Source organism: Calonectris borealis, chromosome 17 (genome assembly GCF_964195595.1).
Source record: "Calonectris borealis chromosome 17, bCalBor7.hap1.2, whole genome shotgun sequence".
In the NCBI taxonomy this organism is placed as follows: Eukaryota; Metazoa; Chordata; class Aves; order Procellariiformes; family Procellariidae; genus Calonectris; species Calonectris borealis.
This window is the reverse complement of record NC_134328.1, coordinates 10,608,654-10,680,742: the sequence shown is the minus strand read 5'-3', so window position 1 is coordinate 10,680,742 and position 72,089 is coordinate 10,608,654. Positions and strand designations below refer to the sequence as shown.

The 72,089-nt window shown below is 39.7% G+C and overlaps 2 protein-coding genes across 2 annotated transcripts; one reads left to right on the top strand and one right to left on the bottom strand.

Moving 5' to 3' along the window:
* Window positions 1-27,205: 27,205 nt before the first annotated feature.
* PFDN4 (prefoldin subunit 4) lies at window positions 27,206-30,469 on the bottom strand. The gene is made up of 4 exons (XM_075166551.1): window positions 30,218-30,469; window positions 29,096-29,203; window positions 27,925-28,068; window positions 27,206-27,610 (listed from the first exon to the last, which is right to left on the bottom strand). The coding sequence occupies exons 1-4, from the start codon at window positions 30,239-30,241 to the stop codon at window positions 27,479-27,481; spliced, it is 408 nt and encodes a 135-aa protein (XP_075022652.1). The 5' UTR covers window positions 30,242-30,469; the 3' UTR covers window positions 27,206-27,478.
* Window positions 30,470-42,248: 11,779 nt separating this feature from the next.
* On the top strand, window positions 42,249-49,582 carry CYP24A1 (cytochrome P450 family 24 subfamily A member 1). The gene is made up of 11 exons (XM_075166092.1): window positions 42,249-42,506; window positions 42,596-42,786; window positions 43,210-43,303; window positions 44,026-44,122; window positions 45,303-45,394; window positions 46,199-46,310; window positions 47,702-47,847; window positions 48,303-48,469; window positions 48,658-48,736; window positions 49,167-49,361; window positions 49,472-49,582. Exons 1-11 carry the CDS (start codon window positions 42,249-42,251, stop codon window positions 49,580-49,582), a joined length of 1,542 nt encoding a protein of 513 aa, XP_075022193.1.
* Window positions 49,583-72,089: the final 22,507 nt, after the last annotated feature.

Here is a 72,089-nt window from a genome sequence, read left to right as displayed (position 1 = left end):
TATAACAATTAATGCTGATCAAAACATAAATGTTTTATTTGACTTTTAGTAGAGATTTTAAAGCAATACTGATCTGCTCTATTAAATAATGCAACTGAATCTACTGGAGACTTACTGTCTGGATTAATTCCAGCTCACAGCATAGGATAACCTATGTGATATTTTGCTTTTTATTTTTTTAAGAAGTGGACCAAGATGATCATCCTAAATAAACTATGCATTTAAGTGTTTAAGTGTGACCACATTTGTGGTTACATGACTATTTTTTTTCCTGAGTCAAATACTGTTGCCATTCAAGTTTCTTATCACCAAACCAGGAATGTATTTTACAGATGCTGAAGCAGCTGCTTGTCCATATAAATTTTATGCTTGCTTCTTGATAAATCTAGATATTGCCTTTTGATTGTAATAAAATTAAATCAGCTTACACAAACTGATGATCCTACTCCACAGTCCAATTTTTTTTACTTTAATTTTACATCCCCTCAAGGCTGTTTTATTATACAATGAATCCTTAGTATTTTTTTATGCTTCATGTTCTGAATCATTGAACCGAGACCCTGTGATAAATTACTATTCTATGACACTGACTTCAATTGTTTGTAAGTAAACACTTCTGATTTGTTTAATATAACTAATACATTACACAGATCTTGCTGTACTAAGAGGCTTAAGTAATTCAAAAAAGCTTTGGCTGCTTCAGACAAATGAAGTATTGTGATGGAAAACAAACAACAGCTTTAGGGTAGGTAGGGTGCATGCAGGGGCAGTGGCACTGTTACTTTGGGGGCGGTGGTGCTTGGTTTCTATGGACAGTAATTGCCAGAAGGGTGGGTGACTTTGAAGCTGTGGTTATGATTCTGGCCCAGCCTGATTCATTGAGCTGGCAGGTATAAAGCAAAGGAAACGCTTTGTTCTTGCGTAGTGGCAGTGCTCCACTCTGTACAGCACACTGCAGCGGAAAGCCTGTGTAGTCTTGTTGCCATCAAATCCTGTCTTTCCAAAGACTTCTGACTATGTCCTATTACCTACTTCCTACTAGTATCACTACACTTTCATTCCAGGAACAATATTTCATCCTTCCTTGGGCCTGAATTAAAAAAAAAAAAAAACCTCCAATATGTCCAGTTGGGTTTGTAGATTAAATGACAGGAGGATTAAATGCACAGGCAACTAGGAAAATGTCTTCTACAATCACCCAATACACATAATTTGACTGGGCAAAAGAACCTGTATTTGAACTGCTCTTTGAAATCCTGGATGGCATGTTCCCTGAATGATGCTTTTTCACAATTTTTTGTCTTCGTTTACAGTGTAGGAATGTTCTCTAGCATTAATGAAAACCATTTATTTGGGCCATCATTAGCATTTCAAAATGCCCTGAAAAAATTACTGGTCTATTGGTCTGCAGAAATGGATCTGAAAATTGAACTCATGAACATTACTTAGAATACTTTGAGTCACATCATAATGTTTCTTTGCATGGACCTGGTCATTAGTATTTCAGATGCTTAACTAGGTGGGAAATAGCTCAACTCAAAACATCTGTCACTTAAACTCTCAGATGAACTATATTGCCTATATAACCCATTTAAACAAATCACTGGAACCATGTTAGTGATAGAAGAGAGACCTAGCTATGGTATATATTCAGTATAAAATCACAAAGAATAAGCCAAAAGTGCAACTTAATTTTTTCACTAATAGCCTTTTACTACTTAAGTAATAATCCTGAGTGAATCTACTTCATGGGCATGCCTCATTTCTTTTTCATCAAAACAAATGTCCCCAAGTTATCCTCATTGTGCAGTATGGGAAAGACCATGTTTTGAAGAGGATCACCCTGGCCAAGGGGTATGAGAGGGATCCAAAGGCCAGGAGGAACAGTTTTTCTATTTAGCTGCCATGTGAAGACAGTTGAGTTGTTTTTTTGGAAATAGTAGCTGTGCCATTCTGTATCTTTTCTGATTGAGATTTGAGCAGTTCTCCTCATAGCAAGACGTGTGGTGTGTGACTGAGCAGACCCCCAACAGAGGAGTCCTAGAATTAACTACTCCTTTTAATTAAAACTGGAGCTGGATATACTGTTTCCTGTTTTCATTTGTTAATAAACCCAGTTGTAATAAAAGCTTGCATTTAAGCTTGCACAGTATGTGGTAACAACTATAGGAGCTGGCTGTAAAAACCACCTGTCTAGCACTCGTGATCTGTACACACATACTGAATTAATTATAGCAATAAAAAAAACTATAAAATGTATAGATTATGTTCCTTGATATTTTAGTGGCCAGAGCAACATGTCTCTCTTCTTAAAAGCTCACTAATTAAGTAACTATTTGTTTTTACAAGTGTGTAGCTATTCTCATCTCAGTGGGTAATGTTCTTTACTTTTTTAAGCTTCTCTTGATCGTAGTCACAACACTTTGAATTAGAAAGGGTTAAACTTGCCTAGGTTATGCTAGGCAGATTCAGAAGATAGCTACATATCTATATGCTGCAGTTATATCTCTATTTTGTAATCAGCTACATCCAGTGTGTCTGTACAATGTGACTGGCTTTACCCCAAGAGCAATCAAATACACAAACTACACAGACATACATTTCTTTTAATGTTTTTTGTATATTCATTTTTTAATAAATTCAAAAATTGTTCTCTGGAACTTGTTTCTGTTCTGGTTTACAAAACCTAGATTCAAAAAATTGTTATGGAATTTCAAAATAACACTGCTTATGGATTTTCCTGAGAAAGGGTATAATCTATTTAATGTTTTAGCTGTGTTCTTAAGCATTTGTTAAGTTAGAAGGTCAATACAGAATTGAACCATTATGAATTTTATAGCAGTTGGAACCTCTCAGATATTCTTTATTTTTTCAGGAAGATAAGCTAAATGATATACAGTAAAATATCTCCAGTCTTTAAACATACTGGTCACAAAAGACAGCTGTCTGGGCTGGCTTTTCATAACCACAAAAATACTACGCAGAACAAAGTCTCGAACAAAAGTGCTATTTGGTCACAGTGGGCTTTTCATGTCAAGATTATTTATGAATATATATTTGTTATGGAAGAAAGTGAATATTAAATTTTTGTATGAGCTTCCAGTAGCCACATAACAAATGTACTATCAGTTCAGTCACCTGCTAAACAATCGCTGCCTCCTCGCCTCCGTCCTCTGCCCAACGTCACAACTGCCAAACTGAAGTACAGTCAAAGATGGGAGTTCAGCCCTGCAACTTCAGGATAAATAATCTCTGTAGTTGGTCAAAAGCTAGCCACTAAATTTTACAATTCTTTTGAATAAAGCCTAATATGCTTAACTTCATGCTAATACTGCCATTTCCCTTTTTGAAGAGTACTTTTTTGTATGTGTAAATTGTAGCAGGCACAGTAGGACTCCCAAGGGGTCTTGTTTGAGTCACTGGAGTTACACAAATGCCTTATTAACTGTAGTCAAAATTTATGTACTCAGCATGATTAACTTGTAGCTCCATTACAAAATGCTTAAGTAAAAAGGCAGAATAACAGCTTAAACAGAAAGGGTTTTTAAAAAGGAAAAAAAAAAAAATGGAGACAGATGGGAAGGTATTTGCTTTAACCCTGTTGTGATTGCCCTGGTACAGAAACAAGTGTATTGTAAAATAGATTCAAAATGGCTTCAGAAATTATTTTAGTAAGCCTTCTAAATTCAGACTAAGAGCTGTTTGGCCAGGCCAATTTCTAGGTTAGAAATAACACTTAGTTGTTGTCTTTTCTTGTCCAGTGCAGGCATAACTTCTGAGAGCAATAACCTGCTTCAGTTATTAACTGGACCTAAGTCATGAGTCAACAAAAATGTCGTGAGGTTCTGTCCTGCATTTTTAAATTATCAATGTATCTAATAATTTAATCACACATTATGCTTTATGCCCTCCTACAAGTTATTCAACACTACCAGGTCATCTGCAAACATTGTAGTCATCCTGCTTTGATTAGTCGCATGCCTTTTTCCTGTCTTTTCTAATCTATAAATTAACAGATCCAATGTGAGATCAAAGACTAGCAAAATGATCTATCTAACTCTGATGCTTATTAGATGAGTGATGAAACACCACTTTTCAGTTCAAAATAGGCCTTCCATAGTATGGAAGCTATTTTAAAAAGTGTTAAGAATTTTTGTTCAGTGTCCACAGAATATAATAAACGTGAGAAGCAGAATTATGCTCTTCCGCATATCTATAAATGCAACAGGTGGAAGTTGATGGTTTGTTTTTGCCAGCTTATTTTGAATTTTCTCAGCATCCTGATGTGTTGCTAACACCTCTCTTTCAAGCTCAAAAAACCTTATTAATTTAGCTATTGAAATTCTTGATAGTCTTCAAAAATGACCCCAAGGTAATGGTTCTCCAGTTTCTGATGTCATTTAGTTTCTCTGGGTCTGAAGCCTCAAGAATTCAAACTGAAACTGTTTATGAGAAAAGTAATTTATGACTTGGAGTTGGTGCAAAAGGCTGATGTAAAACTAACAGTGTACTCGGGGATAATTTAACAGCAAGAAGTGAGCTCAACTCTTTGCAAGTGTAGGCCAAGCACCGCAACAGGAGAACGGGTCCATAGCAGGGCAGTCTGTTGTTGATCTAAGACTGTCAGCGCTCTGGGATAGGGACCCCTACAAGAGGGAAGCAGGAGCAGCCCTTAGCTGGTGGGGCTGGACCTCACTATCTACAAGAATTTTATAAGCCTACCATACGTTGCCTTTTGACTTTCTGTCTTAACAGTGACAAAATAATATCTATTATGCTTAATAGAACAATGTCTTAAAAACAATAACAGTATAGCCTGTTTATTTTCAAGATGATACTAATATGATATTATTTGGTTGCTGTTTGTTGGAAAACATAAGGCCATTACTTTGTGGAAGACTTAGCTTTTTATTTATGGCCTTTTTCTTACTCAGGCCAAGTTGTCATGTATCTGAGAATTCTTTAAGGCATTTAATCATTAAAAAAAAAAAAAACCAACCCAAAACCACTACGAAGTATTTGGAAATCTGCGTCATGTAACAAGTTATTTTTTTATGCAATGTTTAAATATGTTTGTCCTTGGCATGCAGCAATGCTAGCTGAGTGTTATTCACTGGTATTCACAAAGTTGAAGAGAACCTGTTTCTGTGTAGTCCTTGCATTATATGCTACCACAAAAAAAGGACATGAGGTATGCCCCTATTTTTTATGGGGGAAAACAATCTTAAACAGGTATCTCTAAGTTCAAGAATAATGTAACCAATTTCAGTATCTATGAATTCTATCACAACACTTAGCAACATTTTTATGAAAAATGAAATGCTTGTTTCTTATCTTTTTGCAAGGCACTACAAAGACCTGCTATCCAAATTGCAGTAAAATTAATGGGAAGTTGTCCTGGAAAAGTTTTAATTAAAAACACTATGTAGCAAAATGAGAGGTGAAGGAAGACATGCAGAACATGGTCAGGTATTTTGACTGCAGTTTTTTATACACCTCATGTCAGTGAGTTTAATTGTTCATAGAAAGGATATTAACATTTTTATCAATCCAAACAAAAAGCAAATTCATTAGTGCCATGAGAGAATAATTATCAGATTGTCCACAGGTAGTTATGCAGCTAATGACCTGAAGATGGGAGTGTAATTAAAGCCTTCACTCAGGGGCTTCACTCACTCTGATATCCTTTCCTGTCTCTTCATTTATGTTCTTTTCATTAAAACTGTACAGCTTATTAACTCATTAATAACTGCAGAACACAAATGCAGTGAAGTAGAATGAATTTAATGTCTCCTTGGTTGTGAAGCATGTTCCAATGCTAGGGTGATAATTTTTTACAGCTGCTATTAGAGTGGTTCTGTCAAGGAGAGAAGTTCCTCAATCAAAAAAAAAATATTAAAGCTAACAAAAATTAATATTTTACTGTTAAATAACACACCCAGCCACCAGACAAGTAAGGGAATGAACTGCTGTTCTAAAAGATACATTTCAGAGTGTTATTCTCTTACTTCCTTGAAATAAAGGGCTGTTTCTAAAGGTACTAATCTTACCCTTTTTTTCCCCATTGTATTATAGGAAAAACTACCTGTGTCTCTTCATTGACATTATCCCATTAACAGAACTCTAACAAACAGGAACAGAGGTTAGGCAGAAAAACTGGAATGATTTATGCATAATAATTAGTTGCATAATATATCACATCATATGTGTGTCAGAGGGTTTTTTCCTCAAATCTGAGATCTGCTTGGGCCAGTTGAGGAATCTGTTAAAGACAAGCATCTTGACACCTGATCCTGCCAACCCTACATTCACTCAGCTTCCGCTTAACTCACTGAAAACCTTTTGAGTCAAGAACTAATAGTAAAAGATCTCATAATGAAAACACTATTTCAGAGCTATTTGATTTCCTCTTGTTATTAAGTCCATTAATGCCAGGGCATAGACTTCAGGTAACCTCTAGTGAGAAGGATGGCCTTGCAGACTGCATTCAAGAGACTTGGAGTCAGTCCTTGGCTATGCCATGTTTCTTCTGAGCATCCTTGCCTGAGCTCTCAAGGGCCAGAATTTCAAAACAGCTCCACTTCCACTGTCCTGATTGCAGGAAAAACATCACTGCTTAATGGGAGGTCTTTTTAGACTTTCTTTTTGTGACCTTTAATTTTTCTATGCCTCAAATTTCCATCTTTAAAAAGAAGATACAGGTTTCTCTGTCACTGTTACAACAAAGTTTTGCTTGGCAGAAAAGTAGTAAGAGGAGGAGTGCTCATGGAGGTACTGCTGTAGTAATAAAATACTAACTTCAGCGTTTTGTTTTATATAGTGTGACATACCTGGGGTGCACTGTGTGTTGCTGTTATTCATAATTAAGTCACTGATGGGACAACAGTTCACCCAGATCAAACTACTGCTCTTTTTCTAGGCAGCTCAGTAAGCTTTAAAAAATGACTATGCTTTTACAAGTATCATAGCAAAAAAAGTTAATTAACAGGGCATTTAATCACATTTTTGGGCACCAATACATCAGGTATAGATGTCATCTTCATTAATATCCTCCAATATTTATACTTCTCAAGACTCTGGAAAAGTACTGTTAATGGACTTGAGAAGAAGAGATAATTTTCTCGCTGAACCAAGTCTGTCTGATTAAGTGCTCAGTCTCTGGTAACAAATGAATGCAACAACCTTTAAATCCTTTCCATACAGACAAATTAATGCATTTCTCATAATAATATTGCTGGAAATCTAGACAGGCCAGTGCATCTTTGTGACTTTCTCTGCATGAGTCAGATTTACAATGCTGCACTGAAAAAAAAAAAAAAGGGCTATGATGACAAGTTGATAAACAAGTTAAAATAATATAATTTGCACTGTGTCATTTGTATGCTGTCAGCATACATATAATTCCAAAAATTACCATGGGTAAATCCATTATAGGTCTGCTAAGTACTGCTGCTGGGTACGTTGAGTCCTGATGCCTCATCATGCTTTATACCCGTTAGCAATTTGCATGGCAGAGCTACATAGCTCTTAACTGAAAGATGAAAGTCACACTTCCTATTCCAGTAGTGCTGACATTTAAATTTGATGTCAGTGTCTCATCCTAATTTCAAAATCCCTTGTGCTAATAGTGCTTAAGCCTTAATTGCACATTTAATCATAAGAATTACAGAATCACTATGGTAAGTTAGACATTAAAAAAAATGCAATGACATAGATACCAAAGCAAATCAAATATAGGAAAGACAAAGAAAAGAAGTAATTTTCTATTTTACAGAAAATGTTAAACATGTTTTTCAACCAATCAACACAAATAGTGAAATATGAGATCCCTGTGGATATCACCTTTGTGCTGTTAAATGTTGTGTGCTTGCTGTAACTAAATATCTAAAATTTGTCTGTCTATCTATTTGTTTGTCTATCTACAATTCTAAATTGACTAAGGGACTTACTGCCTGCAACTAAACTCGAGTCATGGACATGAAGTTTTGTGTAGCTGGCTTTTTTTTTTTTTAAAGCTCTGCACACCAAAAAAAAAGAAACCCACATGAAAAGTACTCTGTATTTGAAGGGAGAGACAGATTTTTAACATGGTAATTAAAATACTTGGCCTCAAACAGAAAATCAATCCTATCTACAGGCTCTCTGAACCTAACACTTCAAGACTATCAATGAACTTGCTAAATGACTACAGTCACCAAGGAAATAAATGTTACAAAGTTTGTGAAATAATGAACTTAAACTGGAAGCTAAGATAGTCAAGAATGTTCAGTGTTAATGCTGAAATGTCAGAACTGCAATTTATGTGTCAGTGCATGGATCTCATGCAGCATAACTATTTTGAGAAAAGTCAAGATTTTGAACCAAAGTCCATAGACATTAGAGAAAGTCTTACTACATGTGTTACTATAACACATTTGTTACTGACATTTCTTTATACAGTGAAAGTCTTTTTGTTAGATCCGTAATGCCGAACAAATGATACTCTGATTTCATAATTATGCTGCCAGCTACTATCACATTGTTAGAACTGGGCAGAAATAGATCTTACTTTTTCAGAAAAAGTTGCCCTTTTCTCACTGATTTGTTCATAAAAACTTTAAAAGCTTTTTATAAAGAATCCAAAAATATGAAACTGATCTGGAGGCTGACCAAAGACAGGATGAAAGACATAATCTAATCCTGTTTCTGACAGTGGGAATAGGTTTGGTTTTGTATCCAGCTAAATTCTATAGTCTACACTCAGAAAATTGATTTGACTGCTTCTAGTTTACCTGCCATCAAAACCAAATTGATACTATGGGGAAAAAATAAAAATAATAAATTAAGATGTTTTTGACAACAGGAACTGTATGTTTGTTCATGAACTGGAAGCAGAAACTACTGATCTTTTGATACTCTGCCTGATCATTACAGTTGTTGCTATTAGCATTCAAGATAGCAGCACAAAAGCAAAGAGAAGCTCAAAGTGCACAGCAATGCTGGATTACAGTAAAACTAAAAAAATCAGTCTTTAAGATGCGAATTTTCTTTCAGGCTTCAGAGGTGCATGGTGACATCTGAAGGGACCGCTCTTCTATGACAAGCGTAATGTTGTCTTTTGCTGCATGTTGAGATGCTGCAGCAGTCAATGGCATTATAGCAATAAGTACTTTTGAATCATAGACGATACACTGTTGTACTGCACCTTGGGTCATCAAATCCCAAAAGTCCAGTGTATGGATGGCATTCATTCCTTTCCATGGTCGGGTGCAAATAAAGTCAGAAAATCTTGGAACCTCTGCCTGGTGAACCTGTCAGTTTTCAATGCCATATGCTTTGATATCAGCTATGTGTTGCTGGTCAGACCAAACCACCCCAATGTAAACTGCCAGCACCAGCATGCCCTCTTTGCTGTCAGTAATTCCTAGCTGTGTGGATATCAATGTCATGTTGCTTGAGCTTGTGCTTCAGTATTTCCTTGAATATTTTCATCTGACTGCCCTGCTGACATACTCTCTCTTTTAGTTCACCAAATAACATCTGACTTGGCAATCTTCTAAACTGTTGTCTTCCATTCCAGATATAAGACCAGCCCATAAAGTGTGCCTTAATGATCACGGTTTCAGCTCCCTGGAAGACTGCTATGCTCTAAAATGATTTGAAAGAAAACTTCTTCCTACCTTGAATGCACAGTGTGGTAAGCAGATGAAATCTCTCCTGAGCTGTATGCATTATCAGTAGCAAATCTGTGCCTTCTTGTATAGAAAATTAGATAAAGTACCCACTTTGCAGACCTTTAATTTAATCTAGAGACTGATACCATATTGCTTCCAACCTTTATTTCTTAAAAAAAAAAAAAAAAAAACACAAAAGATGGACAGGCTGTGCTAATGCTATTTGACAGTTCTTTGTCCAAGAGAACACCCTCCAATAATGTATTTCCAAAACAGCAAAAATTTTCATGGCTAATATATGTTGTGAATTATAATGACTAATGACAGGTTGTGATACAAAATGACATGCATAATGTTCTTTTTCCCCAACTTTATTACGAGTCCATACGTCTCAAACCAGGCTCATAATCAGCTTCATGATTTTTGTGTACGTGCTTGCTTCCATGGGGCAGTTATCAGCAAATCAATGTGATTCAGTGCTTGTAAAATTTCTGAATAGTCTGTTCAACTGTGTTCACAAACAGTGCTGGCCCATCAATGATACAAGGATCAGCTTGCACCATCTGCCAGGCTTTCTGTCACAGAACAATCTCATGATACCGTCACAGGTACTTATCTTAACTTGCTGTGGATGCTTTCCTGGCTTGCATCTGATTCTGTCTCTGGTTGCATTCTTGAGAAACAATCCTCTCCCTCTTGGGGCATGCTAAAACCCCAAGGCTCCTGAAAAAATTTTACAGGTGTTTCAGATTTTTTTTCTTGGAGAACCTAACTTGCAGGTCATTGTGAAAGTCCAGGTCTTGACAGTGTCAAATGCTTTGGTCAAATTCACTGATAAGAAACAGAAGATATGCTATTCTATACTTTTCTGACAGATACCTCACTGGCTGCATCTCTTCTGCATTTTAAGCTATATCATGAGTCAAATAGCATGTACTAGACTATATTATTCTCAGGAAAGCATTCTAGTACTGTGCTATCTAAGACAGGATAATTTTTCTGTCTGTTTTTACTTTTTTTTAATTGTCAATGATAAAGCAAACAGCACTTTCGAAATCCTGCCTTGCCTATGTTTTCCAGTTTGAGGGGACAAACAAAGCCCTGAGAGACTATTTTGAGGGAGCAGAAGGATACATACAACTAATAGTGATTGCTGATGGGATGTGTCTTAAGCAAGGCACCACTACACTGCATTTCCTAATAGATCTGCATATCTATTCATCAGTTCATCCACTTGATTCTGTTTCTTTCTTAGTATTTGTCAAGGTTTTCACTGACTCTGAACATACCTGTCTCTTTTTCTGAGGTCTTTTAATCCTCTGACAGCCCAGCAGAACCTCAAAATGAAAAGCTTTTGTATTATTTATAGAACTTACGCATAGATCCCCAATGTTATGTGAAGCTTCACGAAGCCTGTGGTGGGTTTTCTTCATTTATAATTACTTTGTAACTGTTTGCTTGGCTTGGAATTAGCTATGAAATAGGTTTTATTTGGGTACCTGTCTAGCCCAGTGTCACATACAGATCAGTCCTTTTCTTCCACTCTTTATTGATGACCCTTCATAAATCAATCTGGGCTCGGTTTTGCTCTGACACTCATGAGCTATGAAGTCATCAGGAACTTGCAGACATAAATCAGGTAGCCGGGGCTCATTGTGCATTCATTGTTCATGCAACAATGGTTTGAGATAAAAACCTGGATAAAACATGATACAAGCTCTACAAGCAGTAGGATACTATACTCCTGGCAACATAACACCTTGTATATCATCCTTGTCATTTTTAAAGGTCAGTGAATGGGACCACACACACAATATTCAGAGGTATTAACGTGCCTAACAGCGTTGCTCACAATTTTGGTACCTATCTGGCTGTAAATATAAAACAACATATTTACAGTAAATAGATACCATTTGCCTGATCTGTTCCCTGCTGCTGCTTAATACTTGCAACTCTCACCAATTTCTGACAGCTGAAGATGTTCAGCATTTGTAAATATCAAACAACTCTCTCCTCTGTTTATACAGAACAGAATTCCTGGTCTAGGAGCAGATCCTTAGCACCACTCAGAAAAGTACTTAGGCCACGAGCTCATGTGTAAAGCTCTCACATAATCTAGGTGATATAGATTAAGCAGCCTACGTTCCTTCCCCCAGATAGAAAGAAGTCTGGAACTGGACTACCAGGACACACAGAGCTCAGCCTTCATTCAGCTTTGATCTCCTGCTGAGACCAGCCAGGCCAAAACACAGTATGTTATAGCTCCAGCGTACAGTATTTCTGTCCAGGGTTTGAAAAACTTTTGGACCTATTGCATATATGTCATGCAATTTTTTTTTTGTATATGCACAATATATCTGATGCAGCCAAGAATGCTTCTGTTTAGTGCATATGTACAGAGCTTCCCACAAAAGCTGGACTTCCTATACAGATCTTCAGCACAAATACCTCTAAGCAACAACTAGCATCTCCACTTGCACTGGAAAATGACTGAGACTTTCGAACGTATGGCAGCCCAGTGAGAGCTCCTGCGTGCATACAGTACTGTCATCTGCTAGTTCTATCAGGTCAGGCACAAATTCTTCAGAAAAATTACTGGACAATTTTTTCCAGCAGAAAGAGGACACATCCAAAAACATTAGACATACAACAGACTTGCATTTTTTTTATATTTGAAAAAGGTAACACCTAAACTTGACATGGTTTCTTTAGATAAAGGCAAAGCTCTGTATTGGTATTCTGGTGTAGTCTTGCAAAAAAAGAGGAAGAGCAGCAGCATCAATTCTGTTGTCCTAGAAGTCAAAAGTAGGCTGGAGAATGGACAGGTCTAGCATTGTTCTGGTCCAATTAATTATTTAATCACTAAAAGAATTTTAATGAATGCCATAAGAAAAAGCATTAATTATCACCTTGAACATAAGTGTTTCATTTGAATTATGCAGTATAAGCAAATAGAATTACATCCTTGTTTTCAGAATTAACTAGTGAGCTCTGAAAACACCTTTTTGCTTCGCACATGCCACTCCGTGTATCAAACAATCAAATAACTCTTAAATCTCATCAAATGAACTCCCAAAGTCATTGAAGAAATAATAAACTAGGTTACAACACTCATCTGGTATACAGTTAAATGTCTTTCATATATCTTTAAGTGGTTATTAATCTCTGATTTAGTTTAGAATACATTAACCTTCAAGGTAAATTAGATCAATCAAAAAAATGACTCGCAAGACTAGGTCTATCTTTTTTGCTCAAATTCGGAGTGTGTGCCAAGCATATAACAGCAGCAGGGAGAAAGTACTCAAATGCAGCTTTTCCCTGAAAGTATGACATTTATCATGGAGAGCGGCTGGACATTCATATTCTTCCTGATGTTTATGGATAAAGTTGTTCCTTAGGATAAGAGGAATCAATGACCAGATGAGAACAAAATGTTTACAATCGCGCAAAGGAGAATTATGCTGTGAATGCAGAATGACATGAAGCCCATGAAAATTAGGTGTAATCATATCCTCAGCTCAATTTATTTTCCACTCTGGGTTTATTTTAGCCTTGTTTACTTTAATTATTGAAGTGGCTGAAAAGCTTATTCTGTTCCATTTTGCATATCACACACAGTCCAGACATTTGTCACATTCTGCTTCAAAATTACTTCAATCTTCAACTTTTTTACTTCAGATCTTAGAGAAAAGAGGTACTTAAATACTCATGTGGGAATGGACCACTATTACAGTTCCTATACATAATGTCATGCTGTGCATTGTTCTAAGAACCTCTGCATTCAATGTTTAGCCATTATTTTCTAAAGGAATATGAGAATATTAATGCTGAGCAGCAAGAAGACTAACCTGAAGTCAAGTGTTTTTTAAGGTGAATGACTGATGGTGAAAGCTTTGTGGTGGTTTAAGCTACTGATTTATTTTGCGGTTGCAAAATGCCATGCATAGTTATCCTGGCTTAGCTGACAAGTGGTAAGTCAGAGACAAACTCAGGCTCCTATGTTTGTGAGAAGATAGTTAACTATTTTTACAGATCACACCAGTGATCAGTGTCACTATTTATAATGCTATATTCCAGATATACACTTAAAATCCTTAGCTATGAGAAGTGTCACAAGAGGTGCACTTCCTCTAACTTCTTTCTAGTGAAGCACAGCTTTTGTGCGTAGTCATAAGACACTGAAAAACTGAAGGAAATTGGTATCTTGAAAACCTTTCCTTTGCCTGGTAAGGGGATTATTGTATTAAAACTTCAAAGACTGCAGTTCGCCTTGACATCAGAATATCTAGAAGCATGAGATTTACAATGCTGATAGATGACATATTAAGACTCAATGTGCTGCTTTACAAATGGACAAAAACATCTAAAACATAAATCAGACCACCTTTTAATACCAGCATAGTGTGTTCCAAGGTAAATGAAAATACAGATAGAACTTGCAAAGTGAGATCTGAGAGCATGATGGAAAGGAAGTAATACTGAATATGGGCTCTGGTTTGCAGATACTGCATATTCAACACCTGACATAGGAAAGCATTTTGCCCTTATCAAACTTCCGCAATATTTGTATAGTCCTATTGTTTCCAGTGAGACTGCTTACACGCTAGGATTACACGTACTCTTCAGGGCTTTGCTGGACCAGAACCTAAGGGCTGGAGCCTGCCCTTCTTGACCCCAGGGCACAATACGGTATAACCCAAGTAGTCCCATTCGAACTATTCCTCCAGTCCACCGTTACTTTCCAGGAGGGTCAAGAGCATCTCGCATAAGGCAGGTTATGCTAGCCTCAGATGAACAAGATGAATATTTCTCTCATGCCCTTACGGTTCCACAGAAGTAGCACTGAGAAGACTGAAGAGGAGCGAAGGATCTGCACCGTGGTTGTCTGCAACAGTGCCACTTTCTTGAGGCGTTAGTCATATTGGTTGTGAAGAATTTCAACACAGGATGGTGAACTCTGCAGTAGAAGAGGGAGATCTAGCTACCACAACTAATTCCAGCTTCTCCTGAGCCTGTGTTTGTGGACTTTAGCACAATAAATGCAGGCAACCAGATCCTGTTTTGGGGCAGATTTCTTTAGAATATTACAGCCATTCAGCCAGCAGGGCCACAAAATCTGCTCCTCAGCTCTTCCCCTCTGAGCTATTCTGCACCTGCTGAGATAATGTTCCTACTTCATCCTAATTGCAGAGAATTGAGTAAAAGCTTTGTCCTTGTGCATCTAGGAATAAAGACAGAATTTCAGCAATCTTGCTGCAATTAAATACAAAGCTGAATGTGCATGCTGTAATTAAAAATATGTCTTTTTAAAACAAATCAGTTTTAATTGGCATTCTAATTGAAAGCCTATTAAATATAGTGATAAATGCTATCTGAGGGGTTATTTAAAATCTTGACACCTACATGATGCTTTAAAAGCTCTAAAAACATCAACTAAACCCTTGCAATAGCTGAGACAGATAAGTAAATACATCTAGCTAATCTGAGGAGAGAAAAAGAACAGAACAGAAACTGTTTTAAAAAAATTAATTAAATATTTTCAAGAGCATACTGATTTTGGTTAAATGTTCAGAAACTGAGAAATTAAGCTTTTTTTTATATTTCACAGCACCCAATCAAAATGAACAGTTATTGCTGTAGTGAGTCAGAATGCTGTCCTGAAATGCCCTGTGCTCATGATAGTGTCAGAAAAGCCACACCGGCTTAGCTTAAAAATCCTTCTAGTTTAAGCTTAGCTTAAAAATCTTTTTGAGAGTGATCCATTGTGGTCAAAACAAAGGTAAGTATGAGAACAGAACTAACCTATGGCAATGTTTTCTTTGTGCAGCCCCTCAGCCTGGAGAACTGTTGCCCTGACTTCCTCAGAGATGTTATTTTTGTGATTTTTATGTAGAATATAAGAAAATCTTCAGTCAATGACACTGAAATTATCTATCTAGAGAGAAATTTTCTCTTTCTTGTGTTAATGGTTGGCTTATACCTTAAAACATGACATTAATGGTAAGAGTTGGATTGACTCCGTTGATACTAAGTACACTCTGAGGTCTCACTGGGAATTTGTCTTAATTCTTCTTGTAATACTCTTATCTCAGAGAATTTGGTGGTGTTCCTCTGGAGGTTGCCACTGTGAATGAGTTTATTTTCAGGAATACTGGTAGCTATAAGAAAAGAAGCAAATTCAAAGCAAATACAGAGCTGCCTAGACAAAAACCAAATGTCAGATGAAAAAGCAAAGTCATTTTAACTAAAACCCTGATTCTAATCAACTTAATGGTTGGTATCATTCAAACAAGATCCATAGCATGAGATTTGTGTCCAATTAAACAGGTTGCTTTACAAATCTCTCCTATTTTTAATAAAGCTGACCTTACAGCATTGGAGACCAAGAATTATTTAGTGAATTTCTTGAATAATTGATCAAACAAAAAAGTCACTCTATTTGTGGCCAATTTGCGAACAGAATGGGAAACAATGTGTTTGAATAAACTGTTCATCATGAATTATTTATTCAGTTCTATTAACTCTTTGCATGGGGCTAGTCTTCTTCATCTGTGTCAATTGTGAGGAGACACATTATTAAAACCGCACATAATTCTGTATTTACCATAACTGAAGAGGCAACTGAAGAGTCATCCTAATGTAGTCTCTGTTGAAATGGCTAATGTGAATATACCAAAACTACTTTATGTGCTAAGAAGAATATTTGCAATATTTTTAAATCTTTTGTGGGTAAACTATCCAGAAAGTTATGCCAGTACATGTCAGGCGAAACTCTTGCTGAAGATTTAGAACACACCTGTCCCTGCTCCTGGTTAAATGGCTGGAATTCATCCTCTGCTGAGGACATAAAATAGACTTCAAGGAACTTAAGATCTCATTTGTGTTTCAAGTCTTGGTTTCATTGCATTGGTAATGGAGGAATTATTAGTCCTTCCATGAGGATTTTCATGTCCATAATTTAATTTTCCAAAGTCTGTACAATGGTGAATTCTCAGCCCCACACTTATACAATCTGCAGGCAGACTTTAATAACAGAAAGGAAGTCCCTCTGATAAGATTTATCCCTTCCACTTAAATCCACAGATTTCAATTCTAAGTTACCAGATGAAATTACTGTAGAATAGATACCTCCAATGGATTTAGATTCTTTCTTCTTAATTGCAATTCTGGCCTAAAAATGGCATTTTCATGACTAATTCTTGGTTTGGAGAATGTTAGTATGTAGCTTCACAAAATACTTGGACAGTTGCTGTGATGTCCCTGGGACACAGAGTATAAATATTTTGTTTTAATGAAGCTTCTAGTACTGATTGGATCTTTATGCAAAAGATAGGCTTTTTATGATTATCTGAGAATAAATATGGATGCAACCAGCAGAATTATGGAGCTTAAACTTCTCGCAGCTTATAAATTGCACTGTACTCAAACAGATTATGTTCTGTGTGCCTGAATACTTGTCTGTCTTCAACTTTTATGAACTAGTTCAGATACAATATAACACAATTTAAACCTCCTCTGAAAAGTAAACCCCAAACGATTATTGTATAAATGTCAGCATGTCTTTACCTTGCTTCCTCTTTTAATGACTGCTGTACCTAGCAGGCTCTGGCTAAAAAACAGGCATCCAAATCTCCAGCTGTTCCGAATATACTTTCATGCTCAAAATCCAGCTTTTCTCAGTCCAGACAAATGGCTAGTTGAAACCAGGACAACTACATGCACTTTGTGTCTTTAGCTACAATAGACTGGACATCACAGCTGTCTGGTTCTGTTCCACTCATACTGTTACAACAGTTAAAGGAAAAGAATTTTCCTCTCCTTAGGGACTAAGAAGCAATCATTGTTTTCTGTTTTAACATTTTGCAGGAACTAGGGATAGGTGTGTTTTTAGCTGCAATTACTATACTGTATACTGCTTTGGAAAGCTGAGATAAGCATTCCAAATACCTGCTTCACAGAGAACGGAGATGAAATAAGATTAGCTCTTTTTAAAAGGCAGGAGAAAAGGGGGCGGGGAAGAATAAAGAAATCGATTCCAAAGAGCTACTAAAAATTCAGTTCTTCACCTGAATAATTACTTGTGATATCCTCTGAAATACCAGTGTCACTCTAAGGGGTTTATCATTTGAAGTGGCATTTCCATTGTAGCCAGTACTATGACTATAATTCCTTCCAAGCTTTTAAATGCTCAATAAAGCTCAATATCAATAATCAAGGAAAGAACAGTTGTAGGCTTTACTGTATTTTTCATCTCATTATTCTTTATAAAATGGCTGTCCCTTCCTCTCACAGTAATGCTGCCTTGCCTACCGATTGTACCGCTTTTTAAGCCACAGGGAAGAAAGAAAATGTGACGAGTAATGACATGTGCTTTCCCAGATTTTCCATTTGTGAAAAATAACAATAAAATCTTGAAAATTACATTGCAGAGACATTAAAAAATGTATACGTATACTAGTCACCTTTTTTCAATTTCTGCTTTTGCCTGTTCTCTTAAGAGATAAGACTAATTACTGCTTTTTGTTCTAAATCAGTACTTCTCACAGGCTTTGGTACTAATTTTGAATCAATTTTAATACAACATCTAGGAAAAATGTAAACTATTTGCTTAATGCAAATGACATCCAATTTTTGCAGACTTTGAGTTGAGGACATTTGCTGCTACTAAGGCAAAGATCTTTGCATGCGTGGTCTTACATTCACTACATTATAGATAGCGGTAAAGTTTATCTTTAATTCACTTCCTTCCTCTAGCCTAACGCGTCTGGGGCACTCAGTAATGGTTTAGCAGATAAGGGTCAACTCTAATTCTTCAACAAAACTGAAATGTAACCATGGGGAAAAGCAGGCAGATTGTTGAGGATTTTCCACACTGCTGTTTCTGTAATGGCCAAGATCATCAGCAAAGCTGTTTCAGACACACAAAAGGCTTGGATGTCTGAAAGTATCATCTCTTCTTGTTCTCAACTACAATCATAAGATTCCCTGTAAACTCTGTAAAATTCCACATCTAGGTAAACGAAAGAATTTAAAGGGAATGCCACAGCTTTCTGTGTGTGGGAGAAAGTCCTAATGCCATGAAATTCAATGACTTTTAATCAAAGTACTAACACCAATACAAAATCCCAAAAGACAACACAGGAAACAAAAATTCTTAATTCCACATACAGGGATTTTGTATAAATGCAACAGCAATGAATCCAGGAAATCTGCACAAGTATACATAAAAATGGAGCTTAGGTGTTTTTCTAAAGCATTGTTTGTTTTTCCATGTAAGCTCAGAACCCCTTTAGAAATAGATAGGATGGAACTCATTAATGCACTGTGAACAGAAAACCCTACTGCATTTCTGTTGTCTATAAAACATAGTATAGACATTTCACACGTTGCTGGCATCACCTTTTCACAGCAAGCTGTAAGTTGGTTCTTAGATCTTTCTTACTCCATTGCTTCCAAATGAATCATAATAGTTGCGAAATGGAAATCATTCTAATTTTTTTGAGTTGTTGCAAATTTCCATGTTTGCTTTGTGCCTTAAATAAATCGTTCCTGTATAATTATGCAGACTACTATAGCTCATTAATTCAGTTCTATTTCACAACCAAAAGACTGAGACAGCAGCATTTTCAAAGCTGAAGTAGAACTATCTCCTTTCATCATGATGATTAACAGAATAGAATGTGACACAATTTGGTTCATATAATTCAGCTAGGTGTAAGTGGTACATTGATGCATAACAACCAACTTTGTGGCCTTATTTGAAAAATAGTACAGAATAAACTTAGATGTACACGTTAATGAAGAGGTAGTCACTGGAGATTTTTCAGAAAAATTACATTTATAGAGAATCTCTCTTATTTGCTCCTTTCAGAATTCATTATGGCTAAGGGGAATTGATTTCTTTTGGCTCTGAATTAATCATTTTTTCATTTTACATTATTTTAATTGTATGATTAATTTGTTTTTCCAATTTGTAAATGGTGTTCATTATCTTAGCATCTATACACCTCCATTAATTGAAATATAAACATTTCAACATGCAACTACAGGTCACCATGTAAGCAGAGAAAAGTAAGAGCCCAAATGCATATTTTTCAGTGTGCTAGGAAGTGTGTGACCTATAGCCAAGCCTGATCCAGAGCTCATTATCAATGCATCAAATCTACTGTGGAATAAAAAGCAAACTTTGTATTCTCCGTTGCAGTACAAAGGACAAATGAAAATAGCAGGTTACAGACAAATTACTCTGAAAAATTTCCTAACTTTATCAACTTTGACATCAAGAAGAACTTCACCTTTGAAATAAAAGGGAATTGAAACCAGCATTTAAGGAGCAAAGGGAAAGAGCTTGTAAACTTTCTCCCCACATCCTGTTTAGTATAAGGAAAGCTTTGCAAGCTATTCATATTTGACATGAAACTCAGGAAATTCTTGAGATAATTCCTATGCTAACCACAAAGCTACTGCATGTTGTCATAGCAACAGGCATCAGTTGAAACTTCATGATGATATTAAATAAATCTTTGCTTTGATATAAAATGAAATGCAATTTTATTTTATTAGATGTTTGTCATATCAAATATAATGGCAATAAAATTATGTGTCAAGAAGTTCTAGCCAGTGACAATAAATAAAAGCCAACCTGATGTGAAATTCTTGTGCTGATGTCACCAAACAGCATTATAAATACATACAGCTACTTAGCAGTCTGTTGTCTGGAAAAGTGAAAGCATACAAAGCCCAAGCTAGATGTAAAAAAGGCAGAGCATCAGCTAAGTGTCACTTATAGTACATGTGGCTTAAATGCAAAATACTGGTTGGTGAGCATTAAAAGTATGAAAGTTTCATGTCTCATTTGAGATAAAGGTGGCTACCACAGTAGAAAGTAACAATATCATATAGGTAAAATACTGGTTTTTTGAACTTTGTTAAGCTACTGTATCCAATGCAAAGCTGACTATAAACTTGTACTTTGTGCCCTCTAGTTACTTTTTCTTCAAGAACCTAAAAAACCAGAAAGAAAACAAGAAACTCACAAGCAACCAACCCACACTTGTCTATAGAGTATCATATATCCAATTCTTCATCCCATGATACTTTGTACCTGCCATAATGAGATGCCACAGAAGTGACTGTACAGGTAAACATGAGTGCTATAATGCACTCCTTGGCTATTAATAAATATCACTATATCCTCGCTGGCTACATCACATAGGAATGAACTGCGAGGAGGACAATCTGGGAGGGAATAACTGCAAAACTTCTGCAACGGTGATCTCACAGTAAGAGCCGCAAGCAATCATACAGCTGCTCCATATCACTAATGTCCAAAGCTGGAGGGTGAAGAGAACAGAAAGAAAACCATCCTCAACTGTAGCTCCATCAAATGTTGTAGAAAAAATTAACTACCACTTCTGTAAAATCAAAGATCGTGACCATAATAAAATGTGTAATCATGGCCAAAACTCTTCTACAGTGAAGTCCATTTTGTTCCTTTTTTTAAAAATAGTAATTCTTAATATTTGTATTTGTCTGAATATGCACTGTAGCAGCATTTTCTCCAAAGTGCATAGTGTACCAACATGGTCCCATCTGCTTAGAGGGTCTACATGTATTTGTGTACTCATACCTTGCTTCAATAAGCCTGCCAGATTTACTCTCTATGGCAGTGGGAAAAGTAGGTGAGGAGGGGAGAAGGAAGTTGAAGAAATGCTGTAGAGTTCAAAGAGGCCTGCCTTCATGAAGGATCTTGGCCACAAACATGAACAGTTTGCTACTATTTCTATCTATCTGCAGAATAATTACAGATACAGCAAGGATTATCCATGACTTCAACTACTGACTTTGAGGAGATGTTTGTATTAACCTACCTAACCATGTATCTGTTTACAATTCTTATCTCCTAACTGCTGTTTCTTTCATGTAAACAACTGTATGAACCAAGGAGGGGAAAAATGTACTGTCACCCTTAATATGATTTTGACTTTGCACCTCAAAAGAAACACATTAAATGTAAAATGATTGGGGCACATTTTTACAGGAGGTTTAACACAGCTATCTACATAAGCGGCACAGGAGTTGCCAAGATTTCCATCTGTGGTTGACATTATCCTTGCTTCTCTCATCAAAAGTCAACCACTATAAACACTATCCTGAACATCTCGAACACATTCATTGCTTTTTTCAAGAGCATAAATTATCATAATATATTTGTCTTAGGTAGCACATATATGAAAAACATATGAACACTTCTCTAACCCCTACAAAGGGAAGACAAGTCTTAAGTTTAAAAACTTCCCCAGGGGCTGTTTGAGAGCATAGACACATTTAACATTGGTGCTGGGAGACATTTAGACATTTTCAAAAGCAAACTAAAGCTTTTATGGATGAACTTTTAATAGCAATATTAAGCAACTGGGGAAGAAAGAGCTTTCACAACAGAAATGAAACTGAAAGTTTTATTATTTTCCCCCAAAGTCTTAATAAAATAACAGCCTTGGGTGTAGAGTTACCATTAATCCTTAGCCATGTGCATTGAGATTAATAATTTTTATCTGAGTTGATTTACCGCTATTGTGTACCCAAAGGCAGTCAGGTTTTATACTTGTGTGCTATAGGTGGTTGCTGTTCAATGACTAGCCCTTAACAATGAGTCTGGTTTAATTCACACTTCTATCCAGATACCTAATAAACAGTAGAAATTTTAACTGTAAATATAATTTAAAAATAGTTGTAACTTTACCAGAGCACTATAAGTCTGGTGTGCACAATCCTATTAGCTACAGTTAACAAGGCAAGAAAATCATCCAGACGTGATGATACGATGGACTTCTGTACCATGCCGTGCTTGGAGGGGTAAAACTTGACAGAATCTAAAAATCCACTCAACAATGTTTTTCCTCACTTGTGCTGGGCTGTGTTGAGAAAGCAAACAGGAAATTTTCCTAATTGCTTAAGGAAACGGCCAGGTGTAGTACTGGCCAAGCCTGTACGTCAACGTCAAGTACATCTTGTCTCTCCTCTCCCCTGTACAAGTGGTAACAATGCCAGACCAGATCACAGCGGTTACCCTGAAGCAATCTTTTGATGAACTTACATTATAACCCTGCACCCCACCACTCAGCATGCCCAAGTGTGGGGTTTGCTGCCATGAGTATAGAGGATCACCTAATGATACCTGCAGTTTATAAATTGAGATCAAAGTCACAGTATACCAACCAGCTCTGGAGAGCAACAGCAAACAAAAGATTTTTGTAAATCTGTAGTAAATGAATGATGTTCTACTCAGGTTTATAATTTTTTTTATTACATCTCTTTAACAACTGGATGCAGTCCCCCTTAACTGTAAACCTATTTCATCTCTTGCTGCGGGAAATTATTCATAGCCATTTACGCCTGTGTTTGGTGCACTGTGTTCTGTGCAGTCTGATCAGCAGCTAACGTTTAATTACAAAATAATTTGTTTTTCTGTATGACTCATACAATCAATATAAGGACAAACTTGGTTGTAAATAATTTCTGTCAGGCTTTATCATGCCTATATACATCCACATTTTTTTCACTTTTATGAATCAGACTATTAGAATAACATTAGATAAATTATCTGAACCACTGACTCACGCAAACCAAACTACTTAATTCTGTTGCTCCTACAGAAAATATGGCTTTAGTATTCAGCATTCAATCTCTTTTTGCTCTTTGAAGTGATAGGTAATACCACAAAATTATCTGTACTTTGGCTACACACCACTTCCTATAATTATTGAATAATTATCAACATTTATATTATAGAGTGTAATGGTATCCGTGGATCTTCTATACAAAAGCAATGAGCAATAATGAAGGTTCCACTGGAGAAGGTTATGCTAGAGATCATCACGTGGAAAACATTTTTATATCAGCTGACAAGATACAGAATCAGAAACAAGCCCCTGAAAATATAATAAGTATAATAATTGTGTCCTACTATGTTTACAGAGTTTTTAGCAGGCTACTTTGAAAAACTGGTAAGTTAAGTCTCCTTGACATCATGCACTGAAATGAGCTGTATTCCACTGGCTACAGAGTTTTGCTAGTTTACCTGCTTTACTTGCTACAACCAAGTGGAAAGCCAGCCACTGGTGGCTCTATGACTTGCAAAACAAAAACAGTATGGAAACTGTATTTTAATACAAAGATGGAGCTGAATAGCTAGTTCAATCGCTAAAAGATCGTAAGAGATCACTGGCCCAACACTCTAAATGAAGGCCTTAGATTAAAATAACACTTAGCACTTTTACAGTGCATTTCATCTTTGAAGTGCTTTACAAATGTCACTCCCTTGACAATACAGAGAATGACAGTAAACTATTTGCATTCTGACAATTATATTAAAAAAATGCATATTGTCAAGTGCAGCTAAATGATTCATGACATGTACAGAGGTGCACAGAGGATCAGGTTTTTTTTCCATGGACTTATATTATCTGAACAAGGTAACTGTAAGGCAAACATTATTAGAGATAACAGAAATTTCCAACCTACTAAAAAGAAAGAGTACTCAGAAGATGGGTCACTAAACAGAGTAAATGCCAACTGAAAAACAATTGCATATATTCATAAGGGAGGAGAAAGGTTATTAAAAGGGAAAATTAGGACTCTGTCAAATACTTTCAAGAAACTGATGGACGATCTGCAAATCAACTTCTACAATGACAACCTAAGAACAAAAAAGTGTTTCCTGTACGTTCTATTATATAATACCAAATTATAGCCTGGGACAGCATGTTCTGTAAACGACAAAAATCCAGAGACTAATCTGAAAGTTTGTTGGATAGTTACTTGCCTGACTTGCAAACACGATTGTCCAAACCATATAAGGAAACTGGTCATTACATGTGCCAAAAAGCACCTAGATTTTCAAGGCTGCATGGACACACAATTTGTAGTAAGGACCAGGCGAACAGGAAAGACACATCATACACATAAAAGCCTAAACTCTAGTACTGCAGGAAGGCCTAGTGAAATGGCCTAAAATATACCAACCAGAAAAAAGAGAGAAAATAAGGGGGTGGGGTCACAAAACAAACCTCAAAGGATTGAAATCCAGCACGAGAGAAGAAAGACCTTCGGCATTCACAAGAACACTCTAACAGTCGCCTTCTTCCTAAACACCAGAGCTGTACATATAAACAATTCCACTTCTAGAATACCGAAGAACTGCAGGGATAATGCAAACTCTTCACACCTCACCAGCATTCTCCCTTTGGGTCCTTTACTGAACTAAGGTCCTCATTGGCTTATAGCTGCCACTGGAATCACAGTTAAGTCTTACTAGCTGCCTTTTTCTTTCCCATAATGAAGCCATATCCATACTATGGCCTATCTAGAAATCACAATCATTTTAAATACCTCCAGTCTACACAGCCGTGAATATGCTCAGAACAGCAGAGCTGGCACAGCAGTCACTTAGGAGTGAATTTTAAAATGTTACCAACCAATTAATGAGAATGTGGTCATTGCAGCCGAAGTTTCACTTCCCTAAAATCAGCACTGGCACTCACAGCCTAGGCATGGGCTTACTGTAAAATGGGTTTCCCAGTTCTTTGATGCCATCTGCTGGATGCTTCTCATTATAGGTCAAACTCCTTCACTAGCTCGGTTTTCACCTGGAAAAAGAAGTCTTTTACATTTTCTTTATACTTGTTTACAATTATAAAGACAAGTACATTGGATGGTTCACTTTAACATAGCAAATGAATGGTTTGGCTGTTTAGAAGAAACCTCAAGATACCAGCACCTCCTAAGACTGTAACCTTACATTACTTAGCTTTCAAACAGCACCATCCTGAAAGACAGTTCTGGACTATTGGACTAAAAGCTGTATCTAACAAAGCAGGATGACGCAGAGCTGAGTCACCCAAGTCCACAATACTCGTATCACCTGCTCTCAAATAAATGGCCACCTTCTTTTCCCTTTAGTGCCTAAAATAATAGTAACTGATCAACCCAGAACTGCTCTAAGTAGTTTGGTGCCAAACGCCTACCTAACAAAGAAAACTGTATGGAGGGTTCAGAAATTATGTAGAGGAACACCTGTAGCTCCTTGAAGGCCCAACACACTTGATTTGCTACAAGCACTGGCTGGCAGATAGAGCAGCAGAGCTGCCATGGCTACCATATCCACATTTTACCTAAGAGTACCTGAAGTATTTACTGAGGAAGTAAGGAAAAACTTGAATTCTTTCCCAAGGCATAGGCTTGAATTAAAGCCACAACCAGTTAGAAAACAAGGTTAAAAATCTGTACAGTTATAGCCAGGCTATTTGTAGACATGTCCAGCAGCAGAAGCATCCAAACCACTGGAATTCTACTGAAGAGAAACTTGGAAAATGTCAGGGCTAGACAGAACATTAGCACAGCTTTTGAGACTTACAACGTATATCAACTGATAGCTGTATGTAATATAAGTGCTTGTGCTGAGGTATTAGATTTTCACTGTCGATGACATTCTTTTATGGCTATGCTAACCTTATATACAATGCTAATAAACTTAGTAAACAACTATGTAAGTTACAATGCTGTAATTCATAAATAACAATGCACTGGTGAGATCCTGCTCAGGTGTACTGAAGTTCAATATCACTACCTTGCTAAAACTACTTCAATAATAGAGAAACCAAGTGGGGTTTTTTTGGTCCACATTCACACTGTTTGAAGAAGAGATGCTACACAATTGACATGATAGGTAGGTATTAATCACTTTATAAAAATATACTCATGTCATGCTCTGATTATTTATATTAAGAACAATTACTGTAGATTAATATTTGGCCAACTGAATTCTGTCCACACTGTTTTGGAAAATAGCTTAAAAAGATGATTTAAGTATGCTAAGATTTAATTTTTAAAAACATTTCCATGGAACAATACATTAATCAAAGCAGGCAAAAGTCCAAAAGCAGAATTAGAGTGAGACAGTACATAATTTTTTTAAGGATGTAAGGAGTCAGCAAATTAAGACATTTAAAAATTACATTCAACTCCACATACTGATGGAGGCATAGTTCCAGGGATTGATGCTGACATAGCAACATCATCTGTGAACAATTCTGAGATTAATTTGGTATATAAATATGGATTTAGAAAATGATTGTTCAGGAAAATTAGAAGTTAAAACTCACCATTCTGACTTACAGCATCTTTTATGATTCCCAAATACAAAGTCGTAAATGACTGAATATGACTGTGGCTCCAAAAGCTTTTCTTCAATAGTAATGCGAGCTTTAAAGAGCCCTCCTTTCTCCCCTGTCAACTTGCTGCCACGTTGTGCACTGAGCTAACAGTGTTTATGCTATCTGAGCTAAGATTGAAAGACAAAGGATAGATTTAGTATTTCCAGGAGGGCTGCCAAAAACAGCTAAATAGCATTACAGCTGAATGCAAGATCATGCCCTATATATTACAGGGAAACTTTTATCAAACAGCCGTTACAGTGCATATCAAAACCTCTCCATTTTTATTGTTTTTATACTTAAGTACATGAGTGGAAAACAAGACCAAGGAAACTACAATACGTGCCTGACTTTATTACTTTAATAAACAATACAAATATTCCAATTTTGATGTTTTACCAACAGTATGAAGCTAATGCTTTCCTGAACAAATAAATAACTGCAATAACCAAAATAAGAAAGCTCTCATTAAATAGATGGAACCCAGGACAGGAAAGTAAAAATAAAAAAAAAGAAAATAAAGTGGTGGATTTTTTTAAAATGTAATTGTAACAATGTTATCAAAACATTTAATAAAACAAGGAAAAGTTGTACGGTATATTTTGGACACCTTTAACTGTCCTCAGCTTCAAGATTTATGTTATTTCCAAACTTTGCATAGAGCTGAACTTTCAGGTCAGATAACACCCTCTGAATTGATTCCACTCGGGATTCTAATGCTTCAATTTCTTCTTGTAAACTTTTCTGAAAAAGAAAAAAAATCAACTAGTTCTGTAAAACAAACTGAGTCATGTTTGTCAGCAACATATAAACAATAAGGAGGTACCTCTTTGCCAACCTTTTGCCAAGTCAGTCTGTAAGACTTATTACAGGGCCAAACTTCGTATACTGACATCCCAATTATGACTTACCGTGCACGCACAGCCCCCTCAAATCATAAATCAAACATGAACTTTAGAAAGTAAAAGGTTCAAAGGATGAACAGATCATCCCATTCCAATGCTCATCACATTATAGCAGCCAGCACAGTAAAGGAGCTCCCTTTTGCCCACACAAACCTTTGCCTCCTCCAGCATCTCTTGTGTCTCTTCTTGGGAATGACTAATGAAGACATCTCCAATTTGGTAGGGTATCAGAAGTGAATCACCATCGTCAAGCATCATGATGTCATCACAAGCATCTTCCAAATTTTGAAGTTGTTTCTATTTATCAAGACATAAGAAAGGTGGTTACTTTGTACTAGGTAAATTATTTCGACACATATGTTGTCATGCTATCAGTCAAATAATCAACTCAGTGAGTCTGCATTTTGGGCAAAAATCCTACCTGCCAGCATGGTATCAACATGTTTAACAGAACAGTTCCAGAGCTGTAATTTACAATAAGTAAATTCAATAGAGGTGTACCAGTAGAAATTTCTAGTCAATACTCATTACCCGTCATTAATAGGATAATAAACTGCCTAGACAAGGGAAATACAGCAGATTTAAATTTCACTAATATCTGATACGCTCTTACACAGGAATTTTTTAATTTAGTTAGAGAACAGAAAAAATTAATAAATAAGATGGCAAATGTTAATTACTTCATTGCAAAAGTAGGATTGCTTAGAGTCCCAGCACCTTAAGTCATCAATGAAACATCAACATGACAAGGCAACATTTTTACAATATACACAGCAGGCACAATAATTACAGAAAACACTCTGTGACAGTACCACCATTTTTTAAAAACTTGGTAAAACTTCTTTGGAAATGCTATGACTGATGTTGAAAGAAAGTGAATTAATACTAAAAAAGAAAATTAGAATGATTTATCCTCTTCAGCTGAGCATAAGAAAACCTCTGTGCTCATCATGACAATCTCTGTCAACACATCGAAAGAAGAACGTAACAAACAACTGCCTTACTGTTTCAAGAAAAAAATAAATATGAACAAATCTCAGGCAGGAAAGTTTAAGAACACTACAAACAAACATTACATATAGACAAAGCTTCATATATGACAACTAAGGAGCTCTAAGACCTGCATGCAGAAATATACTAGTGGTCTTTATTTCTCATGACTTCTTTTTCCACTTTAATGTTCTCTGGCTATTTTCAAAGTACCATAAGTCCCATATTAGAACCAAAGCATTACTTACAGTAAACCATAGCCCCTATTTTCTGTGTTACAGCTGAAAATTAATTCAGGACAATGAAGAATAAGTGATATTTGAAGCAAATATACCTTTTTCACTTCTATTTCTTCTTTCAGCTCTGTGATCCTGCTGGTATTTCTTGCAAACTTGTTAATTTTCTGTTGATCTTCAAAAGTAACATTGACATCTTCTGCAGCCTGCAAGGAGGCGAGATCAAAATGAAGACTTCATTTCTTACATTAACTTGAATCTCACTACAAGATTACTCCTACAAAGCTTCTGAAAAATAGTCTTACAGCCACTACACTCTGCTTATACACTTGATTCTTTAAAACGCCTCTTCAAGGACATCAGCAATAGCTGGGCAAGGCCCTAGTAACACCAGTTATCCATGGCATCCTAATGCCAAAGGTTGTTTCCCTGACAGCACTGACAGTTGAAACGGACGCCTCTGCTTCAAGATCACTGTAGGGTACAGTCTAACAGGTTGATGTAATCTGTCAGCAACACCATTTTATACTATTTGGCTAGCTGCGAAGTGCTATGGTGCTAGAGGAGATGTTAAACCCACTGAACCGTGCCTCACGCAGACTCCCCGACTGACCTGCGGGGGTGGCGGCAGGGGCTGCGGCAGGCGACCCGCTGCTGGACACGGGCTGGGCGTCCTCCATTTACAGGCAGCTTGCGCAGCCAGAGCGAGCTTTCGCCAGACAAACTGCACCAGCACAGGCTCCGTACCGCCAGTGTAACCAAATCCGCACTTGCACGTTTGATGGCACGATAAGCGATTTCGATAGAGCCAAGGTAGCAACGCCAGGACCGTGATCCACCGACAAGCGACCGGGGTATTTTCGGCAGGGCCTACCCCGGCGCGGGCCTGACCTGGCAGCGGCTTAGGGAAAGGTGCCGCCCCCCCGCCTCCGGCCCCGCACAGGGCTGCCGCCCGGGGGGCTGCGTGCACGGGGAGCAGGCGCTCAGGGAGGCCCCTCTGGGGAGCCGGAGCGAGGGGTGGCAGGCGGCGGGAGACAGCGCTGAGGCGACATGGCCGCGCCGCCCCAGCACCAAGAGACGGCGGCCTCCACCGGCCGGAGGGCCCGGCCCGCCCGCCCCGGGAGGGAGCGGAGGAGCTGCGCCCTCCCCGTGGGGAGCCCACGGCGGAAGGAGAGGCCGGGAAGGGAAAAAGCCCCGCCGTGCCCTCCTCCCACACTCACCGCTTTCTTCATGGTGGCGGCCATGTTGGAGGACTGAACTATTCACCCTCCCCACAGAGCAGGAGCTGTGGGAATGGAAAAACGAGGGAAAGCGCCCGGCGGCGGCGACCCTGCGCGGCGCGGGGCTTCTCCCTCTCCCCACCGCCCCGAGTCCGGCGGGCTGCCCGGAGGCGCCACAGGGCACACAGTAAACCCCTGCCCATCCCCGCAGCGCTTGGTACGTCCTGGTTAAAGGGGAAGAGCCCCGACTCCGCCCTTCCGCCGACAAAAAGGAGGGCTGTGGCTGCGGCCTGCCACCGCTGCCGCCAGGTGGCGCCATGAGATGGGCCTTCGGGGCTTCGGGGCTTCGGGGCTTCGGGGCTTCGGGGCTTCGGGGCTTCGGCTTCCCGCCCTCTCGGTGAGGGCGCCACAACCCCCCGGGCGTTTGATGAGGGCCCGGCTCGGTGCAGCCGCGGCTGGGTGGAGTACAAGGCACCTCCTGAGGGAGAACGGCCCCTGAGCGGGGAGCAGGGGGTGGTCAGGCCGTGCCCAGCCTGAGGCCGGGGCCAGGGACTCCTCCGCGCTGTTGGCACCCCTCGCCAGCCAAACCAGCCGCCTTTCTGGAAATGGAGGTGGAAGAGGCCTTCAAGTTCAAATCATTGCGGAGGGACTTTTTATGCAAAAAGAAATATTTTTCTGAAAAGGCTGGTTGACAGCTTCTAAACAGAAACAGGGATAGCTGGCATTTACACTGCATAATTGCCTCCACATGCTTAAGTTTATTTAGCTTCTCACAGCTACAAACAAAAAAAAAAAACACACACCAAACCAGGTCATCGTAACATTTCACAACCGCGGGGGAGAGGCCTGGCATTGTGTGTGCCTGACACTCGGCTGCAGTGCATACAAGGCCCGCGAGCCAAAAGCCTGGGGCCTTGGTGGCTGGGTGCATGTCAATGTTAAGCGACGCGAGGGCTCAAAACTGAGAGGATTTCTGAAGGCATTTGCGCTGGCCGAGGCTGGCCTAGCCACTGCTGCTGGCAACAGTGGCTGAGACTCCTTGAGACTATGGTCGGCTCCTGCTTGGGTCTGCCAAGACCTTCTTGAATGATCAGCATCTCCGGTACCCGCGAGCTTTCAAAAATTTAAATACACCTCAGCTACAAAGATTTCCGAGCAATAAGCTGTTGTGCCAGGGTCAGATGGGGATGGCAACAAGCCTGCAGTGTAAGATTCAGAAAGGTGTTTGAAAATATCTTCAGGTGTTTTGCTGTGATTCATCTTTCTGCTATGCCCTCCTGTGAGCTGCAGTTCAAAGTCATTAGAGTTAGACCCAAAGAAAATACCTGCTTACGGAGAGTCCAGGGCCCTGGACAGTGTGCTTTTAAAGTGTCTGGCTTTGGAAAAGAATTTGGAAAGCTGGACTGGAGTCTGCAGCTCACTGAGCAGTGTCTGGGGAGGGTTTGGATCTCCAGAAAGAAAACCAGACAGCGCTGTGACCAAGGAGCTGTCTAGGGTCAGCACATTCAGGCCCAGGCAGCCAAAACTGCTGAACCTTTTCTCACAGCTGCTGAGAATCGCCTCCACCAGTTTGGAGTCCAAAGATCAAAACCATTTCCTGAAGGCAAAATTTATAACCTTTCTTTCTCAAGCTATGCTTTAAAAAGCCTAATACCCTGATTGCATGCAACGGTCTTGTTCTTCAAACACTTATTCATGATATGGATGACTGATGTACACTTCCCTGCTGTTTGATGGCATCCAAATTCATGTCTCCCACCCCCCTGCTAACGCCTGAACCATGAATAACTCTGTATGCTATCCAATGACTGTTTTAATGAAAAATATAGGAACAATCCGTGGAACAGAGTGCTAGTGTTTGCTTTTGTTAGAACCCCTTGTTGCTGAGAGAGAATCCAGTCCTGCAGCTGCAGGAGAATCTTTGCTCCACGATAGCTCATAAAACTCCATTCCAAAGGGGATCCATGGAGAACAATAAAAGACAACACCCAACAGAAGAATGGGTGTATGTTTTAAAGTTTCCTATTAATTTCCTGCAATTAGGCCTTATTAGGAAGAGATGAAATATGGCGTGCTCCATTCAAGTCTTAGCACATATACTAACACCGTTCTCTCTCAGCCTTGAATTTGTCCATCATAGACGGAAACTGTATAGCAGCCCTACTGCCTGTGAGAATGAAAAGTTTGTGTTCCTGCTTTATTACTACAGAGATGGAGCTTACACCAATGGTGTTCAGCTTCGTTTCATAGTAGAGCTGGTTTGGGACCTGGTTTGGGAGTAACTGCTTTTTGCTGAATAAATGTAAGAAAGTCACAACTACTTGTGGGAAAGATTGCAGTAGGTTTCTAACTTAAAAGTTAGTTGAGGGAAAAAAATTTCAGAATTATCAAAATATTCTATAATGGATATTTACTGAATGAAAAAGTTCTGTTTTTTTTCAGTTAGAATGACTGCTCATTTCAAAACTCCTGTTACAAACTAGCAGAAAAAAAAGAATAGAAAAGAAAATATTTTGAGTGGCCCTCAGGCTGACTGTTAAATTTTATTTTGGTGCATAATTTTGACTTGTTTCCCACTGAGGGAAAAAATTAATCACAAAAGTTCTCCCTGGAGAGGTGTGTTATTATTAATTTACGTAAAAGCATAATCCTAATTCTAAGTCTCTCTTTTTCTCAGAGAACAAACTCTCATCTCTCTGGCCATTCTCCTACTCTTCCCTAACTCGGCTATCTTCTCTGTTCTTAAAGATCATACTATGAAAGGATATAGCCTAAACCATGGCTATTTCCGCGGGTGGATTAACTGAATAATACATGTTAGGTCCGAGCCAATGTAATTTCCTTCAAGAGAAAAGGAGTGGATTTCATAAGAATTTGACAACTTGAAGGCTTTGAAAATAAATCTTTCTCTCCCACATGCTCAGGCAAGATTTGTGGTGTGAGCATGTTGCCAAGAGTAACTTACTGTAGACCTTTCTTATGTAAATAAAAGTGAAAACAGTGCACGAGTGCAAACATCTAGTGGTGGAGTAAGATAAACTCATTGAACTCAGTGACCTCATTTCTCTTTCAGTTGCATAAAAGGACTTGCTCTTTCTTGTACTGGTCCTTGTTGTTGTTGCGAGTGTGGTTAGCTTCACCTTGCACTTTGGTGGGATCCCTTCCATGGTGTGTATAACCCCCACGCCCTTCATCTTACCTCTCGTTTGCGGGTTTTTTTTCACATTTTCATTTTGTGTTACTTGCTGTAGCCTTTTGCAATACAGCTCAGTGGGAAAGAGTCTTCCCATGCTCCTTGCTTCCTAAGTGAATTATTTTGAATTACCAAACTCTTTAGCCTTTTCCCTGAAGTTACACAGAGCTCTTTCTCAGTCTTTGAGCATCTTGAAACACCCACACATCAACAATGTTTGTTAATACAAGATGCATTAGAAATGGAGAAAACTTAATGGAGATGAAATGGTTGGTTTATCTAGATTTAGCCTTTATGAAGTGGATCGCTATTAGCAAAAGCCGCACGAAGTTGTACTATTTTAATTGTGCCAGTATACTAAAGGGGTACAGCTTCCATACAATGTAGGCACAGAGCTAGCAGTAGCATGGCATTTCCAATATTAGACAACGTGACTTATTGTGGTATAAAGGTCCTTATGTCAGGATGCCTATGTCTGCCCTTCTTGTACAGGCATTGCAGGGGGAATGGAGGTTGAAGAAAAAAAATCCCTTTCTAAGGGTGGTGTTCTTTTCCAAAAAGACATGCCAGCTCTTAATGATACAAGTCTTAAGTATTTGTAGGACAAATCCCCCTTAGTTTTTCATTCTTTTGTGGTCTGAGGAAAGGAAGGCAGATTTTCTCAGATTTCTAACCTTGTTCTTTCAAAGAAAGAAAACCCTTCCTGTTAGTCGAAAGCAACATCACCATTTCATCATTCAAGCCCTCCTCTATGTCCAGCATTAGAGTTATTAAATTGCATTAGCTCCTTTCTGCAAGTCATCCCAATAAACTTCACCCACTGTGAAGGAAACTTCTCTTTTCCCTTGCTGTAGTGCTTTGCAGATAGTTCTGCAGTGTCAGCTGGACCCATGAAGTCAAGGGGAGTTTCTGCTGGCTGTTTGTGCCTGAGATGGAAGCTGGAGATTCCCTTTTGCTGGGAAAACCCTTTATGGTTAAGCACAGTAGAAGACCTTACTCCACCTTTGTGGACAGGATATGCTGTAAACATAGTGCTTTATAATCCCATAATTCTGGCCCAGCAGAACAGTTGTTGCCTCATGCTGTTTTTATTTAAAATAAAAGGTAAGAGCTATCTTTACAACCCTATCCTTCCTCACTACTACTTGGCATCTCAGTATCAACAGGGAATATACCAGAGTCCAAAATATTATCCATGTATTTCTGTTACTCCACAATCCATTCTGTTCCAGAAATGTTTCTAGTGGTGGAACATCTCTGTTTACCAGGAACATTTTGTCGCCCGTACTGGAAGTCTCTCTACAAGGCCTACAACTGCAGCGTCAGTCTTGCTCTTTTTTTACTTTTGTGGTCCATCTTCAATAAGAACTGCTCACAAACTACCTGAAATTAGGTCTTCAGTTATACCTGCAGAGGTAGAAATAATTTCCTTTCGAAGAGCAGCACTGTCAGTGCCAGTTTCAAAAGTCGGTATATATTTCTTGAAAAATACACATAAGTAGGAGTAGAGTCCTGTTCCCTCCTTAACCATCACCCTGCTGGATTCTTTCATCTCAAAGCATTACAAATTTATTTGCTGCGGAATCTGGAGACTGATTCTAAACTCACAGCAGGTCTGTCAGTAACGTGCCCTGTCTGTAGTGTTACTCAGCATTTTTTAAACTGCACAAGTTTGTCTTTTTTTTTTTTTTTTTTTTTTTTGTGGGGGGAGTGTTGGCAGAATCACAACGGCGTTTGGGAGAAGAGTTTTCCTCAGGGAGGTATCAGATGTGCTCATTCGATACTTTACCATATAGAGCAATAAATATATTAAATGTTTTCGCAAGGGCAATAGTTGCATTCAGTAGTCATACATCTGAGGAAACGAAACTCTTCCCTAGAGAGGTCTGGGGCCAGGCATTTAAACTGAAATAAACAGCAGGATTTCAGGCAAAGGCTTTATCTGATGAGCTACTGATGCAGTCTGCTGTAATCCCTCTAAAAGCAATGAAAAGGAGTAAGCAGGATGTGGCCCAGAGGGTATTGAGTTCAGCGAAGCATAGCCCAAGTGCCTTTTGGCTGACTAATGGTAAAGGGAGATAGAGTTTTCATATTTTCTTATGGCTCTAATGAAGACAATAGAAGCAAAATGCACTCAGTTCACAGCAATTCACTAGTTAAAGTTCAAACTCATCTCTTTGTGGTTTTACAAAAGTACTGCTGGATTAATAGTATCTTTTACATATCTGTTAGACCTTTCATCAGAAAATACTCTAAAGGCCACAGTCAAGGATTGTTTCACTCACACCCTCCCTGGGATGAAACACAGTAGTACTCTGTAATAGATAGTAAAAAACATTAAAAATCTCCTACTCTGGGAAATTTAGAGACCAGGTACTATTACCAAACTGTAATCATGGGCAAGATGATGATAATGCTAATTATTAGCACTCCTCCTCTCTGAACACTTGCAAATGGTCATAGCCGTGGTGTTGTATATCATTCAGAAGGCATTAGCTGCAAACGGCATAGAAGCTACTAACAGCTGGTTGGGGCTCCGAGTTCTGTACTGGCTCTGTACTGGGGGGAGACACTGCTTGCTTAGTCACTAGCTTAACCTCCTAAACTATCTTTCTCATATATTGGCAAGAGTTCAAGATGCTAACCTCATGAGAGCATCACCTATTATCTTCGGGGTATTTCAGGGGAATTTAGAGACCAGATATTAATATCTGTGAAACTCCAATTCTAGAAATATAATACAAAAATAACATGAAAGACCATATTCACACAATTATGCTTTATGAGATTTTATAGCAACATGTGAGCACAGGAATAGTAAGAAATATTTATAAGATAAACGTAAGAAAAATGTGCAAGAACTATATTGTTATTGTCTTTTCTTTGACAAACTGGCTAGTAGCGTAGAAATAGAGCCTTCAAAATCTTAGCAACTAACAAGCATTTGTTTGCTTTCAAAAGACTTGGTATGAGGTCAGTTTTACCTCAGCAGAAACACATCCATCAGACTGAAAGTAAAGTAATCTGTGCAAACGTTACATGCTTAATCAACAAATCCAGTAAATTGTATGAGTTCAAGTCTGATTCAAGTGTTTGTATAACCACCTTTAGCAAATTCTCTCAAGAAGTCATATAACAGCTATTTTTCCAGGCAATTAAGACAGTCACACAACAACTAAAAGCTTCAGATTCATAAACATAGATCTTTAGTTTAGATTTCAAGTGTTGTTTGAATTAAAGAGATACTCAACATTTCCTGCTTCTGAAAGCTTTCCTGACTTTTGGCAAACAGTTTTTGGTCACTTACTTACATTGTAGAGTTATTAATACCACTAGAACTGAAAATATTTTCATAATTTTTCAGTACCATAACACAAGTGCTACTTTGCGCATTAACTGCATGTGAACAAGGCAACTGCACATGTAAAATGTTTTAGCAGAAGGTTAAATGTATAATTGCACATAAAAATTAATGTACACGATTGCTCTTAAGTACACTGTTTCTGTAAGCAGAGCTAAAATCAAGATTAATTTCCCAATGGGGAAAAATCACCAAGGATTACTGTCTCAGAATGCGGATAGCTGCATACGTTCATTTTGGCAGAGACGCAAGCTGTTAGGGATTTTTACAGCTGGAAACCTAAATACATAAATACCGACAGAATTTAGGTGCCTTTGGATTTGGGATGCCTGAGGATCTACATTTTGAACTATATAGAGATCTAACATTCCATGCCTCCAGGTGACATGGCAAACTTTAACTGACTCCTTTGGCCTATATCTTGGGCAAAACTTGACCACCCAAATGCTTCTTTAGACTTTAGGCGGAATCTTTCACTAAGTCTCTCCTAATACTTCCTAGGACCTTCCTGCCCTCTATACCTTTAGGATCAGTTAATAAAGATAGATATCTAGACATTGCATATCTGTCTGCAGGTCTAACCTGAAGTGCATGCACGCTAGCTTGATTCTTAGATACATCATCTGAAGTCACTAACACCCACCATAAAAAATAAAGGAGTTTAATTTATGGAATCTATATAATTAAGGCCTTTGCTGATACTGCTAAACTAAAATGTTTCAATAAAGACTAGGTCTAAAGGCACGGTGCTTACATGTCATGGATCATTAGGCAGCATAAAAGAGGGTAAGTCACTCTGTTCAATTGGTGAGGAAAATACTATTTACATTCTACCTTTTTGTGTTCTGTAAGGTTTTCTTTGCATAACATCATGCTACGCTGATAACATCAGCAATAAATTGACACTTATATTTTTACAGTCATAAACGTACGTAATTATTTTGCAAGTAAATAACCGAATTACATCCCTACTCATTGGACTGATGTAAAATATAGTTAGATGGTACATTAAGCCTGTCAATAATTGCAGAACAGCGAAGGATAGGATGGGTGTCAATAGGAAAAAGATGGGTTATGGACATCTGGGAGAAACAAGACTGAGAGAAGCAATAGGGCTTGTCCTATACTAGCTTAGTATGAAGGTATCCACCCGCAATTATTGTGCAATCACAAAATCATTATTCCAGTAGGTACTTCTGAGCCATTCTGAGGGATTCAGCTCACGCTGAGTTCCCTCAATTTCCCCATGGAAGTGTTGAAGGCTAATAAAGAGAAACCTGAACTTCCAGTATCACCTTCCATGGCACAATATCCACTAGTGAAATTCCTACCTCCTGAACGTGAAATGTTTTCAAATTTCATTTGAAAAATGAAATATTCTGACAGATTCCTAAATGCTACTGTTTTTAAACTAAATGTGCCTTCCACGGTGCTGTGTGGAAGGTGAAGAAAGCTTCTAGACTTCTGATAGTTCTGTAGAAAGAAAAAAATTCAGCCTGGGACAGTAACTCATTCTCACAGCATCCTAATGCACAAATCCTTTGCTACAACTCCCTTCCCTGCTCAGGGAGGACAAGATTGCTAGAAGAGACCAGAAACTGAAAAAGCCCAGAGAGTGGTTCTAGTTATCAGAAGAAAAGGGAAGAGCTGGTCAAGTCCTGAGTATTTCCAAGCTGACTGTCAGAACGTCTTGTCATGGGCCTCAATTTCTTGGTCTATGCTCACCACTTCCTCCCTGACTTATCCCCCTGTAAGCTTAAACTCTCTACAGAATGAAGTATGCATGGAGCATTGCTTTTTTCATGCAAAGCAGATAATAAATATTTATTCACAGAAAAGAAGATTCAACTTTTTTTTTTAAGTAAACATTAACTATGCTTAATTTAAGTCAAGAAATCTCTTAATTTTCTTGAACCGCGTACTTACTTAATTAGAGACTCCTTCAGTTGTTGAATGTCGCAATGTTTATTGCAGAGGTAGGTATCTCAAACAGGTCATGGCCAGCTAGAAGATTCCTTGGCTGGTGGAGTTTGAGCTGTTCATCTACCTTTCTGTTTTTCTAGATCCCTCTCTAAGGATTACCTTGGTCTCAGTTTGCTCAGCAGACCTTTATTTCCACACTGCTATTGTCATCTTGTAAGAGTGTAATCATCTAGTATGCAGTGAGATCGGAAGGGTTTTGTGTTAAAAAACTAGTGTTTGAGTAAAAATATAATAAAGATTTCTTTTGCTTTCATTTTACAGTGCATGTCTATATAACAACTTTGAGATCTCAATTTTCAAATACATTTCAGTTTCTCTTCTGTAGAATGGGAATTACTGTACTTTCCCATTTCCTAAGCTGAGGCTAAATTCATCAGTATTTACAAAACCCTTAAGATCCTCAGCTGGAAAGAAACATAGTGTATAAACAAACATGAGCAAAAACCTGGAATAACAACTTTGTGTTTGACACTAGAGTTTACAAGTTGCATTCAGTTTGTCTTCCTGAGCGTTGTGATTCTCCCTGTGTAGTCTACCCATTCTCCTATGGCACTTCCACATTGTAGCATTTTAGAAAACGCAGGAGACTTCACAAGCATTTTAGGGCCAAAACAGCAAAAAGCTTTTTCCAACAAGGAGAAAGACTAGAGGTCAGGAGTCTTGAACTGTGTCACAAAACAAACCTCCTGGAATTACAGGTATTAAGAAAGAAAATCCACTACCAATCTAAAGCTCTTTCCACTGAGGAGTTATTTTGGTGATATTTAGTGTACTTGAAATGCACTCTATGAAAACTTTGCATAAGCTCAGTGCTTTTGATATGTTTTACAATACGTTGGAAGTTCAGCTGTAGTGTTTCAACGAGATTTCCAATCACACCTCAGTCTCTAAATACTGGTGAGGAGTTCTTAGCTTGATGGGATTTCCAAGTTTTATTTAAAGAATATGTTACTATTGTTTCCAAGAGGTAGGACTAGCAATAACTTCCACTTAGGAAGCAGCTCTAAAACTTGGACTTCAGGTACTGATTAAATATTTTAGTGATGAAAAAGATACGCTGCGATACAGCCTTTCTGTACCTCTGCAACAGTCCCTGTCAGATCTTCTACAGAAGCATCACATTGGCAGATCATTTTTCAAGGAACATCTGAGACTGGAGAAATCAAAACACGTTTTTTTCTGTACAGAAGAGAAGCATAGAAGAATCTGTATCCTAAGCTAACTATTTAGTTTTGATCTGCAGATATTTCCTGGTCTTTGACCTGAAAATTCTCCTTACCATAGTGTAGAAGTGAAGAGGTTTTTCACTCACAGTTGTCATTAGCTGTTACAATTATTAGAAAAAATTGGGAAGTCTTGTGGATAGACATCTGTGGGACAATGGTGACATCTTCACTGCTACAGCTGCCTCAGTGGAGTGATACTCCTGGGAGGATATGCCCCCAAAATTCAGTTCAAGAACCCTGTAACTAGTGTCGTTTTACTCGTAAGATAACCCTTGATATGTTCTAAAGGTCACAAGAAAAGATCTTGCTGAAAATTAAAGGCTTGTTTTTGAGATCTCTTAAAAGGGAGGGGAGGAAGAAGTGAAGGCTGAAAATGCCCTTAGAACTGCACTTTACCAGAAATTGAGGCAATCATTAGCTCTCTCAGCTCCAGGCCTAGCTGAGCTACAAATAGACTAGCTTCCCTGCCAGAGAGTTACATCACGACCACAGAAGTTAAATAAAACCTTTTCCATTCTGTAATTTTAAAACAGCTTAATAGAGAAGATTTCGTATTAACAGGGTGGTTTCTTCTCCATAGCAGCAACAAACATGGAAAAATTGACCTGTGCCCAGTTTAGTCTTGACTTGCCTATTCCAGACTCTTCTAAAGAGATGGTTTCACAGGCACTAAGCTGTGACCCTTCGAACGAGTTCATTTTGATCCCTTAAATAGGCAGGTGTCCACAGTGCACACAAGTTGTCTCTTCTTGTCTGGTTTCTCAGAAGAACTTATCATTGAACGAAGCCCGAGCTGCACTCAGTCTACAAGGACAGCAAGATGTGTTTTCAGTAGAGCTGGTTCAAAGAAAACAAATCACAATATCAACTTGTGGTGTTCCCCTAAAAAAAATTTGCAAACCTTTGAACCATCTTTAATTTTAAAGCCTGCCTAGAAAGTGCTCTGATGCATAATATGATCCCATAGAAGAAAATCACTGAAATAGAGGGGCAGGATTGGGAAGGATGTACAAAAATCACGGAAGGAGTCTGCAGTGAGATGTCATGCTTTTGTACATTTTCCTCTGTATTAATCACTGCTACCTTGGTCTTTTTATTGTTACTAATTTGACTTTGAGACATGTGCCTTTATGGGTCTCTCTCTCCCATCTTCTGATTATTCCTCTGCTTGCCCCTTGTCTAACACACCCATCTATCTGCACACTCTGCATCTTACCATCAAACATTTAAATAAAGGGGATTAAGAGTTGAGTCACAAAACGCAACTTGGGAAAGATGAAAAAAGGTAGTGTGGGGTGGGAGAAAATCAAGTCCTCATTGTAGCATACCTGTCTTTCCTGGAAATCCTCTGGTTTACAGGTAGCTTTTTGTCTTGCAGCAAGATCCACAGCCTCTCTGACTTCTCTTGCAAGGAGAGGACAGAGAGCTAAGTACCCAGGTGACCTGAGCTGCTTTATCTGTGCTAGTGCCTCTCCTGCCTTCACTTGGCAAGAAAACCTTTGGCTCTCTCTGCGGGTTACTGTGCAGTTTCCGATTAAAAGACTCATGGCAATAACTGATTTTTGTCAGAATTTAATGGCTGCCAACACTAACAGTGAAGGGAATTTTGCCTTCTCAGATGATGCACTTACATGCCCTTTTCATAAATAGGTGGTTAGTCAGCCAGATAGGGTAAGAGCAGTCCACCCACCAAAACTTGTTATTCCTCAGCTCCCTGCATTTTTTATACCATCATTTCAAAGTGCAAATACTGCAGAAAGACTGATCTGTTCAGCCACCTGTGCACTGCAGTATGAACACCACAGGCCCCCCACGCTGCATGCGGATGCGCCCTGGCCGCCTCGCCCCCCTAAAAAGCCGAATTTAAAAAAAAAAAAAAAAAAAGAGAGAGAGAGAGAGAGAAATGGCTTTATGAGACCGCTCGCACGAACGCCAGGCAGCTTCGCCTGGGAACGGCTGCCGCTACCTGCCGGAGCCGCGGCAGCCCCCGGGACCCCCCGCGGGCGGCGGGACGGGGCCCTCGGCACCCCCCGGGAAGCTCCGCGGGCGGAGGCGCGGACGGTGCTGGCGCGGTGCCCTCCTGCCTCGCCTGAACCCTTTCATGAACCGCTTGCCCCGCAGCCTCCCCGGGCCGGGCCGGGCCGGGCCGGGCCAGCCGGCCCCACCTCACCCCACCCAGGGCTCCCATTGGCCCCCGATGAAAGTCCAGCGAGCCTCCCGGCTGCTATATATATACATATATGCGGATGGGTGTCTGTCAGCGCGGCTATGGGAGGCTGCAGCATCTTCCTCCGGCACCCCGCCCTCACCTGCGGCCGCGCCGCGATGAGCCCCGCCGGGCGCGGAGCCCCCGCGCAGCGGTTGCTCGCCTCCTCCCTCTGCGCCCCGCGGCCGGCGGCGACCCCCGCTCCGCGGGGCCGCGGGCACCCCCTGGCTGCCCTGCCCGGCCCCCCCAGCTGGCCGCTGATGGGCAGCCTGCCCGACGTCCTCTGGAAGGGGGGGCTCAAGAGGCAGCATGAGACGCTGGTGAGGCGGGCGCAGGGACGGGGATGCTGCGGCCGGGGGAGGCAGGGGAGCGCCGCGCACTCACCGGGGGGTCTCTTCTGCGCCCCCAGGCTGAGTACCACAGGCGGTTTGGCAAGATTTTCCGCATGAAGCTGGGGGCTTTCGACTCGGTGCACATCGCAGCCCCCTGCCTCCTGGAAGCCCTGTACCGCCGGGAGAGCGCCTGCCCCCAGCGCCTGGAAATCAAGCCCTGGAAAGCTTATCGGGACTATCGCGACGAGGGCTACGGGCTGCTGATCCTGTAAGTGGCTCCCGCAGCACCCGGGCGGCCCTGGGGAGGTGCAGGGAGGGCCGGTTGCTCCCTGCGTTGGGGGGGAGCCGGTGCGGGCGAGGTTTCCGAGGTGCCCGGGGGATGCTGCGGGCGGGCGGCCGCCGCCAGCCAACCTGCCGCGCCCGGCTCCGCGGGGACCGGGCGCCCGCCCTCGGCTTCGTCCCGCGGGGCGGCTGTGCTGGCGGAGTCGCCGGCCGGAGCTGCCGCCCGGAGCAGGTTTCATCCCCCGTCCCCCGAGAAGGGGCTGCGGCGTCAAGTTCGCGCCCGTCGGTGCGATGAAGGCGCATCGGCGCCCGGCCATGTCTTGTTGCACATGCCGCGGGTTTGGGGTTTTTTCTTCTTTCTTCTTTAAGCCTTTCTCTGTTCAACCTCGCTGTTTTTAATTCAATCTAGGGAAGGAAAGGACTGGCAGAGGGTAAGAAGTGCCTTTCAAAAGAAATTAATGAAACCCAGGGAAGTTGCAAAACTGGATACCACAATCAATGAGGTACTGCGCTTTGAGAAATTCTTTCTCTCTCCCCACTTCCCTGGAAATCTGGGAAATAAAAGCAGATCAAGTGATCAGGTTTACCTGGAGAGCTGTTGATCTGCTCTACAGTGGTAAAACCATGACTTAATACTCTGAAATCATTCAGGGAATGATAAGTACAAACTGATTATCAGGGTCTGACCAAAAGTGAGACCACATGGAAACCTGTAGTTGAGATTGTCTGCCTTCGCAGAACGGTAAGATGATTCGACAATGATACGGGCTCCTGCAAACAGAGTTTTTGCTTACTTTTCTTGTATTCAGTGTTTTTTGCCTTTACTTCTTCATTCTTATGTTCCTCCCATCAGGGAACACCTCCCTCGTTAACCTCTGTGTTCCTCATTGAGTTTGAGGAGCATCTGTGATAAACAGCTTAATCCTCTTTATTGTGAAACTCTAGTATTATCCTAGCGTCAGACTGAAGCATTTCATCCCTGTGGAGGAAAGCTCAGTTCATCAAAGTACAAGGAGTAATAGCATGAGTCTCATGTAAAATCCAAACATATGTTAACACAGGGGGAAATTGAATCCTGTTCAAAGAACAGGAAACATAAGTATTCCTCTCTTATGTGAGATTGTTACCTATTTAAAAGACAGTTGAAACGTTAAATTACACAGGATTTTTATTAGTTGATGTCATTTTATTCCCTTCTTTTCTGTCTATTCTCTCCACCGCTTAGGTCCTGGAGGACTTCATGCACAGAATAGATGATGTTTGTAACCACAATGGACAAATGGAAGATGTCTATTCTGAATTCAACAAATGGTCATTTGAAAGTAAGTTGGTTTTTGCCTGAGAATGGTATGCATTTTGTACCTGCCATGGCATTTCAGTTAAAATACGATCAGTGATGAATGTGTAGGCTGATTATTTCCAAACTATCAGCTACAATATCATGGAAAGTGGGTGGCAGAAAAGCTAGGGGACTATCAGTACATGTGCAAAATTCATCAGCAGCTATACAAACTCTTCTGTTTAGTTATCTATGTGGCTTGTAAAAAAATTCAAAAACAGTGACTTACAAATCCAAAATTTGGGGGAATCACAGTGCATTTATCTAGAGTGGGATCAGATACCACATGACCGTTTTTGTCCATCTGATATTTGTTAATTATCAGCAGCAAAAGACCAATGAAGTGATCGAATAATGGTGAAAGTATTCATTGTAGACAAGGGCTGGAAAATCCCATTTTAAATGTTTACATTGGGATTGAGAAGCACCGGAGTAAGGTACCAAGACAGGAGCCTCCATCTTTAGAAACAGAGTACATTAAGGAACCGTCTGCCAGGAATGACTTAGGGCAGAAGAAACTGCATCAGTGGTTCCCACCAAAGAGGAATGGTCGGGTATAGTGTGTAACTGAGTGAGCTCTGCCAGACCTGGCTGGCTCATCTCAGCAGCCTGTGTACTGAGTTCCTGAAAGTGGTTTTTTTTTTTTTTCCACTCTCAGCTTTTGGAAAGGGAAAAATAGGAAGTGACAGCTTTAATTAAAAAAAAAAAAAAAAAAAAGAAAGCAAGTGGAAACAGGTAGAAACTTGTGGAGTGTGATGCTGCAAGTGTTTGCAAGTGGTTTCTGGCTGTCGAAAGGGCTAGGAGATGCTGGGCTAGATGGCCTCTTTAGGCCCAGTTTTGCTGCAACTCAATTCTCTTCAGTAGCTTTGCCTAATAGCTTATTTGCCAAATATGCCAGCCCTGCTTGGCAGAATGATCTGCTGCTCATGAGGGGATCAGCGGTCGTTCGTATTTGTGAAGAAGGTGCTACTGTAAGGGCACCTTAGCAAAATACACTGCTAGTTAGGTCTGAGGCAAACATGCAGAAGGTGTTTTGAAGTGCTGTTCTCACAGGTGTGTACCATAGAACAGAAGGATAATCCAAGCCATTCCTTGGCAATGAATGGTAGACACCGTGCACCCTTTTGTTTATATCATTAAATGATAATATTGCTTAACAACAGGTATCTGCCTGGTGCTGTATGGAAAGAGGTTTGGTCTCCTACAGCCGGATGTAGAAGAAGAAAGTTTGAACTTCATCAAGGCTGTAAAAACGGTATGGAAGAGTCTTTACCTGGGGCTGTAGTGATTTTCTGCCCCTACTATTATTGAGAGGAGGGTACCAGTTTAAATGAATCACCTGAAAAAAGAAATTCAAGCTTCTGTGCTACAGGTATATTGGCAGCCTTGCACATCCAAGGTGACACTTATATGTGCAAAGCTAGTACTGACCATCTGACCGTCCCATTTATGAAATGCCTAAATATATAGGGGAAAAATGCTGTATGGACATCAGGGTAATCCTGGAAATTTAGTTGTCAGGTTGGTTGGTTAGCTTTCCTCTCCCTCTGAGACACCTGTTGTGCAACACTGCTGTTTGTTGGGTGGGACCCTTGGAGTTGTGTGGGATTATGCAAATACGCTGGATTTGGAGGTTAGTCATTCCTGCAAGCACATCTGCTGCGCATCTTGCTCCAACTTGGACTCCGGTGATATATAGCTGCCTAATTTTAGCCATCTAAATGACAGGCATCTAGCCTAGCCCAGTTTTTTAGCTCTATCTGTTGTCAAGGGAGAGAGAGGCACTGCCAAAGGGTGGCTTGTCCCATTCTAAAACAGGTGCCTAAAATAGATAGGATGAATCACCTACTGGAGAAACCTCCTATCCTCTACTGGCTGTGCCTAATTTTTAGCTGGATACAGTCAGGTAGGTTGAGACCCATCCTTTCTGTCCAGGATGGAAAATCTGCCAGAAACCTGACTTCCTGAAAATTGCCTCCTATTTTACAGTATAATTTTTTCCACAGATTTCAAGTAGATAGATTAAAGAAAGATTTCAAAAACTCTTTCTCCACCACAGATGATGGCTACTTTTGGAATGATGATGGTGACCCCCGTGGAACTTCACAAGGGTCTGAACACAAAAGTCTGGCAAGCTCATACTAAAGCATGGGATGATATATTTAAAACAGGTTATTGTTTTAAACACAATTTCCCTCCTTTCCCTTCATCTCTGTTTCCTGCTTGGTGGAATTAACTTTCTTCATACTTGCTACTGCCCTACGCTACTGTTAATTGCTGCCTTCAGCACAGATTGAGACACCTTTGCTGCAGCTAACCACAAACCTATTTCAAGCATGGGAGCACTGTTTTCTTATGACTAACACTTAGGTCTGGTTGTGGGGCAATACCCAATCCCCAGGGAAGTCCCAGAAATTTGGGAGCCAGCAACATCATGAGTCCAGTTTAATTTGTCATAAAAGTAAATAGCCAGAAAGTGTATAATCTCTTTAAAGGCAAGGTATAGAAAAGGAGTAAGAAAAGGGACCTCTCTAAGGGAGTTGTTTTCTTGAGAAACAAGAATTTTACATGCAACAAAAGCCTGTTTGCTGAAAAAAGAAATGATAGGTTTTCTGAACAACCTGGAATATAGTCATAACTCTTAAAAACAGAAGCAATTTAAAACATAAGGTACAGTTTGGCTTTTTGATAACATTTTCTGTCTATTTAAGATGAATTGGCCTTCAAGGTTACAAAAGTTACTCTAACTCTAGATACGAAGTTACGTTTATATTTTTCAATATTTTGCTAGACAGTGACAGTTATAGCTAAAGATTAAGAAAGGTTTTGGCACTTGGATGGTTGTAATGCTGAGTGATATATTTCTTTTAGGTATCTGAGTACTTAATACTTCAGGAGTTTTGGTCATGCCAGCTACGCATGCACTTATTTTATTGCTTCTTAGTTTATGGGTTTTAGGAAAGACACTTTAAACGAGTTTTGTTCAGAAAAAACAGTTTGACACCTTCATTTGACATGAATAGCTCCTTACTAGGAACTGGTCTTAACAATTGGGATATTCATGAGAAAGGGTGGGCAAAATCTAGTCGTCTATATTTAAAAAAAAAATAGCATGTAGAAATTTGGCATCTATTTTTGCCTTCTCATAGTAAATCAAAAGCTTAAATTTCCCCTTGGGGAGTCTGAGTGCTAAGTCTCTTTGATTTTTTTTTTAACACCTTGATCCCCTTTGAAAATCCAATCTAATAAATTTTACACACTTGGATGTCTGCTTGCTAAATACTTCACTCAACACATCTCTGATTTCCATTCCTAATTTAAGAAAGCAGAATTTCTAATAGTTTGTAGGAGCTCTTTCTGTTCAGAAGTGATTTTTGTGACCGAGTTCTTTGTTTAAAAAGTGAAAATACCATTATTTATTCAGTATAACGCTCATCGCTTGAAAAAAGAACACAGCTTGGTATCCTCTTTCAAAATCCTGCATGTAAGATGTATTTTTGCTTTTATTTTTGAAGTATTTTAATGATTTTCCATTAATTACCTCCTGCTCCTTCCTCCTCAGCCAAGCACTCAATTGACTGTCGACTGGAAAAGCACTCTGCAAACCCTCAGGAGGATTTTCTGTGTGACATCTATTCTGGAGGACAACTTTCCAAGAAGGAGCTGTACGCTGCCATCGCAGAGCTCCAGATTGCTGGAGTTGAAACGGTAAACCTGACTTTCCAAGAGCTTCTTAAAATTAGCATCCTTCCAACTCCCTGCTTTCTTCCATAACATCTGAGAGTGAGCTAATCCTGTAGCTGCTTCAGTGGCCTAAATGCAAGAATTTGCATATTCTTCATGTCTTTCCATGTTGTTTTTTTTTCAGTCCTGGGCATACATGACATGCTCAGGCCTTCTTTTCAAGCTGTGTTTCCAGAAACAAGATGCAGGTCCTCCTCCCCAGGGAGGACCTCTAGGATCCAGGAATTTGTACCTGAAATCACTAGATTCTTTCTTCTGTTCATTACTCCTAGAGAACAACTGGGATGGCTCATAATCCCTTAGGCTTACAAAATACCATAAGGCAGTGATCAGCCGTAAATGTTGCTTTGAACTTTTGGCAACTTCTTGTTTCTGTCACCACAAATGGAGGTCTTACGTTTCTTTTTGGTTTGTTTCAGACGGCCAATAGTTTACTGTGGGCTTTGTATAACATTTCACGCAATCCACATGTTCAGCAAAAGCTTTTCCAGGAAATACAGAGTGTTTTGGCTGCTAATGACAGTCCGAGTGCTGAGAACTTGAAGAATATGCCTTACCTAAAAGCATGTCTGAAAGAGTCCATGAGGTAAAATTCTCAAATAATTTGCAAAAAGCAAAATGATCACAAAGTTTTTTACCAGCTAGTGTGTGCTAGGGAGAAAGAATTTTCTAGTATATATAATTTTGTTCACCTTGTTGTGTAGGGTAAACTGTGAGAGATAAGTGAAGGAAAAAATGCTGGAAATTTAACCCATTTTGTTTCTTTCACTGTAGATTAACCCCCTCAGTGCCATTTACCACTCGCACCATCGACACAGAAATGGTTCTGGGAGATTATGTACTGCCCAAAGGGGTAAGTCAATTAATGTAGCTTATTAGAATATTTTGTTGTTGATTAACTGTCCTGTAAACCACTGAAGTTGGTCATATTTCAGTCTCAAAATGACTTTCCCAAAGGATGAGTCCCAGGATAAGGAGTGAGGAATTCACACCAAGAATTCCCGTAAACTGAAAACCATGCCTGCCTGCACTGCTGTTGGATTTAGACAAAAATATTTTGGTGTGCTATTTCAAAAAATTTTTTCAAACTTTCCAATGCTTTTCTGAGGAAACTATGACCTTTTCTGTGTTTGAGTTTAATCTTCAGAGAATTACATGACATCTTCTGAGGAAACTGCCTCACTTTTACTGTTGCATTATTTTTTTTTCCCATGAACAAGCTGATCCACTTGGTAGCTCTAAGCCAATTTGTAATGAGACGCTCTCTATTGCTTTGTTTATAGACTGTTCTAATGATAAATAGCCATGCCCTGGGTTGCAATGAAGAGTACTTTAATGGCTGGACGCAGTTTAAACCGGAGCGCTGGTTTCAGAAGAACTTAATAAATCCTTTTTCTCATGTTCCATTTGGCATTGGGAAGAGGATGTGCATTGGGCGCCGCGTAGCAGAGCTACAACTTCACTTGGCCCTTTGCTGGGTAAATACTCTAAAAATGGCATTCTATACACAACGTTGGGTGGTTCAACATTTAACCTAATCGGAAGATCTGGAAGCCAAAGCACGCTAACTGAAATGTTTGTGTTTCAGCTCATTCGCAAATACCAAATTGTAGCAACTGACGACAAGCCAGTAGAAACACTCCATTCAGGAATACTGATTCCCAGCCGGGAGCTTCCCATTGCATTTCACAGACGATAAGGTATGTGCATAAGGGTCTCCTGAGTACATGAGACTTTTCTTTGAACCTCATTTAGAATTTTCATAGAACTGTGAGTGTAAGAGAACAGATGTTTTTCTAAGCTTTATTCTCACAGTGTGACATTTATTAAATGCCATCACGTTTTGTTACTTTTAACAGAAAATATTCTATGTACTACAAAAGAAGACAAATTTTGTATGGTTTATGGCTCTGAAGTTTGCTGTCTAGTTTTAAACTCCAAGACAGCATGTCTTCTGTGCATGATGCAGATCAGAGATGGGGAAATCAAAATGTATATACTGTTGGGGAAAATAGTAGCGATTATTTTGTTGTAATATAACTTCTCCACTGCATTTGTAGAAGATGTTTCCTGAAAAATAGCATTTGATTTTGAGCATCAATGTACAGATTAAAAAGAAAATGCCCTAGTGAAGGAACGGTACACCAGGGCACTACAGAGTTAAGATTAGAAAACTTGATTTTAGGCAGAAGGACAAAGAAAAGAAATATCTATTTGTAAATAGTCATGCAATGTTGCAACTTATTATACATTATTGGTTCAAAAACATTGAATGTAAGATTTTTCTCTGCTCACAAGCTTATACAAATAAGCTAACAAAAAGGCTTATTTGTATAAAAATCTAAATTGGAGAACTTGGTCTTTGACCTAGAATAAGACCTCAAATTAGAAATCAAGTGACATTTAAATACTATGGGAGATTTTTTTTTTGCTGGCCAATACCACGGGAAAAAATCACCCGATATAAATTGAGTAAGGGTATTAATTCCATTGACTCCTTTAACTGAAGTTTGTTCAGTTTGCTTTTAAATAATCGATAACTATATAGATTCTTTCTCTTTAATACAGCTTGCAGAAAATAAATGACAACCCTGCTGCTGCCTTCTCTGAAAAAATATACATTGACTGGGAAAGTCAAAGCCTATGGTAACCAGTGGAGAAACTGCAACACATGTCCCTTGAACAATTGCTGAGCCAGAAATAGTACCAAGAAAAGCTCCCATACTGTTTTATTGGAAAAGTGTGGTTAGTTAGTTCAGCTGTACTTAGCAATGTTAAAAGGAAAGAAAAATACCATGCATGTTCATATACCTATGCACATATACTGATTTAGCGCAGCGGAGGGACTGTACAGGACAGAGCTTGATAATGAGCTGTGGAGTGTTATGTATAGTTCTTGTTAGTGCACAGTGAAATTATTATAGCCTCAAGCTGTTCAACAGGCTAGCTTGGAAAGAGCTGGTTTCCAGTTTGTGGGTATCATATAGGACCTGGGGGAACAACAGTCACGACTGAACTGTTAGCTCAGAGTTGAAGAGCTTTGAGAAGTCAGCTTAAGCGAAAAGAAACTCGCTTAGTCCTTATCAAATTACCAATGTCATGAATTAAACTGGGAAGTAAGATGGCAGTCTATAATAAGGCTAACAGCAGGGCTTAAAAATTAGGGTAATTAAAGAAGTATACTTTCCCTAACGTTATTCACTTCCTTAATGAAAGGGAAATAAGGACAAAGGTATATAACAGGATTTATTCCTCATGCCCGCACAGTACTTTGATTTGAACAGTTGCAATACCGTGCCTGCCACATACGCTGCTCATACCCATAGTGTTTCATGCCTCCAACTCCCACACAAGTCATTTTATCACACCTTTATTGTAAAACCTTAGTGGTCTTTTATTGCGTGAAAGGCCTTATCCGTAAATGGAATCACTGGAATCCTATGGGTTCAGCCACTATTAAATGATGATTATCCTAACAGGATAGTTACTTCATCAGATGAGTAATATAAGATGTACGTTTCAAAGAACCACAGGAAATAATTTCGAAGAGGTCTATTTCTTGTGGAGATTTCAATACCTGTATGGAAAGGTTAAAGATGTCACTGCCCTGCATGTAATACTGTATGTTAGCTATTATGGTCACTAGTGTATTTTTCCCATGATGCAGTTTCAAGTACAGGTTTTTATATATAACCATGAATGGTTATTTTTATTTTTTTACATTCTGAAGTGATACAAGTTCTTAGCATTTGTTGGTCTGTCTCCTGTGGGTTTTTTTGTTTGTTTTCCTCCGCTGTTATACTCAGACATGTAAATGTAGCCATTTTACAACGTGTAAAGCAATTTGTGCATTATCTGAATCTTTCTAGTCAATTTGGTAATAGTCAATTTTGTAATAAAATAAAGATTTGTATTTTTTTTCTATAAATAGTCTTCCATAGTTTATTATACAGTCTTTGTAGCATTACAAAAATCTTGTCTTTCATGGTAACTTTTTGCAAAAAAGTTGCTGTGGTACTTTCATCCCTCTGCTTAATATCCCCATTGGGCTTGAACTTGAAATTCTACAAAATCAAGTTACTTTAATTCAACACTGAAAAACAACTGCTTTATGATACCCCAAAGTTTCTTGATTGTGTGCTATAATGACACCCTAGCTGGGAAACTGTTCGCAAAGCCCAGCTCCTGGCAGGAGGGCATAGCGGGCACTGCCTGGCGCAGGAGCCGCCCGGGGAGGTGGGTCCTGGGTTAGCAAGCACAGGGGAGTTAAGCTCTGCAGCACAGAGCTTTGATGCCAAACTCCTTTTGTGCATTCTTCTTCTTGCCATTCCTTCAATCCAAGCCAGCTCTAGTATTTGGGAATGCGTTAAATCCATGCCTACGGTCCCTTTCCCTCTGTATAATCCTGTCAGACCTCAGTGAATGCTAATGTTAGGAGGCTTTCTGCATCCATAGCACAGACTGAACACTCCCCAGCATGCACAGTACTGAGGTCTCCAGGGAGGGGATTGTTACATTTCTCTGCCGCTATGACAAGATAAAATCAGTTTAAAGTTTTGAGGAAGGATGAAAATAGTTTGAACCTTTGCAGGATCAAAAGACATGATGTATATAAAAAAAAAAGCCATCCACCCAGCACTGTGACTGACAGCCTGATGGGTACGCAAAGAGCAAATCTGACAGTGATCAAAACCATGCTGTCTTTGCCAAGTCAAGGCTGCCTCCGGCTGAGTGAATGATGGTGTAAGAAAAATCGTACAGCACTATGTGAGAATGTCGCTTTTCTGAAAATCATATTGCAACGTGTACTTTAGAGTGACTGTAGTTTGTGCTGCTGACACTAATCCGACAGCCGGGAGCACCGGGTCCCAGAGCCTGGGGAGGGTGGCCTGGGAGACTGTGGGTGCTCACCCGATCCCCGGGGAGCTTGGGCAGCTCATGCTAAGGTGCAAGACTGTGTGGGGAGATCTACCCAAGCTGCTACAACAATAATATACACTATGTCTCTTCTTACAGTATTATAAACCAATATTACTCCATTAAAACCAATGGAGTTGTGCCAATATGAAACAAGTGTTAACAGAAAGTTGGGGCTATTGTTCAGTTCCAGGCATATCACATTGCTCACAAATGCTCCAAAGATTTAACTTTTAAAGACAACCAAAGAGAAGAGGTGTTATCTAGTTGAACTGACCTTGACAGCCTAGTTACCCACTATTGCGAAATCCTTTATTGCTTCTGTGTAGTAAATCACAGGTTCATGCTTACTGGACTGCTTATTATTTTCACCATTTGAATTTAGTGGACCCAAAGATCTACACAAGTGTTGCTCTAAGGTGTTGACCAACTCTGTATGAGCTGAAGTACAAATATATGCTGTCTTCTGGATTTCTAAAAGTACAATAACCACTGACCTGGAAAATTTTGTTCCGGAAGCTTTGTAGATTTTCAAGTTCCTGAAGTTTTCAAAGAACTTAATTAATCTGCTACCTCAAAGGAAATGTCCATAGCAATTTACCTAGGAAATAGGTAATTATCAAACTACACAGATAATGAATGACCAAGGCAGACTTTCACATTAAGAAACCCATGTGGCTTTCTTTTTCTCGTATTTCAGAAGTAGGAAAAACAGCATGATGCTTCTGAGGTTAATAAATGCCTATGAAACCTTTTGCCTATGGTCAGCTGGATGAATTCAGTTCAGTTCCTTGCCTCTTTGAAATGATTTGCTCATTCAGAATTACTTATTAAAAAGACAATGACAACACTACTTCCCTGTTATCGTTTCCTACAGTTACTCCTCAGAGGAAGATAGTTGGATTGTAAAATGAATGGAATTAATTGGCCTCCACATTAACTTTCTCAACAAGGAAGTGAACGAGGTTTACATATCGAAAAGGAGGTTAATTCTGTTCAGGCTTTAGGCATGTTAGTGGGAATGATATAGACAATGTCGGAGCCAACTAATCTGCGCTTTTTTTATGAATAAAGAATGCCAGTTTTCAGGACTGACAATCTGGCATTTTTCATATATGTTCTGTTCATTATAAGCTGGCTATTATATAGTATGCTCTGAGCCAGTCTCTGATACACCTTTCAGTGCTGTGATTAGATGACAGATAATGTGGTCTAGTTTGGCTGCTTCCACACTGAGAAGGTTCTTTGTTCTGAGCAACTAGAGGTGGAATTCCTGTCTGTGTCAGTGCTGATGGGGCAAAATAACCCAAGCTCGGAAAAATTAATTCTGCAAAGTGTTCATAGCTAAAGTTCATTTCAGAACAAATTTTAGGAGAACAACTCAGCGCATGCTTAATTTTAAATACGTGAAATATCATCTTGACCTCAGTGGGACTGCATGTGTACGTGTGGGGTTTTTAATGGGTTATCACTTTTTATAAAAAGAGAAAGTTTAACGATTTCCAGCATGTCTTTTGTGGCACACATATCCAAAATTCATGTAAGGGTTGTAGCTTTAGAAGAAAAAGCTGCCTTTTTACTTCAGATAATTGAAACAAAGGGCCTATTGAGGTTGAAATTACAAGCAGTCTCATTAATCTCTTACCCTGGGTGCATGTGTTGTTCTGATAACTTGTGGATTGATATACCGTAGTGTGGGTGGCTGCATTCAAATGTTTTTTATGTGTCCTTCCAGGCATGGCTTGGGAAAAAATAAGAATATTACATTACGAAACTGAGCATTATGCTTACACATTTACATTTATTCTTGGGTATTTCTGAGAATCAGCTTTCAAGAGAGTAAAAAACACAGAGATGCTAAATTGTTTTGTCACAGAAACAGCACACGCCCTGACCTTTCCGGCAATACTGCCGACCCTCCGCTCTCTGGTACTGTAGCTCAGGGCTGCAGTCCCACTGCCTCAAATCCCTTTCACACACCGAGGTATAAACCAAGAACACATTGGTTGATACTGAGAAATGCAAACTAACATGAAACTGGTATCAGCCACTACAGAATCAGTTCTTTGGGCAGGAAAGTGTAACTAGTACGGATGGAGACCACACTTGGGACCTGGGTCAACGTTACAGTGTACTTTTTCCAAGACAGCCCGACTCTCTGTGTGAATATTACTGTTCACTTCTTTCTTGTCTGATTATCCAGAAGTGCATTAATGCCTCATACAATACCTATCTGGACCTTAACTTCTATATTCCTATATTCTTCTTTGCTAGCAGAGGAAGGACTACATCGACTTTCAACTCTTGTCCATAGCTTTTGTCTCAGCTGTATGATCAGTAGCCTGTGGCTTTGGAACAACATAAAAAGTTAAACTTAAGCTCTAGTATTTGGATCCAGAAGGAGTTCTAGAAATCTTTACATTGTGGGGTTTGGATGGAGCTGAACATTTATGGAGCAATCCTCCTTCTGACAAGCAAAGCAACAATGAGACTTCTTTATGAGACAAAATATTTTTCTCCAAGGGACAATGTCAAAACAAGTGTGGAATGGAATGCATTTTATAATCAGGGTAAATTATACTTTGCTTTCTTGGGCATGTTCCTCTCGACAAGTTCGAACTCTTTGCCTCTAATTGTTAAGTGTGTTGAATGACCTCCAGGCACCGCGTGTCAGAGGAGGGAAGGCAGCGGAGGCAGCTGGCAGGGAGCACAACAAGGCAATAAAGGGGAACTCTGAGTACGAGAGTTATTCCTTCGTCTTCCCAAATTGGTATGCACGTTTATGATACTTTACCCTCTGCTATCAACTTAGGTGCCCAGAAACTTGATAGTAAATCAAACAAATCACATCTGATTCATCCTGCTATTGAACTGTGTTCCGCATAAAAATAGGAGATAGGAGAGAAGCAGGGGAACGGTGCAGGTCTTGCTTACCTTGAACTAAAGGGTACCCTCGCTGTCAGAGGGACTTCCAGCAGCAGAGAGTTGGCTCAAGGTGAAGAAAGGAAAAATGTTCTCTAAATTTAATGGAAATAATGGAAGGAAGTCTTTGAAAAACTCATACCTCAGGCAGTATGGGTTGCACTTATCTAGACTTTAAAGTTCCCACAAAAAAGCCCTTGTTATCTCAGTTTTACCGACAGAAATCACAAATAGTTTTGCAGATGAGGTCAATGCCTGAATCAAGCTTAGTCCCACTTGGTTCAGGGCAAAGGTACCCACATATCTGATTGGGGCCAGCCAAGAGCCAACTCAATCCGTGAGCAAAGGCCATCCTCAGTCCTAAAACCAGGAGCTGCTTTGGTGGCTTTGCAGGAACATTCAACCACAGGCTGCAGACACCCAACTGGACTTTGTCAACACACTAGTTATGTTGAAGGTGCAAGTTGATAGGATTAACCTGACTGTCCTACCGTAAAGCACAGGAGAAGGCCTCAGCTAGGATCCAAATTTTAGTCATTTTGAATGGGACCTGCAGAGCGTAAGTAGAATAAGGAAGACTTTGGGAGCAAGGTTCTGGGCAGGAAGACATGAAGATAGTTTGATTCACACACATCTTTTGCTCGGTTCAGGAGTTGCCAAGATTTGGTACTCCTGAACGATCCTGTCTTCCCTCTAGCTATGTTTGAAAGTCAGAGTAATAGAAAAGAAAAGCTTTAAATAAACATTGCTCTTTATGACACACACATTCAGTATCTCGTTTCAATGCAAGTGAAAAGCTTCAAAGCACATTCCACTAAAAAAGAGAGCAAAACAGGAGATATCTTGTATACAGTCGCTATACACACTGATATAATTTTCTCAAGTAATTGGACACCCTGGACATATTATTAGATTCTTATTGGAAGCTTCCACTGTAGCTTCTGCCTTTTAATAAGTGTACAAGAGGTTGGAATGCCACAGAAAGGTGTTTTTAATCATTAAAGACTAAACCCCAGAGCATCTTGGATTTTCTACCTAATGGAAGCAAGTTGTGCAACTTGTAGAATTGTGAAATCTTTAAATAACTTCAAAGAAGACAAAATTAACTGCTAGGGTTTTTTTAAAAAATACTTCACATATTTGAATTGCTAATGTTATCTGATCCACAGCAATATATATTTATTATATTAAATAGCATACTAATTCTGGGTGTTAACTATAATTTCTAGCTTTGAAAAAAATAGAAGTTTTTCTGCTTTAAAATTAAATTCAAACCAATGTTCTGTTTAAATATTTTTACAGGATGAAACAGAGGTGTATTTTCTCATAAGCATGTTTCACTGATGACATTTTTCAAAAATCACAGTGAATGAAACATTTGTGTGTGTGTGTGTGTGTGTATAAAAAATTCAAAAGCCTATAATGAAGCATGGATAACATCTCTAAAAATACTCAGAAAAAACTCAGGGCATTTTCCAAGCAAGGCTAGTGACCAAATAAAACTCTTTATGAAATGGAGTTTCTGCTAAAAAAAATCACTTTTACATTTTAATGCAAATTATTCATCAGTAAATGAGGAAGAGATTACTTGTGAGGTGATAAGTAAAGGAATTTGGAGGTGTTTGTTTTTAGTAAAAGGGAGGTATATTACAGTGTCTGACATTGAGCTTTGAAGAACATGGACAAATCATTGGAGGAATAGAAATTTGTTAGATAACTCAAAATAATGCTGGGTTGTCATCAAGGATCTAAATAACAAGGATCCAAGTATACTTTGCTATTCATGGGAACCAGCTCAATTCAAAACAGTACTCCATACAAATATTCAATAAACATGATTATCCATTCCAAAGCTTGAATAAAAGAAAGGAATGTTAATGAGACTAAGAATAACTGTATTATTTTTTCTCCCAGAAAAGAGGGAAATTGAAAGATATGTTACTCAAGACATATCATGGGAATTTGGCTCCGTGAGATATCAGGCTTTTCCTAAGAAAATTTAATATTTCAAAGTTCACATCTAAGTGCTTTCTCTTGAAAGGACTGATAAAAAGTGCAGACTGAGGGAAACATTTGCAGTGAAGTGAAATATTGCTTTATCAGCTTTATTAAATCCAGAAGCAGTGCTGCATCTTTGTGGAGGCTTCTGCTCAACCTACCTGTTAAATACCTATTTACACGCGGATTGAAAAAGACATTGCAGGGAGAGAAAGTGCAGTAGAGTTACAAGAAGAATGCAGGCTCTTAATTGCAAGGATATTTATTTTTTTGAGGCCTCTTTATAACTGATGTTTTAATTATTGATTTAGACATCTGGGGCGTCAATGACATTACCTGCAGCCTCTTCTGAAAATGGAAAGAAGCCATTCACACCAATTCAAAAGAATAGATAGGGTAGCTGTGTGAAGTTTTTTAGGTGTGGTTAGCTAACCTGCAATAAAAGCCCTGTGGAGATTGCACCCCAAGGGAACTTTGTGGGTTCACAGACTAATTATGGGCTGTTGTCCTCCACCCCTCTCATGACCGTGTATCCTGATCTCTCTCAACCATGAGACTTTGATCCAGACAAAAACAGTTTTTGCAGGGTTGGTTTTAGTATGATCAGAGAGCTGCTCTGACTCACCTCTTGGCTACAAAATTGCTGGAGTCAACAGCAGGAAAGTGGCGTGAACATGTATCTGGGCGATGACACCACGGAGCTGCAAAGGGCAAGACCACCCTTTCTGAGCTGCAGCATAGCTTATATTGGTCAAAGGAACCTGTAGAAATGTAACTGTACCTGCAGCCGCACAGATCGACCTAGGGAGTGATTCTCAGGATCACCCTTAAGAGAAGTATGGGTGCTGAACCATTTTGTTTGAAATGCAGATCCTCAGGTTCTTAAATATTTAGGTGAAATTAAGGCACCTAAATCCAGGAGGATTTATTTCTTCCTAAATGCCAAAGTTTCACTTTGGATATGCAAGAACCTCTCAGGAACTTCCTTTCTGTTTTGAACAAATCAGAAAAGAAGAATGAATTGCAAAAGATATCCTTGTTGCTGAACCATGGCAAAACAAAATTCCAGCAAAGGGGCACACTCAGCGAGAAGTCTGGCAACGAATGCATGGGAAGATGCGCTTCAGGACATTTTCCAGGAAGCAGGATGGCTTCAAATAGAGTTGATTCATAACTCTTGCAAAGCTTTTCTTGCCCAAAGGCAGAATTGAAAGAGAAACTAGATCAGCTCATTGCTTGAGGAATCAAAGAGTTAGCTGTGAGCCAACGGCATGCAGATATTCAGCATTCACTGCGGGGGGGTGCGGGGGGAGTTTTATTTATGTGTAGATACAAATGAATGGGAATGGAATAAGTATTTAAAAATAGCATATTATACTACCTGCAGGTGGAGGTGTTCAGGGAGGGATATGGCTGATGCCAAATATTTGATCTGTGCTTTGATCCAACAATAGGGTTCTGGCAGGTGCCCTTAGAAAAACAGAGCACACATTTTTCTGCATATTCAATAGCCCCTCGGGAAGCCACCGTTTCCTCCGAGCCCCTCTTGGGTTGTGATTGGCACCCAGTGTGCTTCACTGGAAAAGGCAACAGATTTTTGAGGACATGAAGAGTATTGTGCTATATATAGAAGTCAGGGATCCAGGGAAAAACAATAGAAGGAGCAACTGGCAGTTCTGGGGAAAATCAGAGCTCCTGGGCAAATAAACAAAGGTGTGAATTCTGCGTAATGGAAATAACAGGCTCATAAGGGGAGTTAAAATAGAGGGTGTTCAGACAGATCACACAGCAATCACTAACACGCCTGTCTCAACAGACAGAGATCAGGTACAAGAATGATGGGGATTAAGAAAGGAAATGGATATTGTGTTTGGCTGCCTGAGCCCGCGGCCTGAGCGCTCATGCTGGGGCACAGCCGGCGAGCGGGGCAGCCTCGGCCGGGCTCTGCGCTCCCCCGGCTCCCCATCGCCCAGCAGCGGCACGGCCGGGGGCAGGATGCCCCGGGAAGGGACACGGGTGCAGGACCGGCACAAACACGCAGGGACAGTTGAACTGCCGAGAAACGTGCTTGTCTGGTCATAACGAAATGCACTATTCAAAGCATGAACATCTGCTGTCTTCCCTAACAGTCTCACGGGATGCTCAAAATTTTACAGCAAAGTGGCTGTGCAGCCCCGAAGAAGCCACATGCCTGACGCTGGCCACACTTGCACTCCTTCACTTGTTATTCTTCTTTCTGGAGGGATGTTGAACTTCTGTGTGATGTCTGTTGAAGCTGACAGCTCCTTGTCTTTACACCTTGCTGGTGCCTTTTATTGCAGCTGAAGGAGAATGGAAACCAGGTTTGCTATTTTTCTGGACAATCTTGAAATTTCAAATTATTTTGTGTTTGGAAAATGGAATGAAATTAAATGAAAATGAATTTTTTTAGCAAAATCAAGTTTGGGACATAGAAAATACATCTGGGTGAATGCAATATTACACTTTGAGAAAAGGAATCTTTTAGAAAACATGGAATTGTTTTTAAGAAATAGCAGGGCTGTTCTGAGAAATTATGCCAGGACAAAGATTTTTCTTTCAGTCAAGCTCGTAACTGGTAGGTTTCAACATTATTATGTCAACAACTCTTCATTTTCATTTTGAAAGAGCATTTCATGAAAGCTGCCTTAATCTCATGGCCCATTTTGATTTTAAGAAAGTAGCTCCATCTTCAAACATCTTCAGGCACAGCATCATCAGGCACAATTCAGCAACACTAAATTGTGTAAAAACCTTGGACAAAGTCATTCTGAGTAGAAAGTGTCCAAGAAACTCTTGAGCCTGCTTTTAAAATACACCCTTTCCCCCAAAGACTTTTAAATCTCTGTGAGCTATATGGTAAACACTCCTTGACTCCTTGATTAATGATTGCAGCATGAATGATAACCATCTGAAATTTTGCAGATGCTGATTAAACTATTGATATTTTGTGTGTGAAAAGACCAGGTACGTTAGACACCTCCACAGAGGTGTTCTTGGTATACTTAGTTCCTTCTGCGCCAAACTTCTGGTTGACTGGATAGACAACCTGCCCCGTGAAACCGTTCTCTGTTCATACAGTTGAGAAGCCTCTAGCGAAACACAGTCTGTGATCAGATGCAGAAGAGTTTATTAACCATGCTTGCCAGACATATGCAAGGCTTCACACAAACACTGTTTGAGTTTGCAGGAAAAAAACATTCATTGACCTGAGTAAGGGTATTCATCAGAAAGCTTTACACTGGACTTCTGTCAAAGGTTGCACCTTTTTTTGGTGTGTGGATAACACTTAAGTCTTCAGAAATATGCAACCATTGCTCCCTTTCCTACATGCTCTTGTCTTAGCATGTGCACACAGGATCAACTAGTTTATTTTCAGTCCCTAATCCAGAGCTAGATGAGACCTGGAACAGAGGACCATACTTTAATTAGGCAGTGTCATTCACAGGGGAAACCTGTCCCCTAAAACATTTCTGACAGTCTGTATACAACTTTGTGATATTCTTAGCTTGCATAGAAGTCATAAATATTATATTATTAGTGACTTAAAGCAGGCAGATATTTTAGAAGCCCAGGTAACAGCATTTGACTCAAGTTAATTCTGTATTTGCTTAAAAGCAGGCAGACTCTATCTCCTTTGATTTCCCTCAGAGTACTGTCCTCTCATTTCATGCTGTACCTTTCCAGATTTATCTTGTGCAATTGGATAGAAATCGAGGATCCATCAATTCTCACCTTTGGTGCTTATCTCACCCTGTCAGACGCCTTTCTCCTTCACTCCTGGATAATCCCCACATGCGTGTTTTACCTAACTACCCACTTTCTAGCATTCCCTGGGCTGTTTTCTCAGCCTGTACCGTATCTTCCTTGAGACACGCTGAGGAAAACCAGAAGGGCAATGAAGGTAACACATTCTCCCTATGTCCATGACTGGATTATCAAATTGTGGCCAGAAGGCTTGTTTTAGCACAGTTATTGCCCCAGCAAGCCTATGTAGAGAATGACTGCAAAAGAATATGAACCTGTTGCCATTGATGAATGACATCCAGTAGCTGAGATGCAAAAAAAACCAAAAAGGGAATGTGCCACATAGCATCTCTTTTGATCTTTTTCAAGGAGAGGAAAAATTTACAGAATGTGTCTAGACAAAGTGATGACTCATAATCTCTGCAATGTCTTGCAACTGCTGGGGGGAGACAGGGTATAGCCAGTATGACTCCTTTCTGCTAGGCCCTTTCTGCTTTTTGTTTTTGTCACCGTTTCTTCCTGTGGAAGGGCATGGAGAAAAATTAGTCAGGATTGTGTTTGGTGGGATCTGGAGCAGCTCTTATGCCAAATATTTGTGCTATTTAGCACATCCCAGAAACAGGAGATTTAACTACTTCACTGTTAATCCCTGAAAGTTCAGATAATAATGTATCAGTTGTATGAGAACTATTACTAATGTAGCCTGTTTCTCATTAGATTTGGGTCCTATGGTTGACTGAGTTTTAAGAGAACAGAGGCATGACTCCACATGTAAGCATCGCCATTGAGGTGAAATACCTTTGGATGGCCTACGACTGAATAAACACAGAAGGTGCTGTAGTGGCATTAATTATTGAGTGAAAGTCTAACTATCACAGATAAGGACTGCTGACTGGAAAGCCAATGACCTGTGCATCTCAGCTGCATGGAGAAGTCATGAGACTTTATACTTTTCATTGTATTTTTAATTTTCAGCTTATTGTGATGTTGCTAGTGATACATGTGGTAGCTCCTTTATATTTCCCATGTGACAAGACTAGGGTGAATGAACTGGGGTGGTGTACGTTTCCTCTCCAGCAAAAACCCCCACATCTGTTAGGTCTTCTTCACTAAACTGGTTTGACTTGTGGTAAATGTTTTCCTAAAATAACCTGCAACACTATTTAATGTCGCCTGCTAAATTCTTTTGTCTTAAGAGGCTTATTTCAAAACTCTTATACTGAGAGAGTCAACCTCAAAGTCAACTGTGAAGGAAGACCTGAAGGAAGATACATCTGGCAATCCCATCTCTAAAACATTTTCTGCAACTGCTTTGAGCTCCAGCTGGAGGAATAATTTCCCTCATGTCAACAGTTTGCTACTTAGTTGTGCTTTGCTAATGGGCTTGAGGGTTTTATGGCCATTTCTCTTTCATTTATCTGATGTTGTTTCCCCTGTGCTGATGGTGAACCGTTCTTCAGACACGCAGAACAACTTTTTGGTTAGTCTTTATCTACTGCAGTGTTCAATCCTGTCTTTCTTGAATGCTGAAAATATTTGTCAACTTTCTTGTAAGTTGGGAAGTGTCCAAGAAATGTAGGTTTGAGTCCTAAGTGGAATATCTTCTGGAACAGGTACACTCTCAGCTACATCAGCACATGCTAAACTAGGGATCACAGCAGTCATGGGATTAATACTGGCAGCTTCATTGAAACTGAAATCTAATAATTTTTTTTTTGTTTAGAATTGATTTAACAGTTGCTTTGTATTCATTTTGACTATAGTTAATAAGATACATTAAAACACTCTTGAACTTCTTTTCAAGCTGAAAAGTAGAAAAAACCTTTGCTATATATTAATTTGGAAATACTACCAAAAGAGAGATTACAAATTCAGTAGATGATGCTCAGCTGCTTTTTTTAACACAATGTTTATTCTATAGCTTCCGAGGAACTAGCAAGTGAGTATCAGGGATCAGTGCCTCCAGGGCTCACAGAGTTAGTATAGTATGTGGTTTTTACTAAAAAAATTAAAGTTTTATCAGGATTGGACTTTTGTGTGTCTATTTTTGGCATCCTTCAGTTAAAAAATGCACTGGCTGAACTTGCACTCCTAACCTCTTCATGGTGTTTTACTATTAATAGAAAAACGTTTTAATAAGTAACCAGTCTCACAGTGCGTGATAATACATTCCCACTTCTTTGCAATCTGCTTCTGTGAACTTTATGACTTGATACCCACTTAAAAAACAATAGAGGGCTCTGCCAGGATGCCTGAGCAAGAAGGAGCAGGTGCCTGCAGTGCTGCGGGCGGCACCGCGGTGACTCAGCCCCACGCCGCGTGCGGGAGCGCAGCCCGGGCTGGCTGGTCCGGGGTGGCAAACTTCCCCCGGGCTGGTGACCAAGCGGCCACAGCCTGAATATTCAGAGCTGTGGCCAAATTGCCACAAGCTCCCTGCCTCAACCCGTCTGTTGATGGAGGAGAGGAGCAGCACGGGGCTGTTGGGAGGATGTCTCCCCGGGGATGCAGGAACAAGTGGCAGATGCAGGCTCATGAAGTCTCAGCTGCACTTTTCTCCCAGACTCCCTAATATTAGTGTGTTAGGAGCTGGCTTGAATCTGAAAAGCAGCGAAGAGTCATGATTTAAGAGGAAATAAAGGATCCAGATAACTTTAAGATGCCTTGTTGCACAAAGATAATGTGGGTCATGTGCGTAAACCAAAAATGCCACCATGGGTTATGGTGCAGCAAGTGGGAGTCAGTGTCAGTAACCGGCACATTGTAGCCATCCAACCTCGGAAGAAGAAAGGAAAAACAGTAGGAAAAGCAGGCCAGGAGAGCTGCATTTAATTCAGAGCAATATATGACACTCTCATGTCTAATGGTATTTTTACTTGAAAGGTTAAATGAGAAACAGAAATGGAGTGTTTGCTACTCTGTTCCAAGAATAATATTTGAACTAATCCAGCAACTTTGATCATCCGACTACACATTATGTGTATTTGTAAAAAATGTTAACATTTTTCTAGGCCCATGCGGATTTCCCCTCCTTTTGATCTCTCTACACCCCCAGTTTTCCTGTAAGGTTAGAGGGATTAGTCCGTATTTATGTTCACATAAGAAATAAAGTATCCTCTGTGTTTAAATTTTCCAAACTGGACAGGATTAAGACACAAATAATAAAAACATACAGAATAACTGGTTGCTTTTCCCTGCTCTGACAAGTTAAACATTCCTTCTCACAGGCACTCTCGGAGCAAGGTTTCCACCAGCTCTTATCAGTTCAGAGCACACAGATACCATCCCTTGGGTAAAGGTGAAAAGGCTCTTACAGCCAGAATAGTGGGAGCACAAGGTTTGGGGTGGCTGTGTCTCTGGGCTAGGCTGGAGCCAGCATGAGTCTAGTAAATAAATGTAGATTACGACTTTCCTTTGCTAGCTCATATGAACTCCTCTGGCTCTGATCAATTAAGCAGGAGTCGATGTAGCCCTCACCCAGAGGATGATGATGGACAGCCCCTGCCTGTTCCGAGCCAGCCCAGCGGACCCCGACTCTTAGTGGGAAAGTCAGTGCAAGTTATTTATTAGTAGTGTGTGAAAAAAGGAATGTAGCTACGTGCTGTTCTTTGAAAAGTGTTTTTCAGCCATTTTCTCTGTTTTCCACTGATGGCTAGTTGATGGTTTATTATTAAAGAAAACCAATCAAGTTGAAGGAAATGCATGTGGTCATTGTCACTAGCCCCAGCAGGAGGAGATTCAAGTTACTATATTTGCTCCACAAAATTCTTTACATTTACTTTGATTTAAAGCTTATGTGTGCATTAATTGCATACCTTCATCTTATGACAACGTACAATATCCCAGATGCACAACGTTACTTTCCTGGTTTTGACGATAAAAGGAATATGGCTGGCTGTGCTGGAAATAACCATTTCTGTTTTCTAGATAGACATCGTTAAAGCTCCATTAGCCTTTACCTAAATGGTCTTGTTCTAGTAGAGAGACTATCATTAATTTTGCATGTTAATTCCTTGGTTTTTCAGCTAGAACTGCCAATAAGAACAGTTGTGGACATCTTGTCCAGTGAGGCTTGAGTCAAGACCACTTTTTTATTGCACAGAGGATACTGAAAATATTCAGAGTGGCAACAAATACATAAAAGTCTTTATAGCCACTGTTTTTCCTTTGCCATGCCAATGTTTTGAGAACGGTTATAAAAATTATCTCCCACAACCATTTCTTCCTGAATTCCCTGCAATTTTACTGAACATTTTCTGCTAGAACTGGTTCTGTGTCAAACTTCTTTCTCTTTCACTCTCTCTCTCTCTCACCCAAAGCAGAAGCATCCTAAATCCCATCCTAAACCTCGAGTTTGGTTTTGCATTTTCAGTTATTCTCCCCACCACCCATTCTATCTATTCTGTGTTACACAAAATCTTCCAAGTCCAGGTTTGTTGCAGCCAACAAAAGCATTGGGTAGTCAGTGGTGTGGAAAAGTCTAGTTGGGGTTTTCTTTAATTTTCTTGGGCAACCTGTAAAGAAAAAGGCTAGTAGAAAATTATGATCAGCTCATAAGAACTTACTGCAAAAATTTGTCCCTGCTTCTTACCAGCAATGAACTGCATGATCTGAACTGGAATATATTTGTCTCAGAGAACGGATGAGTGAGTTTGCTGGGATTATCAAGCTTGCTATGAGTAAGAGCACTGCCCTTGCTTTCAGCAATCGTTGATCTAAAGGAAAACAGTTTGCTTCTCATCCTTTATCTTTTATTAGACACTATTAAGGGTGAAAAAAAACCATTGGAATTTAAGGCCTCAGAAACCCCGTGCTAGTTCCTTGGTAGTGTTACAACCCATTTTACCAGCTAGACAGCCCATAAGAGCTGTAAAATTAACTAGCTGTTGCAGAAAGTACGCAAAGAATTATTTTTTTTAAATCAAGTTGTGGCTTTTTTAAACAAACAACGTTTTCAGCAGAATTCTCTTTTATAACCAGTCTCAATCTTTAGGTATGCAACTCAGCCTACAACTTGCAGGCAATATCTAGACCATCAAGACAATTAAGAGAGTACTCAGCGCTGTCTTGGAAACGCCTTTTCTTGGAAGCAATTTGGGAACGCACAGGGAGCAGGTTGCAGGCAGGCTTGATTGAACGGGCAGCAGCAGCAGCCCAGTCCTGGCTGCTGCCTTCTCAAGCCTTTTCCCAATTTTCTCAATTCCTTAAGAATTTGCTGAGTGAATTAACTGCACATACATGGTGAATCCAGTGCTTCCAGGAAAGCATTGAGTTTTGGGAAAACACGGAATCTAGTCATGTTATACATGCCCAGCAAACCTAGCTCACACTGGGCCTACTATGTGTGTGCAGAACAAATATAGAGCACGAATCCCTTACGCGATAAGGGAAAGGCCAAAGAGTGCAGCCTATCCCAACACTCACATGAGTACGTGACCCACTCTGCCCTGCCGGAAAATAATGGCACTACTGCTTGAGATAAAAAATACCCCTGTATTTTTCCTGTGAGCTTTAACACCAATCATCAGCTAAAAGAAAACTTTTACATTTTTCTTTTTTTTTCCTTTTAATTGGAAATTTGGAGAAGACTATATATAATAGAGGGTTTTTTCCCTGAAAGTGGCCCCAAACTGTCTAAACTTTCAGGTTAAGTGCTCAATTAAAAGGTCAAATTATCCAAATAGAAAACTGAAGTGTCAGGCAATAATTGTCTACTGGACTCCGTTACCTGAAAAGTTCATTGCACACTGACCTCGTTTAAATATTATACAAACTAGTGGTACGTGTGGTACTTCCTACCAGTTATTTATAACTCTTAACAATCCGGAGTTAGGTAAATATCAAGATCACTCTTCTGAAGTGTTTTAATATGAAATTGCAGGATCCACAAATGTAATAAAGATGCTCTTAGAATTCCCAGTCAAAATTTTTTCTAGAAAAAAGTAGTCCCTATCTCTCACCAGCATAACAAAGACTTACATTTATATAACACGATATTTAAGCTATTACTAATACTTGCTAAAGAAGTCCCATTTTATGAGCTAGGTCTCAGCTCTGTGCTCATACTTTTCCTATATGGTATCTATTATGACTCAATGTTTCAAGGTCATTCTTTACTTTTGACCAAAAACTTAGCTTCTATTTATACTATCTCTGCCTCTGGCAAATCAACAGGGACAGTGACATATGGTAATCATATCTACTGTAATTCATGCTCAGCACCATTTCAAAAATTAATTCAATTCAATGCTTCATAACCAAGTTCTCACTTTGTAGTAGTTGTTAAAAAAAAAAAGTGCTAAGAAAGCTTTCAGAGTCTAGTTGCAGCATTCAATAGCCTTTTGGTTATGTCCAGAAAAAGCTATTATAGCTCATTTTCAGAAATGAAGAAGGAAATAAACTTGAAGGTATTCTACGGAATAAATGTTTCTCCAGTGGAACGAGGAGTTCTCATTGGCTACATCTAAACTGCAGGGGAGGTGGTGACTACATTTATCTGGAACATCCTTTTTGTATCATACCCCAGGGAAATCAGGAGCAGGGTGAAAAGAGTTGTGCAGGGGTCTCATCCTGGCATGGACCTGGGATGCACTCGTACATCTAAGCTGGGGGCCGTTCTTCCTCTCTTTAGCACAGATCTGAGTGCCAAGGCTGTGCACACCATCACCTGCAAAACACAACAGTATTTCTATAATGTTGTTGTTATTAATCTTCATGCACGTCAAAGGTGGTTTCCAAAGCTTACAAAAATTGGTGAGTTCCTTTCTATTGGGTTTGAACATGCTTAGCTGGGGCCTGAGATGATTCTGTCTTTTGCACTCGGCAACCCTGACGGTGCCACATGATACACAGATCCCCTTTCTCTTCTTACTTGTGTGTCCCCTCTGGCTGAAGTCACATGCTAATTGCAAAAACATTAACCACTATGTCCTCTTTAAACCCAACCCACTATCAGCAGCAGGGAGGCCATAACCTGGTGTTTTCTGGGAGATGTGGTCTATTTCTGATAAGGGCTATCTAATCACTTCACAAAGTTGAAAAGAGATAGTAGGGACAAAAAACCTGCCAAATATATATTGCTTCTCTTTCTTTTAGAAACCTTGGGCACTGTAAGCACACATCATCTAAATACATTGATAAAAAGGCTTCCTGAGTCATCGGTTGGATTTGTTGTGAGACCTGGGTGAGTTAGCACTGACATATGAGTCACATTAAATCATTAACCCTACCTAAAAATGTCAGCATGGACTCTATGACCCCAGGGAACAAATTTAACAACACAAAAACTTGATCTGAAAAAGCTAACTTTAGAATGAGACTAGTTCAGACCAAACATAGCCAGTCCTGTGGCTTGAGGGACAACCTGAGTCATGTCATGGCTTACACACAGTGGGGCTGCGGCTGGACAAGACGGGGAGGTAGATGCATCTTCAGAAAGTTTCTCATGCCTAAATTGGACTTTTTGTTCAAAATGAGAACAAAAGAATAAAGCTAGAGTAGGAGATAATTTGGCTGCCCAAGGACTTGATCATAACAGCTGCCTTATTCATGTCCTGTCCAGTCTATGCTAAAGAGAGACATGTGATAGTCAGTTAAAGAAATGTTTAAGTTACTCTTAATTAGCCAAGTGTCAAAGAAAAATCTTAGCTTCTCCTGGGTTTTGGTTGTATTTCTTTATTTAAAAAGCAATTAAAATGATAACATGCTGTGGGGAGTACCTAATTTTTTCTAAGGATGTATGTGTATGTCCTTGACCTGATGATACCTCTGTATTCTTTTCACAGCTGTGATTTATGGTTTTACTACCGATGCTAAAAACAGACCTGGCCATGAGTATGTCATGACAAGAACAGCTCTCCTGCAGCCGAACTCTCCATTCAGTCACCACAGTCACCACAGTTTGTCTGTTTTAATAACACAAGGGAAACAGCGTGCATTGTAGCAGCATGAAGAAAAATCAGAGTGCTTAAAAAGATGAGTCTTTTTCAGGGGTTGGCAATTAAATAGGAGAAATGTCACTTCCAGTATGAGTTGTACAAACACGCACATGCATGTGCAATTAATCAGACAAGTTTGTCCTTGGTTGAAAGCAAAAGAGAACAGATAGAAAATTCCCTTGCAGGAGGGAGGAAGTGGCTGGAAGTACCCGTGAAGGGTTACAAGGCACGAGACTGCACGAGAGTACCCCATTTCGAGTCACAGAAATGTTCAGAAACTTAAAAATGAGGTTGATTGCCTCGTGACAACTGCTATCAGCGAGGAAAATGCAAGGCAGGGGACGGCTTTTTTTCTGGCAATGGAAGTTGCAGGCCACAGATGTCAGAAATAGTTGTGTAAAGTACGTCCTGAACCTCAGCCTCTTGCTGACATTCGGGTTTGAGGACAGATTCGGCAAACTCAGTTTCAGACTACCCTATACCGGTTGCCAAATGAGTCGAGATCCCATGGCAAGGTGACTTCTGCCAAATTCCCAGACAGTCCAAATCTGTGTTTCAAATCATCCTAGGTCTGACATTTCAGATGGCCTTTAGCTTGGTGTCAAGGACAGCATATGGCTGAAAGGTGGTTTCTGTTGGGGAAATTATGCAAATCATACTGGCTTGGAAAAAACTTGGTGGTTTTAACAGGACTTCACTTGAGGCATTGAGTTCTTTCTAATCCAGAATTCATAAACTGACTGCAAAACAATTACGCAAAGATAAACACAGTGGACAGCTACGAACCAGACCAAACAGGTTTGGAAAGGCAAACTTCCAAAGGCATACCTGCAGGATGAGTTGAGAAGGGCAGAAGTCCACATGCTCAGATTGTAACCACTGTAATGTCCTCCAGGGACTTGAAGCTGGATTGGAAGAAAATACCAAATAATGGACAAAATTGAAGCGTGCTGGAACAATGGAACTTTTTGATGGATACAATACTTTCATTTGGTGGAAATAACATGAAAGAAAATGGCTTGTTACTAGGAATGTTCTTCTTTACTATAGTTACCTAGATGCCATCTAAGTTATTGAACAATCAGACTATTGAACCATTGGAATTATTATTCCAGGTGAGACCTTTGGTCAGTCAGTGATCCCACTGTCTCCAGGAGTGATCCAAGACCTTCAAAGCAAGGCAGGAGAAAGATGATTTTAACTAGGTACCTGTCGTGGTTTAACCTGGCAGCAGCCAAATACCACGCAGCCGTTCACTCACTCCCCCCACCCCCAGCGGGATGGGGAGAGAATCGGAAGGGTAAGAGTGAGAAAAACTCGTGGGTTGAGATAAAGACAGTTTAATAGAACAGGAAAAAAAAGGGAAAATAATAATGATAATGATAAAATATACAAAATGAGTGATGCACAATGCAATTGCTCACCACCCGCGCTGACCGATAACCAAGTAGCGATCGGTACTTCCTGGATCACGCCTACCCTTCATATACTGAGCATGACGTCACATGGTATGGAATACCCCATTGGCCAGCTGGGCTGGCTGTCCTGATTATGTTCCCTCCCATCTCGTGTACCTAGCTCAGTCAGTAGGCACGGGAGCTGTCCTTGGACTAGGAGGGCACTTAGCAACAACTGAAAACATCAGTGTGTTATCAACATTCTCCTCATACTAAATCCAAACCACAGCACTAGGAAGAAATTTGACCCTATCCCAGACGAAACCAGGACAGTACCAAACACATTGTTCCTTATTAGGGGTCTCTTAATCTCTTATAAGAGATTGTCTTAAATCCTAAAATGTTTTATTTAACACTATTTCAATAGCACATCAGCAGTAACCATTGTTATCCCAGATTTTTTTTTCATGTGGCAGCCAATCTCCTTTGAAGGTTTCTGAAATCTTAGTTTCATGCGTGCTATGGTTCAACCTTTGCCATTTGTAATGGTCACTGTGCTCACCAACACACCAGCATTTGAAAAAAGGAGATGCCAAGCCTGAAAGTGTGAGGTGTGAAGACATGAAGGAGACAGGTGTGGCAGGAGGAACAGCATTTACCAAACTGATAAACTCTACAGCTTATCAGGGATATAAAGGAGCCAAATGACGACACAGCTAGCTATATCTGAAGTATCGTTCTAATGATTAAGTCCAAAAAATGCCAAGTCCATAAGAAATGCTAGTTGTGATGGCTCACCCCCTGAGACGGGTAGCTGACCTTACTAATCAGATTGATGGGGAAAGTGAAATGCAAACCAGACACAGCGTTCCAGGCGCTCCCCAATGAGTCACTGTGGCAGCAGACAACATCAATGAGAAATGCTGATTGCCAATTTTCCATTCTTTCCCCAGATACTGCTTCCTTAACATCGCCCTTCACAAATCTCTCTTACGCTGTTGAACGTGCTCCTCCCTGTCAGTCATCTGCCTGCAGCTCTCACCGGCTTCAGAGTAACTGAGAAATGCCACCGTGCGACTCAAGTGAGAGTCTGGCCTCTGAGAATCCTCATTTGTAGTTCAGAGAGACCACGCTCCTTCCAGCTGCCCACATCGCTCACTTGTAACTAGCGAGGCACATATTTTCCCAAATCCATTTGCAGAATTTGCAGTAGCGGCACTTAATAACGGCATTGCCAGACAACAGGCTCCCATTGATTTAGGGCATCTTTCTG

Excerpts from the sequence above, each read along its gene's own strand:
- PFDN4 (XM_075166551.1), bottom strand. The coding sequence starts at position 30,241 with ATGGCCGCCACCATGAAGAAAGCG. Across the intron at positions 29,204-30,217 it reads CCGCCACCATGAAGAAAGCG|GCTGCAGAAGATGTCAATGT; the intron begins GTGAGTGTGGGA and ends GCCTCCTTGCAG. Across the intron at positions 28,069-29,095 it reads AAGAAATAGAAGTGAAAAAG|AAACAACTTCAAAATTTGGA; the intron begins GTATATTTGCTT and ends CTTGATAAATAG.
- CYP24A1 (XM_075166092.1), top strand. The coding sequence starts at position 42,249 with ATGGGAGGCTGCAGCATCTTCCTCCGGCACCCCGCCCTCACCTGCGGC. Across the intron at positions 46,311-47,701 it reads GGATGATATATTTAAAACAG|CCAAGCACTCAATTGACTGT; the intron begins GTTATTGTTTTA and ends CTTCCTCCTCAG. Across the intron at positions 48,737-49,166 it reads ATTATGTACTGCCCAAAGGG|ACTGTTCTAATGATAAATAG; the intron begins GTAAGTCAATTA and ends CTTTGTTTATAG.